The sequence below is a fragment of the Clinocottus analis genome, unplaced genomic scaffold (assembly GCF_023055335.1).
Source record: "Clinocottus analis isolate CAN_PGR_092001 unplaced genomic scaffold, fCliAna1.0.p SCAF_16, whole genome shotgun sequence".
Classification (NCBI taxonomy): domain Eukaryota; kingdom Metazoa; phylum Chordata; class Actinopteri; order Perciformes; family Cottidae; genus Clinocottus; species Clinocottus analis.
In genome coordinates this window covers 16,134,133-16,206,221 of record NW_027175887.1, presented here as the reverse complement: position 1 = coordinate 16,206,221, position 72,089 = coordinate 16,134,133, and the positions used below count along the sequence as shown (strand labels likewise).

The 72,089-nt window shown below is 44.4% G+C and overlaps 1 long non-coding RNA gene across 1 annotated transcript; it reads left to right on the top strand.

The window, feature by feature from the left end:
- Nucleotides 1–36,027: 36,027 nt before the first annotated feature.
- On the top strand, nt 36,028–64,657 carry LOC137787140 (uncharacterized). Its single transcript, XR_011077613.1, has 4 exons — nt 36,028–36,086; nt 38,190–38,361; nt 47,058–47,156; nt 64,528–64,657. It is a non-coding gene; the product is annotated as an uncharacterized lncRNA (long non-coding RNA).
- Nucleotides 64,658–72,089: the final 7,432 nt, after the last annotated feature.

Sequence of the window (72,089 nt, the reverse complement as noted above, 5' to 3'; positions counted from 1 at the left end):
AGCGTCCTCCAGCTGCCTCACATGCTTTTAGCTCCTCTGTAACTCACCTGCAATGCGTGTCGTCTACAGCAGAGAACACGCAGTCGCACAACTTGGCCGGCGACGTCGTCCCCCGACACATGTTTTCAGCGTGTACGTGTGCGTCTGCATCCGTGTCGTTATTTTCAGCCTCATTTCAGCTCCACAAGAGGAGGAAACGAGCGTGACTGCGAGATTATACGCGGTATTTTCTCTTTTTTTTTTGCCCACTCCTACGTTCCTCTAATCCTACAGCGGTGGGCTCGCGCTCATTCACGGGGAAACACGGCTCTTTTTTAAGAGGCAGGAAGAAGGATTACTTACCTGCGTTTCATTTCTTTCTTTTCCTCCTCTCGAGATAATTGAATTGATGCAAAATGCTTGTGAACAAAGGCTGATGAATATTCCATAAGGAGGACATGTATTCTGTATCATTCGAGGTTGTAACTCACAGTGGATTGAGCACAACAACCGGCCCTAAATGGATTGTGCATGTTTTTAAGATTTCAACATCAGAGATGCTCAGTTTCTCCGTTGAAAATAGAAAAAAAACAACTTTTTTTTGTTGATTTTATAATGAAAGCAATGTCCCAAATACTACAATTACCGACAATGATGTAACGACTTTGAATTATTGTCCTGACAGATATCTTGCGACACATTTGCATAATGTTTTCTACCTTTTTTTTGGCAGTCCGAGTTTTTGAATATTCTCAAAGACGGTAATGGGAAATATTGAACTTTCGAGAATAATGTAAGAGAAACACATTTTAGTTGCCCCCTAGCATTATAGCTCCAATTTACTGGATTTGTTCATTCAGGAAGATGAAAAGGGTAGAAAAGAATGAGGTGCAGGGAAAATAGGAGAATAATAGAACAAAGGCAAAATGGGATGATGGAGGAAAAAAGCAAAGGTTACAATTTGGAAATGACAGCAAAGATAAAAGAGATAATTTGAGTGTGGAAGAAGAAGAAAAAAGGCAGGTTTACAAAATGGAGAGGCAGTTATATATCGCAGAAAGGGATAAAATGGAGGGAGAGATTGATACGGAAAGGGTGAGAAACAGACTGAGCAAGGTGTTTCTGAATATTCAATTATCCGGGTGACATCAGTAATGAGCTGTTTAATGATTATCTGCTCAATATGGGGATCAATACTGTCTGGGATCTGACCTCAGAGTGGAGATAAACACACAGAAAAAGACACGCACACCCACATAATATGCATGCACCCCTCCAGTACACATTTGAGCACGGATGCGTAAACATGCCCAAGGACACATGAACATGCACACGCTAACACGCTTACTGTAAAATGTGTAAACAGCGTGCATGAAACACGTCTTTGAAGGAAATCGAGGGGATTCATTTGAACGCCCCACCGATGAAGTTCCTGCACGCGTGTGGTGAAATGCAGCGGTGGTCTCTCACTCGACAGGCTTCGTAAGACTAGTATAGCGTCGGTCTAGAGCCGTGGTTCTCAAACGGTGGAGTGCAACCCTCTAGTGGGGCGCGGAGGTATTACAGGTGGGGCGCGGGGAGATGCAGATTCTTAATTTTTTTTTTAATCCTTTTTTTTTAAAGAATCCTTTATTAATCCCACAGTGGGGGAAGTATTCTGTGCATTTTACCCATCATGCTTAGCAATGAAGGAGCTTTGTGCTGCTGTGAAGCTCTAGGGCTTCAGTGTCTTGCTCAAGGACACTTCAACATGAAACTATGGGGAGAAAACAGCTTCCTTGCTCATCTTTTTTGCCAAATATGAGTTATTTTTTGCACATATAGAACTTGATTTGCATCTCTCTGTACACCTGATGATGTAAGTAAACTCCCTGGAAAAGGTAGAAATGCACGACGTGAGATCACCAGGCGCTTAAGCGTGAGAGAGACTCTGGATTTGCACCGATTGTTGATTGTGATGGGGCAGATTTCACCACACCTGGACTCAATCAACACGAGGAAGAAGAGAGGAGCTCCAAGGGTTGTTTAGCTTGAATTGAGTTAAAACCAGGATTTAACACAGGATGCCGCGTCCAGCTGGAATCTGATTCTTGTCCCCAAGAGCATCAACGCTAACGTCACGCAGACACAAAGGAAACTACTTGTTGTACCGTCATAAAGTATGTCAATCAAAGTGAACACAAGTCCCGAACGAAACTAGAAACCTTGACAATTTCAGCTCCACAGCGATAAAGTCAGCTTGAGTGAGGATGCTAGCCCTCTAGCAGGACAACGAGCATCATGCTAGCTTAGCGAGGGAAGTGAAATGAAGCTATGCTAACGGTCAAGTGAGGAGGGAGAGTTGCTATGTGTTCGTGTTGTGAGATAGGAGAGTGTTTAAAGATGTCATGGTGTGCAGGTTTACTGAAGGCGTCTTCGTACCGTTCAGCTCTCCCGAGAACAACGTAGCTTCCAGCTTTGTTTTTGTTTTTTGTTTGCGTTCACACCGGCAGCAGGAAGCCTGAAGTGATGGCGTCGTCCCACACCTCGCACACAACTCCAGCTGGGGAGATCGGCTAGCGGCTATTTCACTATACGTCCCACATGTACTCTCTGAGCTTCTTCTCTTTCGTAATGGAAGAGTAAATAAGCGACTCTGATACATACCACGATAATAAACACAAGTAAAAGAGCAATCACAAAGAATTCTTCGGCTTAGTGTGTGTTTCTTGTGCTACTGGGTTAGCTTTACCGGTTAGCTAACAGCGGCTCTTACTCTTTCTTCGGTTCGATGGGAGTGTCTTGTGCTACTGGGTTAGCTTCACCAGCTAGCTTTACCAGTTAGCTTTACCACTCACCTTTACTGCTTACCTTTACCAGTTAGCTAGCAGCGGCTCTTACTCTTTCTTCGGCTCAGTGGGAGTGTCTTGTGCTACTGGGTTAGCTTCACCAGGTAGCTTTACCAGGTAGTTTTACCGCTTAGCTTTACCAGTTAGCTCACAACGGCTATTATTCTTTCTTCCGCTCAGTGGGTGTGTCTTGAGCTACTGGGTTAGCTTTACCGGTTAGCTTAACCAGTTAGCTCGCAGCGGCTCTTCCTCTTGTTTTCTTTTATTTGAATTGTGACAAAAGCATCCAAATTGACAGGCTGGACAGAAAGGTGGTGGGAAAAACTTTTTGGATCCTCATCATTACTGCAAGAGGAGCACTCATATTTTTTTGCTGCAGTTTCGGCGAGAGGGAAGTTTCCATCCGTTTCGTGAACATTTTAAATGTGTGTGTAATGAAAGATGAATAGAAATGCCCAGAAAACTTTTTTTTTTGAAGGCCGAAAACTTCTGAAAGCTAGTTTTCCCTTCACTGTGCATCCCTTCAACCCTCACTCCTCTCTCTAATGGAGGTACTTAGCATGTGTAGCGTGTAAGCAGTGCGGAGAAGTGTTGATTCTGTATTCAATTAGCCGTGTCTGCCCGGGAACAAGTGAACCACCCCAGCTCCTATCGGCCTCTCCACAGAGAGAGAGAGAGAGAGAGAGAGAGAGAGAGAGAGAGAGAGAGAGAGAGAGAGAGAGAGAAGCCTCCGAAAAAGGGTCGTGAGGTAGAGAAGAGAGGAGGAGGGTTAATCACCGAAGCGTCACTCCTGTATAGATTTTTATGTCATCATTTTAAAACCGTCTCTCATTATTTCTTCATCAGCCACACCTGTTCTGTCTCCTCATGAAGTGCATTCAGGGTTTGAGTCTCTGGGGTTACGTAGGCTGCGTTAGCGTGTGCGTGTGCGTGTGTGTGTGTGTGTGTGTGTGTGTGTGTGTGTGTGTGTGTGTGTGTGTGTGCGATAACTTCTAAATCACTATTCTCTGTGATTAATTAAACCGCAGCCCTGCTCATTCCTTAAAGCAAACACGATACCACCTCTGTTTACCGACCCCTCTCTCTCTCTCTCTCTCTCTCTCTCTCTCTCTCTCTCTCTCTCTCTCTCTCTCTCTCTCTCTCTCTCTCTTTCTATCCTTTCCCCTCCTCTCCATCTGTGCTCCTCCCTCCTCTGCTTTTTCCTTCGTCGCTCTTCCGTCTGCTTCCTTCGACCTCTTTTTTTTTATCTTAAGTACACTGATGATTCATTATGGATCAACGTGCACTTAGTGTTTCACAGATTTCACACTTCATCACGCTGGATGTCGAACCACATCCCCCCCTCCTCTCTCTCTCTCTCTCTCTCTCTCTCTCTCTCTCTCTCTCTCTCTCTCTCTCTCTCTCTCTCTCTCTCTCTCTCTCTCTCTCTCTCTCGGAGTTAGAGAGCAAAATTTGGAAAACAAATATTTGAACACAATGCGTCGCCGTCCGCCGAGAGGCAACCCAGGCACTCTGACTGTCTGTGTGTGTGTGTGTGTGTGTGTGTGCGTGTGTGTGTGTGTGTGTGTGTGTGTGTGATAGGATTAGAAATCAGCACGGGAGACTCCACCAGTTTTGCACATAAAGGTCAGTTGACTCCTCGTGGCGAGCGCCGCTCATCCTGTAACAACAGTCGCGTTACGGCCTCCGAGGTGCCGGGAAAACGTCGTCAAGTCGGAGGAAATAGCCGCGATGATGTCATCGGTTAGCTCGCCTATTAGAAACCCCAAAAAAGAAGGTTTTTGGAGCTCGACCCGGAGTCAACCTCTGCTCTGCTTCTGCAGTTTTGAGCTTTTTTTTTGGCCGCTAACTTCATCAAAGTGCAAAACTAAATCCCTGAAGTAGCTCGTGCACATTTTTAATTTTGCAGTGCACATTTCTGATGTCCTCGAATTTTTTTTTGCAACAGCGGATGACAAGCGGTCGAGTCACTGACCCAAACTTATTGCTTATAGATTCTGCAAAATGTCTTTGAAAACAATAACTGCGACGGTGAAGCCAGCGAGATGCTGATGTGAGACCGAAAAAAACATTTTAGTTTGAAAAAAAGATCTTTCTCGGGGTGAAAAAGACGTTTCTCTTCTCTTTTTAGCCAACAGAAGTCTCCATTAGAAGTCCAACGTACACAGGATCCTGCGTGCTGTCGGCTTTACATTATTTATGCCTCTTCACCAGGTGTTTCAGGAGATAACTGGACCTGGAGTTGTCGAACGCATTCCCAACCTTCCCCTCTTCCATGCTGTACTCTGTGGTTAATCTCCGCGGCTGCAGGATTCCCTCTCACCCGTTGAATCAACATCAGAACTTCATCGTTTCGCCGCCTTCCCCTTGTGGATGTGCAGGACGGTGTGAGGTCATCGCCTCATTGTCACATTTCATGTTAGTTTCAGGTACGAGAAAACACTTGAATTGCAATACATAACACTGGCATGCACAGATTTATCTATTAAACTTTTAGCATATATTTTACATTAGCGTCACTTCTTTCCACTGTTCATTAAATTGTGATGTCATTGAATTCATGCAACACACATAAAGTAGTTGCTTTATGTGTCAAACACAAACATTTTTTTCCATTTCTTCGAAGGGACAGAGGAAGTATTAAGAACTGTGCCGCCATTTTTTAAATATTGTTTAAATTACTGTGAAATCCCCCCCCCCAAAAAAATGAATAAAATTCAACTCTGTTCTTTGCTATTTGCGTAATAATTCCGCGCCATGCAAACTCCCGCCTTTGCAAAATGAAAGCGAATGCATTGATGAAGGCTATCGCTCACCGGTGCACACCTCCATACCCCCCCCCCCCTCTCTCTCTCTCTCTCTCTCTCTTCTCTCGCTCCTATAAGCAGGTGCTTTGAGAGATAGCCAGCCTTGTATCGTCCGCTTTTATGTCATGGCCAAACTCATTTCTACCTTCAACTTCTCCTCTCCCTCGCTTTAAATGCATCCACTCCTCTCCCCCCTGCACCCTCCTCCATCATTCCCTTTCTTCCCCTCCCTTACCTCCAGGCCTCTCGGCCTCCCACTCTCTCTACATCCCTCGCTTCCTTCACTTTCCATCGGGCTCTTCCTCCTCTTCCCCTCCCTCTCGTCCTCCTCCTCTTCTTCCCTTGCTTGGCTTTTTTCTCCCCCCACGTGTGTTTTCACCAGCGATGCCGGCGTTGCGTTTCATCTGACAATGCCGGGCTCTTGCAGGCGGTGGACCCGCTTACCATATCAAAGGCTGCGATGGCGTGATGGAGTTGCTGAGATTAGGCGATGGGATCTCTGTCACGGAGCAACACACGCGTGTGCGCCGCATGCCGACACACGCCGATGCCGGTTCGAGGAGGGAAAAACGTGAGCGGCTATGTTGGAACGAGTCCCCTTGTTTGAGCGTCGACGCGTGAGCCTCTTTAGAGCATGAAAGAGACTGCAGCTTGAGTCCAGACGCCACAATAAAAGGGTTTTAAACTCTTTGAAAACAGTCTGTGTCCCCGAGGGAAACAGGTGCTGGTGACGACAGCTACAAGTGTGTTTCATATTGTGTAGAAAACACGAGCGAAGATCTCCTGGTGAAGCCCTTTGCTCATGCTAGTGTTTAGTTTCATTATCCGGCTTCACCGATCGATCGCTTTTCAACCTCTCCTGTAAACTGTGAAGCGAACGCGTCTTCTCAACACATCGATCCTCACAACACAATAAAACCCTTTGAGCCAAACCTACTTTTATTTCTCTGCAACTGCTGTCGATCAAAAGCAACTTTCTGGAGCTCGGTCTTGTTTCATTACAGTGTTTCAGGGTCGGTTCCTGCTTTGAGGGAAAGACAGCAAAGCAAGCGCCTCTCATCACCTGAAGGAAAAGCAGCGCTCATGTGAATTATCGCCTCGAAGAGGTGAGACAAACGCTCTCCTCTCCCCTTCCCCGGATCATATTCAGCATCCGACGCTCATTTAGCATCATCTATTACGATTATTGCAACGTGACATCACTCATACATCTTGATATATTAAGATATCTTAACTAAACTAGCAAAGATACACCGTTCTTAAAGTGTTAATGGGGCTTTTATTCAGTCTGTCTGACTTCTTCTTGACTTCTTTATATGTGGCTTTGTGTGTTTCCCTTATTTAACGCCTCTATTAAAATGCAATTTATTGAAAAGTTGTATTTTCTTACTTGCAGGAGGTGCTGACTCGAGGCTGGAGGCCGTCGTGGAGGAAATAAAGATTGAAAAAAAGGATAAAAAAAAACACGATGATTGTGCATTACTTGGTTTAAAACAATGCGATACAACAGAGCGCCTCCATCAAGTGTCTCACACACACAGTGTGTGTACTCATTACATGTGTTTGTGTTATTATCAGAAAGGTTGTGCACGCTGGAGCGATCCGGGAGACACAAATGTGGTTTTCTGTGTCCGTGCATCAGTCATCCTGCTCGTCATTCTCTGTTCCTCTGTTGGCGGGAAGTGCAATAAATACAAAGTTACGCGAGTGCAAATCCCTTTAGCTCAGTGTGTGAGTCAGTTACAGGAAGACTCAGGGAGGGAAAATATAGAGAGATAAAGAATTTAATTTACTTGTCACTGCTCCTCACAGACAGAATCGATCTCGCAAGAGGGCAAACGCTGAAAATTGAAATGATAGCAGATTCCTCTTGTCTCCGTGTGAGTCTGTGAGGCGCAGAGCGACGCGAGGACTCGACACCGAGAGGAACCAAAAGAACCAGAGGAACTACAGAAACTTGAGGAACAAGAGGAACAAGAGGAACGAGAAGAACCAGAGGAACCAGAGGAACCAGAGGAACCAGAAGAACCAGAGGAACGAGAAGAACCAGAGGAACCAGAGGAACGAGAAGAACTAGAGGAACGAGAAGAACGAGAGGAACTAGAGGAACCAGAGGAACGAGAAGAACTAGAGGAACGAGAAGAACGAGAGGAACTAGAGGAACTAGAGGAACGAGAAGAACTAGAGGAACGAGAAGAACGAGAGGAACTAGAGGAACTAGAGGAACGAGAAGAACGAGAGGAACTAGAGGAACTAGAGGAACCAGAGGAATGAGAGGAACTACAGAAACTTGAGGAACGAGAGGAACGAGAGAAACGAGAAGAACGAGAGGAACTAGAGGAACGAGAGGAACTAGAGGAACTTGAGGAACCAGAGGAACCAGAAGAACTTGAGGAACCAGAGGAACCAGAGGAATGAGAGGAACTAGAGAAACTTGAGGAAGTAGAGGAAGTAGAGGAACTTGAGGAAGTAGAGGAACGAGAGGAAGTAGAGGAACTAAAGGAAGTAGAGGAACTAGAGGAACGAGAGGAACTAGAGGAACTTGAGGAAGTAGAGGAACGACAGGAACTAGAGGAAGTAGAGGAACTAAAGGAACGCGTCGGACTCCTCGTTCAATCACACGCATGTAAAACGTGTTTTCACGTGTCGAGTAAGACGGGCCGATAGCTCACTTCTCTGTGTGTGTTTGTGTGTGTTTTCATCGGTTAGTCCTCACTGAAGACGTTCCTCTCGCGTCCAGACGGCCTCGCGCTCTCATCGGTGAGCCCTCGGAGCGACTCGACAGACATCTCCCGAAGCTTTCAAACACTTTTTACACTCCTCTGTCATTACATCTCGCCTTGTTTCTTTTCACTCGCGTGTTGTCGCGCTTGTTCCCTTTTCAAGTGCCGTCTTAGCCCTTTTTTCTATGCAAAGCCTGCTCAGACCTTGGCAAGGACACACACACACACACACACACAGCACACACACACACACTTGCACAATCTGAGTCATCCTCGGCTAACACAATACCGAAGCATATCATCCATATTTTATCCCTTTTAAAACAAATCCAATGTACGGCGCAGACATGCAGTTCCAGCCACTGGAAGGTCAGACCTTTTTAAAACAAAGGGAGATGACCTTTGTCTCAAATGTCTTTGTGGAGTGTGTGTGTGTGTGTGTGTGTGTGCGTTTCTGTGGTGCGTTCAGGAGTCTGATCCCATCTGCATGCGCGCACACACACGGTTCATCCTCTGGGGGAACAGAGAGGAGCGCTCGCTAAATAATCCACAGGCGCTGAGACTCGACTCGTAAGAGCGGCGATAATCCGGGCGATCGCCGGACGGTGGAGCGGAGGCGTGTGAGGTGGAGGTGAGTCACAGCGGTGGAGGTGGAGGTGAGAGGCAGAGACAAAGAGCTCTGACTTCCCAACTCTTAACGCCACGGCCTGATTTAAAGTGCTACAACACTGTCACCCGTGTGTGAAAATACATATACATATGACCGTTAACTAGCTGCAGCGACCGTCACTAAACTCGTGATAAATTTCCCTTAGCTGAGTCAGATTTAACTAACAAACACATCCACGTAACAGTGAGTGTTGTGGGAATCCAACAAAGTAATTCATGTCTTTATAAACCCATTATTAGCACCTTTAAAGTCACAAAACGGCCGCAGCTTCTTTTTTTTGCCGTAGAACAAGTAACTTTTCTATTTTTGAACCGAACGGCACGTTTTCTTTCACTAAAACCCCTTCCCAATATGTCAAAGCTTTGTTTTACAGGGATTTTCGTTGCAGATTCAGATTCCTAAGGTCCTAACCTTTCCAAAGAGGTGTGTTATTGGTATGTGGGATGTCGTTAAGGGCCTTAAACATGGAGTTGGAAAAACTCGGGGACTGCTCCAGAGGGCTCATAATCATGCTGGATGTTATAAATATGATATAAAAAATACACATAAAAAAAGTATTAGAACTCATTTGGGATTCACGCGACTACTTGAACACGGGGAACGAGGCGCAGACCTCAATTGGGGCACGCCAGGCTGGAAAACAGACCTTATCGCCGGCGGAGGCGTTTCTTTTCAAACCACTGAACGCATGAAGCGATGCGTCTCTTCAAAACCAGATCGAGAAACATTTTGGTGTAAAAACGGCACTTTCAGGAAATTACCGAGCCTTTTCTTTATTTTTTAAGAAACTGTATACTGTTGACCCACTTTGCAGATCCGTGTGCGAACACGTGGTGCGCTCTGGGAAAGCAGGACGGCAGCAGCGTGACGCACAGATCATCATTTACATCCGTGCAGATTATGTCTGAAAGAAAGCACTATGAACACGAGTGATCATTTATATTCATCTCCTGGTGCAATATCCATTACGTTTAAGTACTTTAAACACATGTGTAAGTACGTTTAAGTACTTTTATACACATATTTATTCCATCTGTATATTTAATAGTCTTCTTACTGTTAATTTTTAATTTCGTTTTACTGCCGTTTTACTGTTTATTTATATTTGTATCTTTATTTACTTGCTGTAATCCTGTAATTTCCCCACTGAGGGACTAATAAAGGATTATCTTATTTTATTTTATAGCAGCCGGCATTTGATTCAATATATTTTGTGTAGCCTAAAATCACAAATTACAAGTTTGCCTCATTACTTTACGTTCTCATGACAAATTAATTGATTTTATTATGAATTGGGCTTGTTTTGTTGTCTCTCATGGACCTGTTTATTTAAAAAAAAAATACATATTTGGTAAATTTTTCTGCATTTTGCTCCACTGTACTCATCCATTTCAATGAAATTCAATATCTTCAAACATAAAACATGATCTGTTTTTTTAAAAAACAAAAAGGTGGTGCATTTGAAACCTAAACCCTGACGACAAAACTCACATTTCAGCGCTCTCAAGAACTGACATTGAACCGAGTCGCTGACGGCTTCATTCTCCTGCGCGGGGAAGTGTTGTGTTTGTGTCGCTGTTACCTCCCACGCCACCTGATTGACAGGTGATCTGTGGGAAACACAGCGCAGGAACACAACGGAGGAGCTGAAGGTGCTGCCAAAAGTGCCAAAGAAAATGGAATATTGCATACATTAGCATTTAAAACTGAGAGAGGGAACACAGATAAGGCGGCGGGGGAAGGAAAAGAGAGTTACAACAACTTGAAGCAAAATAACATGTGACCCCTCTGATAGAGTAGTGCGAGGAACGTGGGTTTTAGTGTGTGTGTGTGTGAGATAGAGAGACAGGAAGTGTGAAGTTGGCTTGGCTACTGTAAGCCTTCTCTCTAGTGCAGTACACTGTACACTCTAGTACAGTACAAGCTGCATGATCATTACCCTTACTGGTACTTGTAAGTGTGTACTTGTTATATTGGTAGTTTTTTTTATCTCCCGTCGATAAAAGCCGACGTTTCCTCGCCACTTAACTGGTGATGCAGAGTCACACCACCAAGACTGGAGGGGCACGCCACCAAGACTGGAGGGGCATGCCACCAAGACTGGAGGGGCACGCCACCAAGACTGGAGGGGCATGCCACCAAGACTGGAGGGGCACGCCACCAAGACTGGAGGGGCACGCCACCAAGACTGGAGGGGCACGCCACCAAGACTGGAGGGGCATGCCACCAAGACAGGAGGGGCACGCCACCAAGACTGGAGGGGCATGCCACCAATACAGGAGGGGCACGCCACCAAGACTGGAGGAGCACGCCACCAAGACAGGAGGGGCATGCCACCAAGACTGGAGGGGCACGCCACCAAGACTGGAGGGGCATGCAACCAAGACAGGAGGGGCACGCCACCAAGACTGGAGGGGCACGCCACCAAGACTGGAGGGACACGCCACCAAGATTGGAGGGGCATGCAACCAAGGCAGGAGGGGCACGCCACCAAAAGAAAAACATAAGGAAAGAAAAAGAACGAGTGTTTAAAAAGCTTTTGGTTTTATAAGAGAGAGGAGTCGTGTCTTTAAAGGCTGATATATGAGTACTTTTACTGGTATTACTACATTTAGAAGTACATTTACTTTTATTAGTACATTAGTACATTTCCATGCATTAGTACATTACTTCTATTAGTACATTAGAAGTTAATTTATAAGCATTAATGCATTAGAAGTATATTTACATTAATACTTTATATGTAAATGTTAAGAAGTATATTAGTACATTAGAAGTACATTATTACTTTAGAAGTACATTTACTTTTATAAGTACATTTAATAGTACATTAATATTTATTAGTACATTAGTACATTTACGTTTATCAGCACATTAGAAGAACATTTACATGTATTCGTACATTAGAAGTACCTTTCCATCAGTACATCAGTATTAGATGTACATTTTTCTAAGTATATTAGTACATTAGAAGTGCATTGGTACATGTGTATTAAGGTAGAAGAAACACCTCGTGCTCTGAACCCGCTCCACTACATCTGATGTCTGACGTCTGCCACCAAAGGGTTAAGTACTGGCAGCTCAAATGGATTAATCTCACACGCAACTGCAAGCAACTTCACAGGCCGCAGACACCAACGTGGCTCAGATTAGAGGAGAAATTACATCATCTTTCACGGAGCAGCAGGAAACGCTCCATCATGGCTGCAAAACCCGGTTGCCTAATACAATTTTCACCTGAAGTAGCAGCCAACTGACATCATGATAACTCAGGCGCGTAGACGGTGAGCGACGCCGTAATGTCATAAATGTCATAAAGTGTCGCATGAAGACAGAGACAGTTGGTTTGGATGAGACGGAGAGCTGAAAAAACGAGAGAGACGGGCAAAGGAGGGCGCAAAGTGACACCACTGGTCGTATCGAGACTTATTTAAGCCCCGCCTTCAAGCTGCCATGGAGCCCACACTGTCACTAAGCCCCGCCCCCTTCGTCCATCAAGCAGCCATGGAGTTACTATTTCCAACCTGAATGGGTCTTAAGAATCATTTTTTACACGACGTTTGACCCTGACTAGCTCCAAATCCACAAAACGTGGATTGACGTGTATTGAGAATTACCTAAGCCCCGCCCACCTCGTCCTTCAAGCTGCCCCACACTGTCACTAAAGGCAACTCCCTGCATAAATAGGGTGAACGTACTCTGTTAATGTGAGTCAGACGGCTTTTTTTTTGTGGAAACATAAAATTTCCGACCTAAATGGGTCTTAAGAATAATTTTTGACAAAACCTTTGACCTTGACAAGCTCCAAATCCACAAAAAACACCCGCAAATGAAGATAATCTGGAACGGTTGCGTGAGAGCCTATGGAGCCGGACCCCGGTCGATGCTACGTCACGATTGGCCAGTCTGCGATGAGGGGCAGGACTTATAGTATTTAATTGACCTGCAGCCTCCAATTTGATTTTGAGTACATTCAAGTTTAAATAAAGAATGCATACATATTTAATACATAACTATGAATAAATACCAACAGATTCCAGGAAGTCGCTGTGCCAGGATGTGTGTGTTTTATGAAAGACAGTGAGCTAAATGTATTACTGTTCCTTTAAGTAATAAACGTCTTACTGATTTTTTTCTTTTTTGATTAACTTTCTGTATAAAATGTAATCTTGCCAGTCTAAAAAAGCCCAGGATGTAAGTGTGACTACCTCTGCATTACGTAACGTGTCATGTAAAGTTCAGTTGCGAGTCAATGCGGTTGGGATTGCCCAATTTAATCCACCTTTGCACACCAACGATGATATTCTCTGCACGGGAGTTTACGTAAAAGAATCAACAGGATCTAAATATAGAGGGTTACTCAGTGGCACATCAGTGCCAGAGATGCACATCTAAGCAGGATATTGTGACAGTCCTGTGACACATTGCACTGTCTATGCATCTGTGTGCGTGTGTGTGTGTGTGCGTGTGTGTCCATGTAAGTGTGTGTGTGGTGTGCATGCACTGAGATCTGTCACATCACCTCCATACCATATGAGGTTGCACATCATGACTCTGCCGGTTCCCTACAGCTTAATGTGTCGTCGACAATTACATCACACACACACACACACATACACACACACACACACGCGCGTGCACAAACACCCACGTATTAATGTTGGGTGACTCAGTTCTTTGGTGGTTTTCAGAGTGAGCGAATAAGAAACTTTAAATGTAAAGGTCAGTATTCCACACTGGCGCTCTCACTTTGACTTAGCAGCAGAGGGGCGCTAACGCTAACGCATCCATCACGCCGCACTTTGAAGAGGGATGAGTCACTTTCGGCACCTCTTTTTAACGGCGCAGAAAAGAGTCACCGACTGCTTTCCTCTCCACGGTGTGTGTAAACAGGCGAAGGTGTTTCACAGGACTTTTGCTTCGAGCGCATCGCTAACACATGCTGGGGAACAAAGAGGGCCTTACAGCTAGCTCAGGAGGGACGACGATATGTACCAAATCAGAACATATTGTGTCTCTTGTGTCAGCTTTTTGTTAGCATCTCTTGTGTCAGCTTTCTGTTACCATCTGTTATGGTAGCTTTCTGTTAGCATCTCTTGTGTCAGCTTTCTGTTAGCATCTCTTGTGTCAGCTTTCTGTTGCCATCTGTTATCGTAGCTTTCTGTTAGCAACTGTTGTGGTAGCTTTCTGTTAGCATCTCTTGTGTCAGCTTTCGGTTAGCATCTCTTGTGTCAGCTTTCTGTTACCATCTGTTATGGTAGCTTTCTGTTAGCATCTCTTGTGTCAGCTTTCTGTTAGCATCTTTTGTGTCAGCTTTCTGTTACTATCTGTTGTGGTAGCTTTCTGTTAGCATCCCTTGTGTCAGCTTTCTGTTACCATCTGTTATGGTAGCTTTCTGTTACCATCTGTTATGGTAGCTTTCTGTTAGCAACTGTTGTTGTAGCTTTCTGTTAGCATCCCTTGTGTCAGCTTTCTGTTACCATCTGTTGTGGTAGCTTTCTGTTAGCATCTCTTGTGTCAGCTTTCTGTTAGCATCCCTTGTGTCAACTTATGTTAGCATCTCTTGTCTCAGCTTTCTGTTAGCATCTCTTGTGTCAGCTTTCTGTTAGCATCCCTTGTGTCAACTTTCTGTTAGCATCTCTTGTCTCAGCTTTCTGTTAGCATCTCTCCTGTTAGCGGGTCGAAAAGCATTGATGCAATAAACTCATTTTATGTGGTTCTTTTATGCATTAAAAAGCTAAAACGGGTCGGTGCCGACCCTAACACAAGAGGAAGGTGACGTTAATTACATTTTGCACTGTGTAAAGGTGGAACTATTGTGATTCACACTGGCTTATAAATTCCCTTCGCTAAGTCTGGCAGGTCACAGCGGTCTGACCAGCGTCTGACAACCAACCGGCTCTGCTCCACCGACTCTCCGTCTCCCCACTGGGGATTAATAACGCTTTCTAATCTAATCTAATTTGATCTAATCTAATGCAATCGTTTCAAGGGTTTCTTCATTCTCAGCTTGTTTTTTGGGGCGGGATCTCAAGTTAGTCGAGGTTAAACGCTGTGCGATAGTGACATATATTACCCAGGAGTTTAAAAGGAGACTTGTGGAGGCTGACATTAACTGAGTCCCCGTCATTAGCGAGCATTAGCAATGCTACGCGAGCTACTGGAGGACAACTGAATGTCTATAGACGCTGCTTTGTTTTTTTAATGATGATTACAGAGATTAAAGACCCGCACGGCTTTACTGGAAAAGGGATGCTCCTTAATTTCACTGTCTCCTGTCTCGATCACCACGTCATGTGGTGTGTTCACTTTTACCCTGTGATCAGTAGCTTTAGCTTATTATCCTTTTTTTAACCTGTTTTAGCTGCTGTTTGACAACCTGGATGTCCTTCAAACGCATCTTGTCTGTAGATACTATTTCATCAAGAGCCCTCAGTGGTAGTCAGGTGGTTTAACTATAGAGCGATGAGGTCGTCAGGTGGTCTAACTGTAGAGTCAGGTGGTCTATCCTTTATCAAACCCTATTTATAGTATTTGTATCACAGATTTATGTGTCAGCATTGATTTGTTGAACAGTTTTGGGAGGCAAGTAAGTCAAACTGAGCCCTGATCATCATTTAGATTTGATCACTCGTGATTCCATCTGTGAATCTGCTTCATGACTGCAGTGTGTGTGTGTGTCCCTCGTCTACTCCGCACTTTGAACTTGAGTCCAGGAAAAAAAAAAAGGCCTGGACGACTTTTCTGTCTCCTTTACTCTCCCCGCTCTCTCAGCTGTGGCGGCGCTTTGATGGCCAGTCGTTTACCAGATTGCAGAGCGGCGCTGGCAGTTTTACTGCCCTCTAAATCCATCCACGGTGTGCGGTGTGCATGTGTGTGTGTGTGTGTGTGTGTGTGTGTGTGTGTGTGTGTGTGTGTGTGCTGGGACCGACATGGGCAGTACGTGTTGGGATGCAGCCCAGTCCTGCTACATGAGCGAGGATGCGTAGTAGCACTTCATTCTATTTACTTAAGCATTTACTGGAGGTTTTATTTGTCTCTCTCTTTCTATAGATATGTATATATATACATATTTAAATACGTGTCTGTCAGCCAAAGAAGAATAGAAAGCGAGAGACAGAGAAAAGAGGAAGTGAAGAGAGATTGGAGGAATCCTGGACTGCAGCCTGATTGTTTAGTTCGCTTTAATTGAAGGACGGCGCTTTGGGAGCCAGAGACTACAGACTCAATGCTGACACAGTAAGATCATACATATATAGATCTCTATATAAATATATGTATAGCACACACACACACACACACACACACACACACACACACACACACGCATCCTGTGCAAGTTGTTCAGCTAGCTAGTATAGCTATGGCTAAAACACTCAGTCACACTCATTCAAATCGGTTCAATTCGTGTGTAAAGTGGAGGAAAAAGCAGGTAACACATCACAACCTCTCCGTAACAAAAGGATGCTCTGGGCCGCATCAGGGCGGCGGTCTCCTCCATCTCCGTCAGGTGTTAGTTGCATAAAAAGACAATTTAGGAAGGAGACACAGCGGATAATGTCCTTCGTCTACATTCCCGAGCGGCAATTTGGAGCGGCTTCACGACTGTCTCTTGCTGTTTCTCAGGCAATTTGGGAGTCGTTAAAGGTGCGTCCCTGTTTGTGTGCGTGCGGGAGATTGTTTTTATGTAGAGTGGGTCTTTTTCTACATTTAAAAAAAAAAGCTCTGCGTCATGTGTGCTGCAGGAGGGGGAGAGGCAGAGGACGAGAGATGGATGATCCGTGTTAACACAACGGCAGAATGATTGAACGCAACGAGCGGCGCGTCACACAAAAAAACAGAAAGGGGCTTCCAGGTGAGGCAGTTGTGATGACGAAGAGGCGGCCGGCGTTGCTCAACGGCGCCGCTGATGTAATTACATGCAGAACTTGAACGCTGCCGCACACAGTTTGAGGCTATTTCTCACTGTCTGAGGCTATTTCCATTTCTCACTGTGTGACTGAGCGTGGTCGGCGATGGAAAGCTTATTCAGCAGATTGGTGTTTTCATCACATACAATCTCTAGTTGGCACCGACGAGGGGATGAAGATACATGAAGACGAGCAGTGCATGCGCACTTACTATCTCATAATGACTTTTTATCTTGTTATAATGACTTTTTATCTCATAATGACTTTTTATCTCGTAATAATGACTTTTTATGTCATAGTAATGACTTTTTATCTTATCATTTTGACTTTTTTTTTCATAATAACGACTTTATATCTCAAAAAATGATTTTTTATGTCATACTTATGACTTTTATCTCATAGTTTCGACTTTTTATCTCATCATTTTTACTTTTATCTCATAAAAATGACTTTTTTATCTCATAATTTTGACTTTATCTCATAATAATGACATTGAATCTCATAATTTTTACTTTTTATCTTATAATTATGACTTTTTATGTCATAACAATGTCTTTTTATCTCATAATTATGACTTTTTATCTCTTTTTTTTTTTTTTTTTTTGTGGCGGGAATGGGCTTCCATAGAAACAGCCTCCTGCTCTCTACTCAGCCACGTCTTGTTGGAAAGACCAGCAAAAACACTCCAGAGGTGAACTTTAAACCTCCAAAGAGTTTGTGTGTCTTTGTTTCACTCTTTGTCGTCTAAGTCGTACGCAGTACAAGGACGCGCCTCCTCTCCGTCACTAGAGGTCACACCCGTCCACTCCTCCTCGTCCTTTCCTTCCTTTTCAATTTCCCTTCCATTGACTTAATTTGCTTCCCCCCTTTTTTTCACCCCCCTGCTGTATTTAATTAAACCATCAATTCTGCTATTCTGCCCGAGTTTAAGTGCGTGTTTAGTGAAATTAGCTCGTAATGGCCCTTTTAAATTTTGAATCAGAGTATGTTAATCTGCGTTAATGTTATTACTTCTTTCTACTGGTCCCCCTCCCCTTTTCCCCCGCTGCCTCCTCCGTCTAGCCGTCCGTAACTTGTGGCATTTGAGAAAGAAAATGCAGCAGCTTGTTGTTCTGAGATGTTTTGTTGGCATTTCCAAAGGCGAAGGCATGACACACTCGTGCATATGTGCGAAAATGTGTGTATTTGGTAACAGCATATGGCCTTTTATGGATAGAGAGGAGTCGACATTCAAGCTTTGAAGAGCAAAGAAACACCTTTGTCATAACGTCTGTATGTTTTTTTAACCTATTTATTAGTTTTAATCATTACAAACATCTTGCACGCACTGAGATTAATCCTTGACCTTGACCAGCGAGCGTTTACATCCACTTATGTTCATGCAAATTATTCATTTGTGCATTATTAAACATAAGTGGAGACCAAATAAATGTTGTTGGAGGGAAAAGAAAACATGGAATGCAACGGAAATAATAAATAAAAAGGAAATATTATCTAATATTATTATTACATATTCAATCTACAGTTTTCAATCCCATCATCTGGTGTTGCATGTCAAAGGCCTCCTTGGTAGCCATGAACGTTATTTTGGGGAGTTCACAGATCTGTTTCTACTCTACTGTCAATAATGTTCTGTACTGTATTGTCAATAATGTACAGTACTGTATCGTCAATAATGTTCTGTACTGTATTGTCAATAATGTTCAGTACTGTATCGTCAATAATGTACTGTACTGTATCATCAATAATGTACTGTATCATCAATAATGTACTGTACTGTATCGCCAATAATGTACAGTACTGTATCGTCAGTAATGTACAGTACTGTACCGTCAATAATGTACTGTACTGTATCGTCAATAATGTACTGTACTGTACCGTCAATAATGTACTTTATCATCAATAATATACAGTACTGTATCGTCAGTAATGTACTGTACTGTATCGTCAATAATGTACTGTACTGTATCGTCAATAATGTACTGTATCGTCGATAATGTACCGTACTGTATCGTCGATAATGAACTGTTCAAGGGTGTTTATCACAGATTGTAATAAATACACAACACCCCGTGACTCACTCTCAACCAATCAGAATGCTTGATTTCATCTACCCGTATAATAAATACAGGGAAGCAACAGTGAGAGCTTGTAGAAAGAACACATTTGAGAGGAATCACGGTTCTGATAGAGGCGGAGGTTTGTTCTAAATGTCTAAGCTTCTGCATAAGCCGCCGTCTTATTGCCTTTTCCTCAGCAGAGGGGGGAGCTTTCAAGTCCTTGAGCTTCTGGACAAAATCCATATGACGCATAATGGTGTATTTAGTGCATTCGGCTGAAGGTCCCTCAGACATCCGTCTGAACGCTGACGCTGCCAACAGGGAAGTCTTCCACCGTTTGGAAAACCCATGGAACCCGACCGGTTTCAATGTGAACGTTAGAAGCTTCAGATTAAGATTGCGGTAAAACAAACGGCACAAAGCGTGCGAACCGTTAGCGGCTTCACGGATCCTCGTTCCGGCGATGCGTTCCCGCGGTGAAGCGGGATCAAGGCGAGCACGTGGTACCTCTGTAGCTCGTGATGGCTTCTCAGGAACAGAGCGTGCTGCAGCGGTGAAGCACATCCACTGTGTTCCTCTACCTCAAGGCCATGCCTTTCTTCTTCTTCGTCTTCTTCTTCTTCGTCTTTTTGCTAAGATTTCGCTATAGCTTCTTTGCTCTGTGGATTCATCTTTCAAAGGCATTTTAGTGCCTCACTCTCTCACTTTAAGAATTTCAATGATGCGTCAAAAAAAAATCTTTCATCTGCAAATAAATCCTAATTCATTCTGGCACAAGGTAAGACACACACCACACAGTCTTACCACCTCATCGCTGCACTAAATCTGGCTTTTATCACCTGTATCAAGTTCAGTTTTTTCTGACGTTGTGTCACAATGGAGCTCATTCAACTCTCTGGTCACCTTTTAAGCTGCAGACGGCTGTCAGAGAAAACCTTCGGCGTCCATAAAATCCACCACGGGCCGAAAATATACTCATCCAATGGTATAGAAATCCTTCTTGGTGACTTACGCCGAGGATTACCAGCAAGTGTTAATCCCTACGTTGTTGTGCTGTAGCCTACAAACAAAGTGAACAATGTTAGGTGTGTTGCGTCAGCGGCGTGCGATACAATCGTGAAAAAGTCTGCAGAGGGTGTTTATTTACTCTGGTTCCCTCCGACATGTCTGCTCGGTTGCATCGCTCCATCGAATAGACCCCCGGTGCGTATTTTTAGCGGTGCGGAGCGGAGAAGCGCCTCTGGCATACGCGTATATACGTTGTTGTGTCCGGCTGACTGACGAGCATTGTCTAGCGGGCGGGGGGAGGCAGGTGTGATGCAACACAACGCCGAGTGGCTCATTACAGCCGAGCCCCTGAAGCTGAATGGACGTGATTTTCCTTTCAGTGGAAGTGTCATTTTAATGACTTCTCTCTCTCTCTCTCTCTCTCTCTCTCTCAGTTGGATGTCTTTTTTTTTCTTTTTTCCTGGTCAATAAAAGTGATCGAGCAGCGGCGCGCTGAATGCACCATCACGCCGTATTCAGGGTAAAAATTGTAATCAATAGACACTTAACCTCTAACGACCTCTGACACGTGAGCGACGGCGCTTCTTTACCACTCGCCAGGAAACTTGCGATCGTTAATGCGCTGCATTTGAGGCGCAGAGGATGTAATCCACTGCTATTCTCCTCCTCTTCCTCCTCCTCTTCCTCCTCCTTCTCTTCCTCGCCGTTCACTCTCCTCTCCTCCTCCCATGTGGACAAGAAGAAAACACTTCACAAGACTGTCGCTGCATCCGTCAGCGTTCGGCTCTTGCGCATGTAGACACGGGGCTGTGTGCTTGCATGGGCTTGCACATCAGTGTGTGGTTGTGTGTGTGTGTGTGTGTGTGTGTGTGTGTGTGTGTGTGTGTGTGTGTGTGTGTGTGTGTGTGTGTGCGTGACACACAGTGGTCACTGTCTGATGCATCTTTAGCCTGGCTCCAAATCAAAAACACTTGTACTGGATCCCCTCTGGGAGCTAGACAGACAGCAGCAGACTGGCAGCAGCAGAGAGAAAAAGAGAGAGAGAGAGGGGAGGAAGAGAGAGAGAGAGAGAGAGAGAGAGAGAGAGAGAGAGAGAGAGAGAGAGAGAGAGAGAGAGAGAGAGATGGGGAGGAAGAGAGAGAGAGAGCAGAAAATGAACAGATGCAAAGGTGAGAACAGGCAAGGACAGGGCGATGCTTGAGAAGGGAGGGAAGGGACGGAGGCGGAGAAGATGGATACGTGAAGGAGGAGGGAAAAAAAAGAGAAGACGTCGGGCGAAGGAGAAGAGCAGAGATAATGAGAGAGGAGGAAAGATTACTCCATAACAACATAAAGGAGGAGGAGTGGAGGTCTTGAGGGGAAGAGGTGAGGTCATGTTGGTGTCGATGTACGACATCCCCGCTGTGCCGGTTCCTCCCGTCACAAACACCGCGGGTCAAATGGACCGCGTGACGCTCTCAGAGCGCGACGGCCATCTTTTTTTTTTCTCCCCTCCCCCCCTTTTGGCCTTCCGTTCACGCCAAGCTGACTGAGAGTTTTTTTTTATCAGACGTCACAGCTTTTTGTGTATGGAAGCCCATTTACGCACAAACAAAAAAAATTATAACCAAAAAAAGAAAATAAGGACAAAAAATAACAATATTTAGGTCCAAAAAAAAAAAATTAAACTTTTTTTTTCTTTTGTAGACTTTTTTTCATTTTTTTTTCGTCAACTTTTAAAAAAAAAAAAAAAATTTAGACTTTTTTTTTCCGTCAACTTTTTTTTTTCTTTTGTAGACTTTTTTTCCATCAACTTTTTTGGGGGGTTGACTTTTCTTTTCTCGTTTGCTTAGTTGAATCCCATGAGAATTAGCAAACATTTGAAGTATTTCATCTGTTAAAGTAATCTTCAATCCATGTGTATGTCAATAGAGCTGCTTTAGACCGTTTTGTCCTAATTTATTTTTGCCAAAAAGATTTTTTACATTTTTTATTAATCATATTTTTTTTGTCATGATTTTTTTTTTTTTGTCCAATTTTTTTTTATTTGTCCAATTTTATTATTTTGGGAATTATTTTATTATATATATATATTTTTTTATTGTCCTAATTTTCTTTTGGGGGGGTCATAATTTTTTTTTTATGGCGGAAATGGTCTTCCATATTTTTGTCTCCAAAATGGATGCATCTAAAAAAAAGGAGAACTTTTCAGAAGGATTCCAGAGAAGCGCTGCCTTCTTCGTCTACTTCGGTGGCTGGAGAAGGTCAGAAGGTCAGAAGAGTGATGAAGACGACTTCCTGTTTCCTCGAGGGTCTGAAGTCTCACACTTTGCCGATGTCGGAAGTGTCAAAACAAAAGGAAAGCTGGGTTTATGAAATAGATTTTCCAGGTCAAGGTCACTGATGTCACGTCAAATTCTTGTGACGCAATATCTCAGCGACGCTTTGAGGGGAATTTATTTTCAAACACATGGACGGAGGGATGAACGCATGAACTGACGTCATTTTTTTTTACCCCATCGGCGGTCAAATTCATTTCCCCTCCGTGACTAAAAGAAACGACGCGGCAATTATGACAATTTCACACGAAGATCTTAAGGGATTAAACGGTGAAGCGACGGCGTTTTGAGACGTGGATGTGACGGCCGCGAGGCGAGTGACTCTCGCTTTCACGAACGGGAACAACCGACTGCAACGTCTGAAATGTCGTCATGGCCACATTTAAACTATCCATGATCTCCATGACAAACAGCTTTCCACCTCGCAGGCCTTCGGGTGCCCTTGATTCACGTTCTCAACACTTTTTTAGGGGTTCAACCAACCCGTCGGACGCGAGGCTCAGGTTTGTTCCTCGTTGACTGAAATAAGACAGAAGACGTAGCGCTGACGTAGCACATAGCATATGAACCAGACTTCAGTGTTAGCATATTGCTATACATCTTCACGCCCCCAAAAAGAAGAACTCCTTCATGTCGTTGTCTCTTCCCCTTCTCCGTTCCTCCAGTCATCTAATTTTACATCTTTCTAATTAATTCTCTTGATTCATTAGGGATGGAGCGGCGGAGAGAGGGAGGGGGGGGGGGGGGGGATGAGCATGGGAGTGAGGGAGGAGAGAGGATTGGAGCATCTTGCCATCTGCATTTCACCCCTGAGGGGGCAGAAAAAAGATGAGTCTCCATCCAAACTGCAGCGGGGAAAAAAAAAAAAAAAGCACTCTGCAGAGCCCTGAAATAATAAAGAAGAAAGAAGTGAAACAAGAGGAATCAAAGGAGGAAAATAACGAGAGTGAACTTTGCTCAAGGCGGCCTGACCCTCCTCCCGCTGCCGTCTCCTCCTCCGACCGCTTTGTGTTTTGTTTCCTCCTCTCCTCGACTTCCCTTCCCTCCTTTCCGCAACATTTTGCAAGTGTCATGTTGTATTTTGAGAGCCGGCGATGAGACGCGAGAGATCAGGCGGAGGCCAAGACGCTGAGAGACGAGCGCGAGGGGACGGCGACGGAGACGGAGACGGAGGCGGAGACGGAGACGGAGACGGAGGCGGAGACGGAGACGACAGGAAGCACATTAAACATTCAAACTGTGAGATGGAGACGGACACGCAGCATGTTGACGCAGGAGGAGAGCGTCTCCGCTCCAGCATCACCAGAGAGGTTAACCTTTTGGAAACCGTGAGAAAATCCTCCCGCGTCCATTTTAAGTCCCAGCATGCCCCATTCAGATAATCTTTTCATATAAAATATGTCATTTCTTCCATTTTTGAACCGAAGGACACAGTTTTTTGTCTGAAACTTCTTCCTAACAGACCAACACTTTGTTTTATTGTGATTTTTGTTACAGATTCTGATTCTTTAGGTCCTAATCTTTCCAAAAAGGTGTATTATTGACGCTCCAGGAGGCATTTTTAGGGGAATCTGGCTCATATCATGCTGGATGTTCATAGTTATTATCAAAATATTTTTTTAAAGTGATTTTTTTGCACATATACATTTTTTTCTCAAGACTTTGCTGAACAAATACATACAATAAACACAAGTATTGGAATCAATTTGGGGTTCCTACAACGACTCAAACACTGGAGAAAAGGAGGTCTGGAGACAACATTGAAAGTTGCTTCATCGCTTTATGATTTTATCCTAAATGAGGCCGACATTTTGTTCTCTTTGCCATCCTGTTAGATTCATCTTTGTGTGTGAGTTTCATGTCCATAGTTGCATCCAAAGCTCTCTGTTTATTCACCAATTCATTCAATTTAGACGCTATTTATCAGCAAGTTATGAAGATTATCCAGTTATGAGTTTGATTTGAGCATTTAGCCTTGAAGTGAGATAAAAGGATGATTCTCTTCCTCTCCTACTTTCATGTGTTCATTTCTGACTTGTTTTGAAGTTTATTCCCGCTTCATGACAGAGTTTCCACCAGCGCAGCGTTCACATTGAAGTCACACTGGATGCCGTCACATCCGGAGAGGACGTGATGGAGGAACCTGCGCGGTGACAGTTCATTCTCATTCTACGAGGGGAACCGGTCTGTCTGGTGAAGTTTTCATGGTGCGAGGCACCCTGGGGATCCCGGCTGAAGGACCCCTGAAGGGCAGAGCGTCTCCGTCGCAGATAACACTGACAGACACTGCGCTGTGTGCAGCTGCTGCTGGAAACTAAAAAAGCTGCTCCCGCAAGGACGGGGGAGGAGAACGGGACGGCCGACAGATCGGGAACGCACAGATTGGTATTCATTGTCCGATTGCGGTTCAATCGGCGCCGTCTAACGCACACAAAGTGATGTTACCTGAAGCAGAATGCCAAGTAGGTGTGTGTGTGTGTGTGTGTGTGTGTGTGTGTGTGTGTGTGTGTGTGTGTGTGTGTGTGTGTGTGTTGTGTGTGTGTGTGTGTGTGTGTGTGTGTGTGTGTGTGTGTGTGTGTTTGAAGTGAAGCAGCTGTCGTGGAGCTGCAGTCGGAGGAGCCGGACGTCCAAGGAGCCGCTCGGGTCGTTGTCTCGGCGCTGGAGGTCGGAGGACTCGTTATGAACACACTGTGAAGAGGAGGAGAGGAGGAAAGGAGAGGAGGAGAGGAGGAGAGGAGGAAAGGAGAGGAGGAGAGGAGAGGAGAGGAGGAGAGGAGGCAAGGAGAGAAAGAGAGGAGGAGAAGAGGAGAGGAGGAGAGGAGGAGAGAAGGAGAGGAGGAAAGGAGGAGAGGAGGAGAGGATGAGAGGAGGAGAAGAGGAGAGGAGGAGAGAAGGAGAGAAGGAGAGGAGGAGAGGAGGAGAGAAGGAGAGGAGGAAAGGAGGAGAGGAAGAGAGGAGGAGAGGAGGAGAGGAGGAGAGAAGGAGAGGAGGAGAGGAGGAGAGGAGGAGAGAAGGAGAGGAAGAGAGGAGGAGAGGAGGAGAGGAGGAGAGAAGGAGAGAAGGAGAGAAGGAGAGGAGGAGAGGAGGAGAGGAAGAGAGGAGGAGAGGAGGAGAGAAGGAGAGAAGGAGAGAAGGAGAGGAGGAGAGGAGGAGAGGAGGAGAGAAGGAGAGAAGGAGAGGAAGAGAGGAGGAGAGAAGGAGAAGAGGAGAGGAGGAGAGAAGGAGAGGAGGAGAGGAGGAGAGAAAGAGAGGAGGAGAGAAGGAGAGGAGGAGAGGAGGAGAGAAGGAGAGGAGGAGAGAAGGAGAGAAGGAGAGGAGGAGAGAAGGAGAGAAGGAGAGGAGGAGAGGAGGAGAGAAGGAGAGAAGGAGAGGAGGAGAGAAGGAGAGAAGGAGAGGAGGAGAGGAGGAGAGGAGGAGAGAAGGAGAGGAGGAGAGAAGGAGAGGAGGAGAGAAGGAGAGAAGGAGAGGAGGAGAGGCAGGGACACAGAGAAGTGAAGGTGTGAAGCGTCATCGTCCATCAACACAATCACACACACAGCAAAACATGTTGGACTTTAAAGGATTTAAAACTTCATGATGAGACTTGATGTTTAAAGTATTTTATTACTTGATTGTTGTTGAGATGGTTGGGAACACAACAAATGTATAGAATCACAAATTACAACAATAAAAATAAAATAATTTTAGTATATTTTTTCTTTTGAATATCTTTCGCTTTTTAAAATATATTTTTTACTTTTTATCTATTTTTGTAATTTGCAATCATTTGATTGTTTGTGATATGTAATTTTATTGTTTATTTAATTTTAATTATTTTTTGTTGTAATTTGTAATTTCATGAATGTTTTGTTTTCTCATTACATCTCAACAACAATCAAAATATAAAATGCACAAAACATCTATATATATATATATATATATATATATATATATATATATATATATATATATTATATATATATATATATATATATAGTAGCCCCCCTTTGTGATCCCATACATCAACTGTAAAGCCTCTGATTTTAACTTGACTGTATATGTGTGTGTGTGTGTGTGTGTGTGTGTGTGTGTGTGTGTGTGTGTGTGTGTGTGTGTGTGTGTGTGTGTGTGTGTGACAGTGGGTCTCAACACCATCTGCAGGCTCCAGCGTTCCCGCTCTCGCTGTTTAAGATGCAGAGAGCCTTTTGTCTTCAGGAAGGTCGACGCCCGCTCTCTCTCTCTCTCTCTCTCTCTCTCTCTCTCTCTCTCTCTCTCTCTCTCTCTCTCTCTCTCTCTCTCTCTCTCTCTCTCGCTCTCTCTCTCTCTCTCTCTCTCTCTCTCTCTCTCTCTCTCTCTGCAAGCTAACGTGACAAACTGCTCCTGATGCTCCATGACGTGCAACAAAAAAAAAGTGTGTGGGCGCGAGAGATGGATGAGGGTGAAAGGGAAGAGGAAGGTGAGGGCAGAAAAAAGAGAAGAAGTAAGTGGGCTGTTAAGAGAGAATAAGGATTTTTTTAAAGACAGCGTGAAAGAAAGAATACAAAATAAAGTAAGAGAGAGGAAGAATATAGATGGATGTTTCCAGGGATGTCACCACATAATGAAGCGTTTTAGTTTTCCACCTGATTGATCACGTTCACACGTGAACTTTAACTATGAACTTAACTATGAACTATGAACCTAACTATGAACATCCAGCATGATATGAGTCAGATTCCATCAAAAAAGCCTCCTGGAGCGTCAATAAGACACCTTTTTAGAAAGATTAGGACCTAAAGAATCAGAATCTGCAACAAAAATCACAATAAAACAAAGTCTTCTCCTGTTAGGAAGAAGTTTGAGACAAGAAACCGTGTCGTCCGGTGAAAAAATGGACAAATTACGTTTTTTATGCCAAAAAGATTGTCTGAATGGGGCATGCTGGGACTTCAAATTGGAGCGGGAGCACGGTTTCCAAATGGTTAACCTCTCTGAACATGCAAAAAAAAGTGCGAGTGTGAAGGAACTCTCGTCACAGAGAGACGCAGCGCGTCGCCTCGTTTCTCAGTTTCAATCTCTCACTTTGTGTTTCAAGGAACTCAATTTGCCTCCCAAGTGAGACAAAATGGAGACGCGACATTATCTAGCTTTTGGCACACTGTTACGAATGAATAAACACACACACGCACATGTTCACACACACGTTCAACTTCTTTTGACCCAAAGTCTTGACCTTGATGATTAATCCCTCGTTTCATGAATGAGGCTACAAAGCTGTGAAATACGTCCTATTGTTTAAAGTGTTGTTTTCCTGCCTGTGTTCTTGTTATCAAGAATAATAACAACGTTCAGCATCAGTTTTCATCCGCTTCTGAGTTCGTAAGAGGACAAAAGCCCAAATAAAGTTTGTTTTTAAGGAAGTGAAAAGCCTTCAGTGGCGTTGAAAGAGTCCCCCGGACATCATCGGTCACGTTCAATGAGAAAAATCAATTTGTGGATATGTCATCATAATGAAATAGGACTCTCTGAGACAGTTACGCCTTTTTTCTGGATTGGAGAAGAAGAAAAAAACTAATATATTTAATGTGTTGCTGTGGTGACGTGATTGCAGAGGAGAGAGTAAAACTAATTCATAAAAACATCACATTTCTTCTGTCTCAGACCTGTAGAAAGCCTCCATGTGCTGCATCTTCGCCTCATCAGCGAGTGTTGGTACGTGTTTATTTCTGCTCCTGTGTGTGTGTGTGTGTGTGCGTGTGTGTGTGTGTTTACGTGTGTGTGTGTGTGTGTGTGTGTGTGTGTGTTTACGTGTGTGTGCGTGCCGCTCCGCGTGGCGTCAGCGCTCCAGAGCGAAAAAAAGAAGACGCTGATTGGCGATAACCAGTGTGAATGACTAATTAGAGCTGGTGGCAGGCAGCGAGACTGCCTCTGCCACTTCACTGTGAATGGGCCTTTGATGCTGAATCCAAGCCCTCCGAGTTCAAATAACACATGTGCACACACACACACAGACACACACACACACACTGCTCATGCGATTGCAGATGGAGGGGACGCATAGGCCCATATTCATACAGAACTGGCGTCCGTGGGTCCGACTGGTCTCAGTGGTCATCAGGCGTTTTCTCTCGTCTTTCTTGGCGCCTCGAAAGAAATTCCAGCCAAGTGTCCACGGCAGGTGCGCGCCTCATTGCAAACACTCCCACAATGCAGTGCAGCGCTCTTTGAGTGGTCACAAGGTACAAAATTAAGAAAAAAAACTGGGATAAATACAAAAAAAAACAGAAAATAACATGTCAGGTATCAAATTAAACATAAAAATCAGGGCTACAAAAACAACCTGTTAACACAACTCAAACAATAAAAAGGATTAAGGTAAGGGGAGGGCTTAAAGATAGATAGACAGATAGATAGATAGATAGATAGATAGATAGATAGATAGATAGATAGATAGATAGATAGATAGATAGATAGATAGATAGATAGATAGATAGATAGATAGATAGATAGATAGATAACTGTATTTATCCCCAGTGGGGAAACTCATTTGTCACCTTAGACAACAGACAAAAAACACATGACAAGAACAAACACCATAAAATGCCGTGGTGCATGTCTCTGAACCAAATGTCGACTCTTTAAACACACCACGGCCGACGTGCGTCGTCTCGTTCGGCCTCTTTGACGACGTCGATGATTAAATGTATTGATCGAGCGGCGGCTGGAAGGCCGAGCAGGATATGTTACACTTCTGGGACCGAACGGGAGGTGGAAAAGTTAGCGAGCGACGTGCTAGCTGTGTAGCTCGTACGGTGGCACGGCGCCGTCTCTGCCAAGACTCAACGACTCAACATGAACGCATCCACGCACGCTGCTCTGAAGCGCTCACACAAATGTGCTTTATCACGTCATGTCCATCACAATATGTCGACAAACATTTATTAGTGATGATTCCAAAAGCCTGAATTAGCAGCAATTGCACTTTTTCACTTATTTGGAAACTGCTACTTCTTCCTCCATCCTCTTCCCTTTTCTGCACTGACACACACATGAAAACACACACCACACTGCAAAAAAAACAGCTGTTACATTGCTGCTGCTGCTGCTGCTGCTCTACTTCTTTGATTGCAGCGCTGCGTAGCGCGGCTCACACTGCCCCCAGCAGGCCGCGGGGGGAACTGCGCCTCAGCCCGACGCGGCAGCAGCAGCTGCAGCACTCGTGACTCTCCTGCTGCGAGATGACGCACCGAGAGAGAGACAATAGATATGAATTCAATATGCAACAACTCCTCACAACGAGGACGCCGGGAAGAGAGAGGGATGGAGAGAGAGAGAGAGAGAGAGAGAGAGAGAGAGAGAGAGAGAGAGAGAGAGAGAGAGAGAGAGAGAGAGATGAATTCAATATGCAACAACTCCTCACAACGAGGATGAGAGAGAGAGAGAGCTGATTGGGTTATGTGATGGAGAGAGTCAACGCTGGATTTAGATGGAGGGATGGAGAGAGGGGGGGGGAGAGAGAGAGAGAGAGAGAGAGAGAGAGAGAGAAAAGGGGAGAGAAAGAGAGAGAAAAAGGCAGACAAAGAGAGAAACTGAGACAGACAGATGGAGATACAGAGAGAGAGACGGAGAAACAGACAGAGAGAAACAGAAAGAGAGAGAGAGAGAGAGAGAGGAGAGAGAGAGAGAGAGAGAGAGAGAGAGAGAGAGAGAGAGAGAGAGAGACATGTATGAGATATTTTCATACACATTTGCATCATAACTCCACCGGGTCGCTTTACACACTATGAGCTCCGGCGTGATGGATGTCTCTGAATGAATGATTATGAACAAACCTTTCGTTCTAGAAGGTATCGAACATGTGACTTTGTCCCGTCACCCTCATGTGAGCGTTAACACACACGCACAAACACACACAAACACACACACGACACAGAATGAAATCACCCACCACACCATTTTCCAATTATTCTTTATCATCTCAGCCTTCATCATTCATTCATCCATTCATGAGAGGGGCGTGTGTTGTGTGTGTGTGTGTGTGTGTGTGTGTGTGTGTGTGTGTGTGTGTGTGTGTGTGTGTGTGTGTGTGTGTGTGTGTGTGTGTGTGTGTGTGTGTGTGCGTGCGTGCCTGTGTGTGTTAATGTGATATGACTTGGCTGGGCTGGCTCACCACAATGCAATCCAACAGCCATGATCTGTGGCATCCATCAAACCAGACTCACACGCCCCCGCACACACACACACACACACACACACACACACACACACATATACACAAACACACACACGCACCCACATTACACACATTTAGAGTACTTGCCATCTTGATCTGAGCGCAATCCAGGAGAGGTTGCCAGAAGGAAAGGTCGAACTGCAATCACTCATAAGAGACGCACACACACACACACACACACACACACACACACAAACACATGCACACACAATTACCGGCATGCACCTGCTCCTCAGTATGTATTAAAAAGGTACACTTCTGGGCTTCTGGTGTAAAGTAAGTACATTTTACACCAAAAGCCGAGATACAAAATTCCTACACACACACACACACACACACACACACACAGATAATATATTGCCCTCCTACATGAATATAAATCCCGTCCGGCATCCTATCTTCCTAAATGTGTCCATGATTGTTTGTCATCCGGTGAATCCAGAGCGTGGTGAAGTGAAGCGGCTCCACTTCACTGCTCTGAACTCTCCAGAAGCTCCTCTGAGGAGCAACAGTCCACTCCTGCAACCACTTTACTGGAGTTCAGCGACGGCGTGGAGTAGAAACTGAGTTTAACAGAGAGTCTGTGAGATGAACCGCGAGTTCATCGAATCCCACCGCAGCGCTTTGAAAGGTTGTTTTTTCAAAACCTCGGATCTTTTTGACTCTCGATTGTTGCACTTTAAATTCTTGACGGTCGTGAAATGGATTAGTTTGACATATTTGGAGAAACACTTTCCTTTCATGAGATGGAGAAAAACAACATTTAACACCCTCATACTTTGACTCTGTGTGTCTATGTATGTATATGTGGATGTATTCTCTTTTTTATTCCATTTTATCACATTTTGCTATATATATTTTCTCTTTTAAAGAGCCTCCAGTGGACAGGTGTTGGTAATTAGCATTCGCTGTACACGCAACACATCTGGTTTTCTTTTGTGCGTAGATATGTGCTAATAAAGCAAGGAAACAGTGAGAGAGAGGTCTCGACCGGTACCCTTCATCTCCGATGACGAGTGCCTGTAAAACAGATAAACGACAAAACAATCGAGCGACGCAATGTCACCGGTGACACGGAGTACACAATGAAGTGCGTTTGATGAGGTTTAATTGTTTCCAGGTTCCCTTAACGTCGCTTTTGAAGGCCTTCAAAGGAGCCACGAGTTGGGTAAACACTCCTTCACACTGATAAAACGGCGTTAACGTTTATCGGCGGTTATTCTGTGAGCTAGCTTGACGCTACCGCGGCTATCGAGCCGCGCGGCGGCGGCCCGACCTCACGAAACCGACCTAATGAGACGCGGTCCGAAAATGTCAACGGTTCAATAATCGTGCAGATGAAAGACATCCAACCGCAACACAGACACACACCGACCGCTTGACAGAGAACTCACGACGTGCCGAGCTTTGACCTTTGACCTTTAGTAAACCAATTTCAAGCACCAAAGCAGTTCATCCACGTGAGAAAAGCTAATGTTTTCACAAAAATCGAGCTTAGATTGTCCAGCTTTAGGGCCATATTATCTCTTCACACTACTCCTTATGACAATGGTGCCTCATTGCATACAGAGATGAGATTGTTCTACAATTTTTGACGTACAACACACGGGTATGTATCTCATATGCAAGAGCTTATAGTCCTTTAATCGAGGAAGTAACCATATATGGTCACGAGTGCCCTATGAAGGGTTTTAAAAGGTGACTTTAAGTCACACTATTCCTTGATGTTGTGTTTAAATATGCGTACAACAGTAGGTTTGGGACGTTCTTCAACCCCAAAACAATGAAGTGAAAGCTTTATCAGGATGAAACTGTCAATCAATAAACCAGAATCATTGAACCAAAACTTTAAGAAATGGATGAAATGAACCCATTTGATTCGGTTTTGTTTCTCACGTCTTAAATCTGTGTGAAATAGTGTTTCTCTGTATCGTGATGTGCTAAACGGATGTATGGACGGACTCGTATTGTTCCGTTCTCGTCTTCCCACCACTCAGAGCGCCTTCACACCACAAGTCATTCACACCTTCACACCCAGTCAGGCAAGCAAGGAAAGGTGCCACCATCCATCAGGGATACTTAACCATTCACACACACACACACACACACACACACTGATGCCTTCAGGAGAGCAATTTGGGGTTAAGTGTCTTTCCCAAGGACACATGGAGATGGCCTGGAGCAGCCAAGTCCTCCTTGTTCAAGTGAGGATTATTCAGATTTACTCAAAGTGTGCATGAAGGGCTCAAAATGTCTGAGCGGGAAGCGCCCTCGTACACTTGACAGTTTGACAGCGAGACCTCACACACACTCGGCGGGAACACACACCTGAGAGTCTGTGCGTGCGTGGAGGACTTTGGGCATTAAACCTTTGACCTTCTGGTAAAAGAGCGTCCAGAAGGAGTTGAGTCCACCTCCTGCCTGTGGGTTTGGATTAAGGATATTCCGATGTGGAGTTCAGATGAACGAGAGCGAAGAGTGCAAAGGGACGGCCGAAGAGTCACGCCAACAGATGGCACACAGTCGGGGACACATCAACGTATTAAACCCATGACAGACGCAGTGTGAGGTGTGTGTGTCTGTGGGTTATTGTGTCGATATGTGTTCATGTAATTGTGTATGCAAACTGTTCGCTGAGTCCTCTTTTTTTTTTTGGGAGAATGATTAGTCAAAGCCCAGAGTTTGACACAATGAGATCAACCCGGCTGAGGAGAAGGCATACATTACTGTTCTGGGCCAACACACACACACACATACACACACACACACACAAACACACACCTACGCGTTAACGGCACTGAGGGGAAAAAAGGCACGGGGGCATTCAGGTGTTTCGTCAATCACAAACACACAAAATAGTGCAGGGAAACACACACATGCATACACACACACACACACACACACACAAACACACACTTGTTGTTTTGCAGTTGTTTGTCTATCTCTTCCTCTCCGACATCTTTATTCTCCGTTTGTCTCAGCGCTATCACTGCTGGTTCCCCCTCAACCGTTCTCTCTTCTTCTCTCGTTTTCCTCTCTCTCTCTCTCTCTCTCTCTCTCTCTCTCTCTCTCTCTCTCTCTCTCTCTCTCTCTCTCTCTCTCTCTCTGCATTTATCTTCTCATTTCCCCCTCTTCCCCTCTCTCCGCCAGCGATCCGCTGCACTCGCTCTGTTACCTCCTTGTCGTTTACCTGCATAAGCTGCCTCCTCCAATCTCGTGTCATCCTTTTGTTTTCATCTGGGAGCAACATTTATCCTCTTCACCCATCCTTTTTCCATCAACACTTTCTCCTCCTTCCCTTTTCCAAAACCCCCAATCACACACTCCCTCCTCCTCCTCCTCCTCTTCCTCTCACTCGCCCAGTGATATCTAAGTCAGTTTACCTAACTGCCTTCCCGCATTACTCTGAAGAATGAAATTTCCGGCCGATTCAGTCTCCCTGCTTCTATTTATATTCTCCATGTTTTGTTTGTCTGCCTCCTCTCGCTGCTCGTGTCCACGTCTCTATTTTCTCTTGTGTAAAGGTCACCGCGGTGTGTTAAGTTCAAATTATGTTCAAACCCTGCGGGAGCAAATGTACGCATGAGGCGAGAGAGATCGTGTGCAACGACACACGTTTTCTGTCTTTTAGGTAGAAGTGAAAGTTTGAACGCTTTTGAGAGATTCAATGAAATAGTTTTCTGCAAAAATTGGGATTTGAAATGCTCTTAATGTGTTTAATTATCAGCAGGTGTTTGAGTCATCGTAAAAACCCCAAATTGATTCCAATACTTGTGTTTATTGTATGTATTTGTTCAGCAAAGTCTTGAGAAAAAAATGTATATCTGCAAAAAAAAACACTTTAAAAAGATATTTTGATCATAACTATGAACATTCAGCATGATATGAGCCAGATTCCCCGAAAATGCCTCCTTGAGTGTCAATAAGACACCTTTTTGGAAAGATCAGGACCTAAAGAGTCAGAATCTGCAACAAGTTCACAATAAAACAAAGTCTTGGTCTGTTAGGAAGGAGTTTCAGTCAAGAAACTGTCGTTCGGTTCAAAAATGAGAAAAATGACGTATTTTATGCCAAAAGATTGTCTGAATGGGGCATGCTGGGACTTAAAATGGGAGCGGGAGGATTTTCGCACAGTTTCCAAAAGGTTAACTCTCACAGATATTCTTTTACTTATTGATCTGTGTAATATAGTATTTCCAGACCGCCTCTATTGGTGGCTGATGGGTGAAAAGTGTCATGCATGTTGAACAAAACCGCCGCACAATATTTTCTCGCGCCGGCCAAACGAGGTCGAGCTTGTTCTCAGAAAGTCAAACTCGATCAGCCATCAGCGGACGGGATTTATCGACCGAGCTAAAAGACGTGGGCGGAGAATCCGAAACTGGCACGCGACCTTAATAGGTGTGTGATGAATGTGAGAAAAAAAAAGAAAAGTTGTGCATTTGTGTCTACAGAAGGATGTATGGATTTTCACTGCCTCGCTGCCTAAGTGGGACACTTAAAATAGCTCCTCGGGCCTCGTATGGAGGACACGGCTGTAAACCACCACATTGTGTGTACGCCGCACACACACACACCTTTGCATGAGCATCATGTGTGCATTAATGCCGTTGCAGCTGATAGTTTTTGTGCGTCAGGTGTTCCTCGCTCGTCTCATATCGCGGCGCTCCGGCTGAAGTAATGCCGCGTGCTCGACAAGCGGACGCTGCGTCACAAGGGATAAACCGAGTCAACAGATTGCCTCAACAGTTGCTCCTGGTGTAAAAAAAACAGTGCAGCGAGCTGCGAGCAGCACGCAGTCAGCATGCTGGAGGAGGATGAGAGCAGAGTTCATGATGTGTAGCTGTGAAACGCTTCCAGGTTGCAGTTTCGTCCTGCAGGTGCATCCACAGCCGCTTCAGCACTCCACACTAGTTGTAATCAGCTTGAGAACTCCACTGTTCGTTGTTCTCCAGTGATATTGATTGTTTACACGGTAGTTTTTACAACGCGTCAAGTACCACCGAAGGCCATGCTGTGGTTTGAAAAGTATCTGATTTGAAGCTGCGATAAAAAACCTTGTTGTGCAATCTGAAACACATCTTACATTTTCTTTTTTTTAACTAAATAATTTGTTTTGCATGCTCATCCTTCGGAGAGAGTGACGGAGTAAGCTTTGATATATATATACATATATGTATATATGCACACATATACATGTATGTATATGTATTTAGTGGTGTCTGTGGCATAAGTGTGACAAGTTGAAAGATGTTTTGAGATCGTTTTGAAAGCTGGACTCGATTACTTTAGTCTTGAACTTTAATACAGGCTGTGATATAAATGAATATAACTGTTAAAAGATGTGTTGATGTCATTGTCTGTCTGGTTTGGAGCATGGTTTGTGTTGGAGGGATCGTTTTGAGATCGTTTTGAATCGTTTTGTATTGTTTGAGATCGTTTTGAGATCGTTTTCGTCTACAGTCTGGGCCCGATTGCTTTGGTCTGCGCCTGTAGATCACTCGAAATTTCGCGGTCTTTTCATTCCAGTAAACGTTTCGCTAACAGAAACTGCTTGAACACTCTCCTGATTATTTCTCCTCCTGTTTTCAGGTATGTTGTTTAATTAATGAAGTTAGCGTGTCAGTATGAATGTGGGCTGTTTCATGAGAATGTTGTGTATCTATTTTGTTTACTTTAGAGTTGTGTGTGTGTGGGGCGCTGTGCTGTGTGAGTGAGTTCCTACTAGCTGTAGCTAGCTGTGGCTAGCTGCGGCTACCTGCAGCTACCTGTGGCTAGCTGTGGCTAGTGTAGCCTAGCTGCCATTTTGTAAAGGGATTGGGTTTTGTGTTTGGGAATATGCACATGTGTATATATGTTTATATGTTGATTATTGTTTTAAGTGTATACATCAGTCTAGGAAACCTTTTGCTGATAGAAACTGCGTTATCGCTGATTATTTATCCCCCAGTTTTCAGGGGTGTAACATAAGCAATGCATTTTAATTCTGCTTTGCTCATCCATAGACGAATAACGCACCAAACAGACCTGCGTAACAACTCTAATAACCTAGTTTGCAAGTTCTTGGCAGCATGTTGTGTGGATACTTTCTAAATAATCCAAATTCAGCTCTTAACCTTTTGAAAACGCATCTATTTTTAAGCCTCTGCTTGAAAATTGCATACCCAAACTAATAAAAAAGGTGTATGTTTGCAACCACTAGGGTTATTTGAATCATTTTGGTGTTATAATAAAATAGTTTATTGTTAGTTGTGTGTTCAGATGTGTAAATATCAGTCTATATGTTACTGGTTATGAGTACATGAAGTAAATTATACAGTTTTATCGCAATATCTGCCGTAGGGGCTCCACAGTTTCCAAGGGGTTGAAATGAAATAATACCATTGCAACTTTCGCCTGTGCATTAAACACACACACACAAGCGTGAAATGTGCAGAAGCAAGTTTCATCAGCAACGAGAGAGCAAATAAAGCCGACCTTCTGACCTCACACCCGCCGCCTGCCGCCTCTTCTCTCCAGGAGAATCAGTGGTTTTGTTGCGACCTCGTGGTTCGGTTGTGCGGCGTCATCGCTTGCCAACGCTTCCTCCGGGACCCTGTTGCTTCACCTGTTGAACGGTTTTAAGGTAAAGCAGAGGCAGAGGGATGTTTAATTCGCTTTAACAATGACTTTACACAGTTCTGAGGCAAAGATTTTAACTTTGAAGTCCATCCTTCTCTCCAATCCTTAGACTGTCCCACATTATAAATGTTGTCATCCATCACGCGGGCGAAGGCAGAAATGTTTGTGCCGCCTCTGTTTGAACGTTCGACTCGTCTTCTATTCGATTGCTTAAATGAAAAGAAACGGCTTCCTTTGTCAGAGACTCTCTGTATTCAATTAGGATTTGCCCACCGTCGCTTCCAGAGCAGCACAACAAAAAACTTGGCTCTCGTAGTCCTACCTCCAACAAATCTCACTGATTTATGTCCTCTACTGTGAGCAGTCTAGTCCGTGTGTGTGTGTGTGTGTGTGTGTGTGTGTGTGTGTGGAAAAGTTTTAGGTCAGCCCACAGAGAAAGCTCATAAAAAGGGCAACAAAAAAAAACAAGAAATGAGAAAACAAATTCAAGGTCTGAGGGCTTGGGTGCATTATGTGAAAGTAATGTGTGTGTGTGTGTGTGTGTGTGTGTGTGTGTGTGTGTGTGTGTGTGTGTGTGTGTGTGTGTGTGTGAGACTTTTAAATTTACTGTTGTAGAATATACACAACGTACATCTCACTAGGCATGACTGAGCAGCTCAACCTCTCTCTCTACTTCTGTTTCTCTCAAACTTCACTTCTTTGTGTCACAAATGTGTCTTTGTGTGTGCGCGTGTGTGTGCACACGCAAACATCGCACTGCCATACAGCGAGGAAAGGACACCGTATTCATGAATGCGTATTGCAGTCAAGGGTTTTTTTGTTGCAGTCGTTGTGAAACCTAACGAGAGTGTTTTGGGGGGAAATCTCTGCTCTCTACAAACACCAGCCAGGTGGCGGTTCACTAGGCGTAGTGTGTGTTTGGAGGGCGATGCTCTTCTAATGTTTTGGGAAAAGTGGCGTCGACCATGACTCGCAGACGGGCGATGTAAAAGAGCTGGCATGGGGCGACGGGCGTCAGGAGGAGCGGCCTCACTGAACCTCGAACATTCAACATTGCATTTTGTTTTCACGCAGAGACGGACGCAACAAAGCGTTCCTACGTCGGACTTCGACTGTGCAGCTGTGTTGACGTCGGCTCTGTGAACCGTGCGATATCCGGACTCGCCCATAAGGCCCCAGTGCATTATGGGACACATGCAGAGGCGGTGACCTGAGCCAGAACGAGGCTCTGCTGCACTTCACTCAGGTATAAAACAGAATTACCACACAGTGTGACAGATACAGTAAAGCCTCATTAAATGAACATTGCACTCACGTATCAGCTGTTTTTGTTTTAAATTGGATTACATTTTTTTTTCCAATAAAAAAACAGACTGATTTTAACCTTTTTTGGGGGGATTTAACTCACTAAATATGTCTTCTTTTAGGTTTAATTATTGGCTAGATTTGTATTTTTTACTTTGCTTTCACAAAGCTGGGTCTTATTCTGTTTAGCTACTAAAATCAATTTAAGTTTGAACACTTTTCATGACGTAAATGCAATGTTTTCTTAATATACTGTAAGATGTAACGCAGCTTTACAGATAATTTTAAGTAACTAAACTAAATAAATGGGTCAAATCCAAATTAAACATCAGTTTTCTTCTCTTCATTATCATCACTTTTTACATCTTTTATCTTTGCATTAAGTGAAGAAAACCTTGTTTTTTTTAATAATAAAGACTTGAGTTATCGTTGTACTGATGGACCTATTTCTGTGTCCACTAATCTGAAAGTGTCGCCTATATAAGTGTTTTCAGTAAATAATAGAAATATTCTGTAAAATCTATCCTGTGACTTCTTCCTCGACGGTCGTGCATCACTGCTGCTCAGTCGGCCATGTTTCATTCATCGGCAGAGAAAGCAAACGGGTGCAACAGCAGCAGCAGAATGCCAACACCGCTGACGTCGATAACATGGAAACACAAACAAAAACAACACACAAACACACTCAAATCCCCACACGCAAACACGGAAACACCCAGAGACGGCACTGTAAACATACACATGAAACAGGAAATGGAATGCGTGAGCAAGATGTAAGGAAGTGCTCTGAGGCATGAATAGAGAGTTATATAACGTGTGTGTGTGTGTGTCACGGGAAGACATAGGGTTCAGTGACTAAAGTATGTTGTGTTGTGTGAGCGGTCATGTGCCAGTTCCTCACACACTGACTGGAGACAAAGGGCAAAATCTGATGGATTGACGGTTGCATAAGAAAAACAATTGAACGGATGTGGTGACGGGGCTTGTGGCTAACAATCGCTAGCGAGGGAACCCCAACGTTGGCTAACGCGGCGTAACGCGGGCAGGCGCTCAAGAAGATCCGTGCCTGTTCTCTTAAAGGGAAACCAGTATTGACTTTTAAGTGCAACCGCAGTGTAATCCCATTTCAAAATGGAGCTGAAAGAGGAGCGTTCTGTTTGAAGTGCGAGATGATCCCTCCCTCGCTTCGGAGAACGTGTTTCTCTCCGTCCACTAATACCAGTTCAGATGCTCTGTTTTTGCCTGTAGACATTCAAACTTTTAATAATAATAATGCGCAGCGGTGGATTTACTGTCTGTCACTGCGAGCGCTACATGTTTTTAATCTGAGCGCCGGCAAAGTGCGCGAGGGCTTAGCATGAGAGCTAGCCCTCCGTGTGCTGGGGGTGTGTGCGGGCGCGCTCCTTTTAATCAAGTGTGTTGACCTCAGTTCAGTTCAGTCGCTCTGACAGAACCTGTTAGCCAACACATGAGCACGGACACACACACACACACAAACAGACACACGCGCATGGACACGCATAGCGGATCCACACCAACTAGCATACACACTTCAAGACATGCAAACAAGGATGCACTGTACAGAGAGACACGGGCCTAGAGTACACGTACACACACAACCACACACACACGCACAGTGATTAAGGACATAACACAGGAGTCAGCAGAATCACTCTTTGGACACAAGAGGGGTGAGTCAGAAAGCCCAATTCCCCCCCACCCCCACCTCTCCACACACACACACACACACACACAAACACACGCATAACTGGGAATAGTTGAGTCATAACAACTCAGAAGGCCCTGAGGTAAAACTGAAGAAAATATATTTGAACAAACTGAGTGTCATTGTATTGGGAGATACCATGAAGATGATGTCATGGTAGTGTGTGTGGGGGGGGGGGATGCATGCATGATGCATGCGTGTGTGGGTGTATGAATGTGTGTTTGTGCGTCATCCTAGCCCATAACTCACTACTTTGATTTTAAGAAGAATGATTGAAGGAATTTTCCCACATGACAAATGTTGACATGATGATGGATCAATTGAGGCACTGTGTGTGTGTGTGTGTGTGTGTGTGTGTCTTAATTGCTTAATTAAATAGTGCGCTCCTACAACATCAGATCGCCGCTCCATGCTGGCATTTCGCTGGTATTTGGAGAGGTCATGCATCATCAACTCAGCTACTGACCAAATGTGTGTGTAGGTATATCTGTGTGTGTGTGTGTATGTGTGTGCATGTCTGCGTTTTTTTTTTTACAGGCTTGCATGCTAATGTGTGTCGATATGTGTGTACATCTGTGTGTGTGACTGGGTTATTTAAATTAAAAGCAGAGAAATAGTGAAGCCGGTTAGTATCTCGTGCACATTTAATTAATGTGCGTGCACACAGGTTTTAAAGATATTTATATGTATTATACATATTTATTATAATGTATTCCTGTTGATGTTACGCTCAATACATCTCAATGTATTCCTCGCATGTGTCCCAAAGGAAAAATGTAAACATTGTCTGAAAACATTGTTGCTCCACTGATAAGCAGTTGCAGTAAAAACAAAAGCAATTCAGAGTCTTTGCTTTTGAATTGACAAGATGATGGATTTGCTGCAGAGAGAAACAACATCCACACCTGTGCCGGCTGTAAAAGGAGGTCTAATTGGCTAAAATCCCAGTGTGGGTATGGCTGCAGGGCCTCTAAACCGACAACAGTGACTACAAAATGGTCTCAAGTTAAGATACTTGCAGCTCAGCCGCAGTGGAGCTTGATAGAAGAACATGTTCAGATCTCCACACCGACTCGGCTGCGTTCAACAGGATTGAACGCAGCCACGACGATACATGTTGAGTTTTACCCGAGAACAGACAGATAGTCCTGTGGGCGTTCTCCGATCAGATTATTTAGGGCGATGGGTTTAATTGGACCGGAGCCAATAGGAGCACAGCGCTGCATCCTGAAGATACAAGCATCTCCATCAGGAGACGGATACACATGGGGGGTGCCTGGTAAACCTGTTAAAAGTGTGTTTTGTATCCTGAAACCAACTCTCTCTCTCACTCTCCATGGCAATGTTGACAGGACAACTCACAAAACCTCTCTTTTAGTGATGCCATGCGGCGTGCATACAATATTAAAACACGGCCGGTGCCGTGCCTCTATGCTCTTTGAAGCATCGGTTTCTCATTTCTTTTACTGTTATGATCTTATTTTTCGCCAAAAGCTCCCGTCAGCTTTTGGGGTTGTCAAACGGCTTTCTCAGAAATCACCGGGGAGCAGAAATGGAAGAGGCGAGTTGAAGGACGATTGGCGTAATAATGACGATTTCAAACCCCTTCGACGTGAAATACATCTCGAGGTAATCGGAGAGCGGGTTCGTCCTCTAACTCGCACGTTCTCTCTTCAACCTCTTGACTGTTTGAAATGTGTGAATACTGACACAGCTGTGTTTGTCTCTCAGCCGATTTGCCGCCTTGACTAATGACATATGGTGATCCCAGACGCCTCTCGACTAATGACGTACCATTTGTGATCCCAGACGCCTCTCGACTAATCAACGGCAGGAAATTAGTATGTTTTGTAGCACAACAGCACCGGGCTATAAAAAAAAGCTTGAACCAAGCGATATCTCACCGCCCTGTGACTCATTTCATTTAGCTGACGCTTTTATCCAAAGCGCCTTACAATAAGTGCATTCAACCATGAGTAGAAACTCAAGATAGCAATACTCAAGAAAGTACAATTTCTTCAGGAGAGCCAAACTACAAAGTGCTATCAGTAAGTGGTATTTAAGTGCCGGGGGACCCAGGACGCAGCCTTGAGGGACCCCAGTAGAGACAGGACAAGGTTCAGACACAGACCCTCACCATGTGTGGTCATTGAGGTCTTTGAGGTAGGATGAGAAAAGCCAGAGAGCAGAGCCTGAGATGCGCAGGTCCTCCCATCGCAATCATCAAATGGCGGGAAAAAACTACGAGAACATCGCACAAGGGAAGCACCCGCATATATTTGCTGCAAGATATTTATAACGTCTTCAATTTTAGGTAATTTTGAAAATAATAAAAATATGGCTTCCGTTTAAATGTGTTCACATACTAAATTACTAAATAAAAACATCCAAATTAGCTTGAACGTTAACGTTACTGGTTAGCGAACGTTAGCTTCTCGCCGGTTGCTTTAGCTAGCTTAACCTACAACAATACACACGATGAGAGTGAGAGCTTTTCTGTTCGTTTTTTTGATATAAAAGAAGCTTGAGTGTTTAAAACGCAGTCAGCTGTGTGTTTTCTGTTGCGGTTTGTGCTGAATGTGTGAAAGTGTGTGTGTGTGTGTTGTGGTGAAACCATTCTGTGTGTCGTATCGCTCTGTGCGTGTGTGTGTTGTGTGCGTGTGTGTGTGTGTTTTGCAGATGGCTTAAGGAACCGGCAGCCAGTGGCAGTGTCAGAAAGCATCTCGTCAGGGACGTAGTGGAGAGGAAGGGAGGGAGGGAGAAAAAAGGAAACCGAGGGAAGGAGACTTAGGAGGCCGAGTGGAGTGCGGAGCATCCTTCGTCATCTACTTCCTTCATCCTTCCCTTTCCTCCCATGCCCTTCGCTCGGCTTCTCCTTCGAGTCGCCTGCTCTTATGACAGGAAAAGAGGGAAGGGGAGGAAAGAAGGAAAGGAGACGTAGGACAATATTACCCAGATGTTCAGCCGTTGTGCCCGTTCAGTATTTTCGGGTCTGGACTTTTTTTTATTGGGAGGAATTGTAAATGTGTTCTGTTGTCCATCGGACTATAATAACATCAGGCTCAGCTTCTTGCCCCCGGCTACAATTTTTATTTTTGGGCAACCGAAGCACAACACAGCTCTGTGTGTGTGTGTCTGTGTGTCTGTGTGTCTGTGTGTCTGTATGTGTCTCTGTGTGTGCGATGGCCCGACCAATCAGCTTAACTTTTCAACTTTTAACACAAACTTTGTCTAAGCAGCTGTTGTTGGCCATAGGGAGGGATGGCGGGGAACGAGTTGGGAGAACAACAGAGATGAACGGATGAGACAGAAAACTGTGGAGAGAGAGGGAGAGGGAGAGAGAGAGAGGGAGAGAGAGGGAGGGAGAAATGGAGAGAAATAGAGAGGGAGAGAGGGGAAGCAGCGCTTGGAGGGGGAGAAAGGGAACGGAGGGAGAGCAAACAAGATAAAGTAGGAGGACGTGAGTTTAGGGGATAGGAAGGATGTGAGGATAAGTGAGGCTGAAGGAGGAGAGGAGAGCTGAAGGTGGTGAGGGCAAAGGAAAGGAGAGAAAAGAAAAGGAGAGAAAAGAGAGACCACCCTCAGTTCATTATTCATTCTTTGTTTGTGTCTTTGTCTTTCATCTCATGTTCGTCCACCTTTTCCCATCTTCAAACATTCCTTTCTTATTCCACTTCCTGTTGGATGATGGTGGAATAACAATAACGATGTTTTTTGCTACCTTGTTAGCAATTTGAAAGAATTCAATCATCTGACAGCTCATAACGTCCATATCATTACACTATTAATATCATATTAAAGGTGTTGTTAGAGATAAGCTGCAGGACTCTTTTTCAGATGCCTCTTACATTTTTATTGAACTATGGTAAAATAAGGAAATGTCCCAATGTCATTCTCTACAACATTACTTTCGAATACAACTTATAGTTGTGTCACTTAATACAAATAAAAACCTCCATGCAGGTCGTTCTATATGGCACAGATAGTGTAAATGTTTGGTCCCGCTCATTTTATGACCATAAATTGGGATTGTCATTAAAACAATGTATATTGGGCGTATACGATATATTGGGCGTATCTAAATTTTGAATCAACACCTTTTCTGACTCATTACCACAATATTATTTATATATAATGTGTTGTAAGAAGTGTAGGTGTGCAAAGTGGCGTTCAAACATTAGTCACGTCTGTATGAAATGCAAATAAAATAGTGTTTGAACTATCGTCTGAATAAATAAACGGCGTGTTTGAATCGCCCGCAGTGACAGCGCAGCCTTCAAATTAATTTCTAAATGAGTCCATCAGTTTCAGACGGATAGTTCAGATTTTGCCAGAAACATTTCTTGCATTTTTTTTTGGCCCCTGAACATCAGACAGAAAACATTTCGGGTCCCTGTCAGGACTCGAGCCCGACATCTTTGATGATGCCGGCGGCCTTCGTCAGAGTCTTAAAGCAGCAAAACAGGCTTTTTTCTTCTTCTTCTGACTTTGCAGGTGGAAGCGAGAGGCGGCTCAGTCTTACCGGAGTAAACTATCACCGCCAATTTTAAATGGGTGGAATCTTTATGCATTTTTTTTGGATGACTTATTAAGATTTTGAACTTTTGCCCCCGAATGATTTCTCAAAATCTCTGCTTTGAATCAGCAAATAATACAAATGTTGGATTATTTGCTGATTAGTATTTTAATTATTTTTATTGTCATCAATTAAACACAATGTTTTAAATTCTCTTCAGGTTGATTGAAGGTGTTTTTGTGTGTGCAGGTGTGTGTCCGCCTGGTGTGTCTGCAACAGCTACTTCCGTTGTGTGAGACTGAATGAATGAATACCAGCAAGACTCTTTGTTTTGTGTTATATTTTTGCATTTTGCGTGTGTGAGGTTGGGCGTGGACGGACACAGAGATGCACAAACTCACGAGACCGATGAACACTTCATGAAGGGCTTCATGTGTGTTTCTACATTCTGTGTCATGTGACTTTGTTCTCTTTGTTTCATCTGTCATGTGTTCTGCTTTTAACCCATCAAACTCTCTCTCTCTCTCTCTCTCTCTCTCTCTCTCTCTCTTTCTCTTTCTGTGTTTTCTCTCTCTCTTTTTGTGTCATCCTGGTTTTCATCTTTTCGTCAGTCTCGCTGTCAATGTGCTGCACTTTCTGACATTTGTGTGTGTGTGTGTGTGTCTGAGTGTGGAGTATGAGCATGTGTGTGTGTGAGCTTGTGTGTGTGAGTGTGAGTGCGTTTTTAAAATTAAAAGTTGTATATATTCTATAATCAGCTGTTCAACTGAGCAGCTGCATAGTGATCATCAGAATATTACATTTTAAATAATAACTTCCTGCATTGAAGCCTGAGGGGAAGTTTGTCCTTCCACCAAAGAAGATCGGGCGAAAGTTAACGGACCAAGTGCACACGCACAATCGGCAACACCCGTCTGCACCTTCGTCCAAACACACACTCGCTTTCCGTCGTGAACGTGCACAAACTACCAAGAGAAGAAGAAAAATAACGCTAAGCAGTCAACTTGCACTCGTGTCACCGTGCAGAAAGACAAGATGAAGGTGATAAAATGGCCGGCGTCACCGCCTGTCAGTCTCTGTCTCCAAGCCCCTCTCTCTCTGGACTTATTACACAAACACACACATACTGAATGTGACACATACGCTCACAGAGACGGGCCACAGTTTGCAGTGACCTCCCTCTGCCGATGACACCTCCAAAAACATGGCAGACTCTGACTGGCGGCGAGATCCGCCGGGCTTTGAGGAGGAAAAACAGAGAGGAAGGGATCCGTCGTCGGTCAGAAGGCGAGTGTCGTGTTATTGTGAAGCGTTATGTGTGATGTATTAATCATCGTAGCAGAGAGAAAGGTACACCCGGAGGCCTGTGAGCCAATGGGAAGGGAGTATAGGATCCCCAAAAAGCTGCGACCTCGTCAGTACGTTTGACCTCTGAGACGCTGACGGCTTCTTCTTCTGAGGAAAATAATCTGCAATAAGTGAAATGAAACAGCGTCCAACTCCCTGCTGCCATTAAAATGTTGCTCTGCTCAAGATTAGCTCGTTGAAGAGACAAAGTTTCTGCACCATTAACTTTAATTCATCGTCAGCGGGAAGGAGTTTGAATTTCTACATTTTGTGTCTTCATTTTGAAGCCACACACTGACATCAGCGACACAGCAGAGGGTTATATCTTCAGTTATATACTTTATAAAGTTTAATACAGTGACAATTACTACCTGTTTAAATATGAACCTCTTCAACAGGTTCATCACCAACCAGGTAGTATCTCATTATTACGAGATACTAAGTCATAATTATGAGATACTAAGTCATAATTATGAGGTACTGAGTCATGATTATGAGATACTAAGTCATAATTATGAGATACTAAGTAGAAATTATGAGATACTAAGTCATAATTATGAGATACTAAGTAGAAATTATGAGATACTGAGTCATAATTATGAGATACTAAGTAGAAATTATGAGATACTAAGTCATAATTATGAGATACTAAGTAGAAATTATGAGATACTAAGTCATAATTATGAGATACTAAGTAGAAATTATGAGATACTAAGTCATAATTATGAGATACTGAGTCATAATTATGAGAAAGTATCTTATAATTATGAGATGTGATATGTCAACCAGCGTCATTAATACGGTTTATCGTCATGTTTTTAAAATGTTTTATTGTTCTGCCGTTGGTTACTTCTCTGTGTTTTGCACAGTAAAATGTCCCAAACGTAACATTAAAAACAAAGCATTATTGGAAAAACACAGGTTGATAACGGCATTGTTATATTCTTGGCCATGCAGGGTTTTACAGCATCTTTATAGCAGTTGAAAACATGTCTTTTTCAACCAATCTAGGAGTAACATCTGTCTGAACTATTGGTTATTGATACAGCGCCCTGGACCAGAGAGCAGAGAGGAGGAGGAGGAGAGATGGAAACCAGACAGAGGAATCCTGCAGTTGAGTCTTAACTCCTGATGAGTGCTGGCAAAGGTTAGTTCTCCGTTTGAGGACAAACAGGTTCACTGGAGCTTGTGTTTGAAGTGTAACGACAGCTCTCTGTGTTTCTACCGTTTCCAAACCTGCGTCCTTTGTATCCTCCAGACCCGTTTGTAAACTTGGCTATGCAAGATTAATTTAGGCCAAACCACATGCATGTTTTATTCAGCTCTTCTTCTTCTGTTTCTCACGGTGCAAAAATAGTTCAAGTGTGATGAATGGAAGTTCCATGTTGTGAGGAAATAAAACAACCAATAAAAAATAAAGTAGTGTAAAGAATATTGATATCCCCGCTACGTTCAGTGGGGGTATCAAAAGTTCTGCATGTTGCGGTTAAGGCGTGTTCGAGGTCTCTTTAGAGTCCCAAGACGTGTCCTGGTGTGTGGGAGAGTTTGTCGTTATGGGACAGATGTTCCCTGTGTTCATTTAGCCTCTCTAGGGGCTTAATTACCAGCTTCTTGTTTCAGATGGTGAAGCCATAAAGGAGAAGCAGCCATGTTATTGTATGTTGATGTAATATGTTGAGCTTTTTTTTGTTTCGATGGCCTTTGAAAAAGCTCCTCGGTGCGACGTCATACGATGCTGATCCTGCTTTTTCACCACACGTATGTTGAAAAGCTAAGTATGTGTTAACATTTTAACCAAACACGTGACATATAAATCATTTTTAAATACATTGAAATGATTTTCCTGGCTTTTCGAGGCCCTTTTTTGTGGTGATCTTTGGTAAATTCAAGGCCGCTTGTGCAATGCATTAAATTATGTTTTCAGCCTTTTACCTAAAAGCAATTATTCAGTCATACAAAGTGCTTCGTTTAGTTTATTTTGCGCTGCAGCAAGAGAGTCCTGACGGCCTTTTAATTGCATTTATTCAAGTATTGAAAGACTGAGAAAACAACCAGACGCTATTGTCATGAGTTTGCTCTCAAATAACTTCTCGGGTACGCTGTTCTGACCTCAGACTTCTTTATTCCAGAGATGTTTTTGCACTCGTGGAGAAGTTTGACCCTCGTGCTCACGAGAGTATAATATAAAGACTTTATGTACGGACGGCAGCCGAACATAACTCCCGAGTAACTTATATACATATGCTCTGTCTGTTCCCATCTCACGCCTCACTGTCACCATCGCTGTACGTTTCCACTCTGAAATATAGATTAGCCGGCTCCAAAGCTCATTGAAGTGAACCGTACAAGCTGTTGGCGAGTGCATGCGGAGGAGGAACAACGGACAAATATGTACACGAGCAGACTGGGAGAAACACACATGAGGTATATAGGGACACACTGCCATCGCCAGTATACCCAGTGGGTGAACTGTTGGGAGTGAGAGTTGTCCAGTCATGCTAAATAGTGTCCGGGAGCAGTCGCTTGAGATGTAATGATGTCGTATGCGTCACGTGCAGCAGCATCAACGCACACCAACGCATCGTCCACATACTTAGAGTATCGTGAACTTTCAAGTAGAAGTGTTGCAAAAACTTTTGAAATGTCAATCGGTTGTGTTGGAGCCAATAACTTTCCCCAACGCGAAAGTAGATGATAAATAAGCATAACGGGGCAATGAAATAACAATAGAAAAAGTAGTAAAGACAGAGAAAAACATTAGGCGGAGATGGATTTTTAAGGTGACCTCCGTCAATGTGCTCCACAAACCGACTGATTGTCATCTGTCGTTATAAATGAGCCACCTCTGCAGAGCAAACACAGTCCTGCAGGAGCTCCTGCAGCTCTTTGTGCTGGCTGGGTTTCATATGTAGGCATTTTGCAGGATTTGTCACACATTAAATGGTACAAAAACGAAACTGTCAATTTCTATAAATGTGTTATTTTGCTATCAGGAAATGTGACATTTTTATTCCAGACTGGCTTTTAAAAAATATTTTCAACGCAACTCGCGAAGTACCTGTAACTTTGTGTGAGATGATACACGTCAAAAGAAGATTTAGAGTTTTAGAAGCAGTACAATTAAAATATCAACATCCTGCAAGGATGCTTTTGGGATTTGACAAAAGAAAACAATCCACTCAGGTTCTGTTCACGCAGCTGTTATCAATCAGCTGTCGTCTTATCCCTCAATTAAAATCCAGCAGTCGGCTGGAGTCAGTGTTGTTTTTTAGTGGCGCCTGACGGCGGTGAGCATCGTGACGCTTTGTAGAGACTTCACTGCAAAATAAAGTAAATGTTCTCAATGAGACCAAACAGAAACAAAAAGTTGAATCCGAAAAGATATGGTAGCAAACAAGTCCTGGTGAACGTGATCCCTCCGATGTGTTACTCTTTGGATGTGTATGTCAGTGTGACTTCTCTTCACCGTGACAGTCCAGTACCCTTTACCCCCACGTGGCAGTACCAGAGTACCTTGACCTTTCATGACGGCTTCACCCTCAGCTGCAAACAAAACTGAAGGTCGCAGCCCGACGACAGTGGCAGAACCGCATGACGGGCAGAAAAAGCAGGTCACCGAACTGTCCTCGGCTCGGCGAGACCTTGAGATTCTGACAGCGAAAAGCACGACTACAAGCGGTAGCAGGGCAGCGGATACACTCGCAAGAAACATGCATAACTTACCGCTGAGGATGCAAACACCCATACCCTATCCTATCCTAGCCCGTATCATATTGTGTTCTACCCTCTATTACCGTTTCGCAGGGTTAGGGTATTGTATCGTACCCTATTGTACAGTATCATATCCTATCCTATTGTATGGTATCATATTGCACTGTCTCGTATCGTACCGTATCGTTCTGCACGGTATCGCACGGTATCTCACGGTATCGTACTGTATCGTACCGTATCGTACCGCATCGTACCATATTGCACCGCACCGTATCGTACTGTATCGTATCGTACCGTATCGTACTGTATCGTACCGTACAGTACCGCATCGCATCGTACCGTATCTTACCGTACCGTATTGTACCGCACCGTATCGTATTGTACCGCATCGTACCATATCGCACCGCATCGTACCATATCGCACCGCATCGTACCGTATCTTATCGTACCGTACCGTATTGTACCGCATCGTACCATATCGCACCGTACCGTATTGTACCGCATCGTACCGTAGGGCACCGTATCATAATGTATCATATCGTAGTACAGCATCTCAATTAATGAAAAATAAACCACCCAGATGTTTAATTCTCAGAAGAGTTAGGTTATAAAATAAGAAATTAAAATTGAAAAAACAGCAGAATTGAAGGGTGACATTGGCATGGTCCTCCAACACCTGTGGCTACTCATGGGTCCCATTGCATCATTAATTCATTCATTAATTCATTGATCCATCATCAGTGATAAGTCATATCTCTGGCATCACCAAACACCAGAAAGAATAATCAATAATGTCATATCTTATAACATCAATATAATCAGACCGAAAGAACATGAAAATGATGAAACAATGGAAAAACTCCCCTGCAGCAGTTTCACAGAACAAAGCCTGCTGGTGCAGTGCGATGGTTGATAATGATAACATGGAGGTACAGTCTGAGTGTGTGTGTGTGTGTGTGTGTGTGTGTGTGTGTGTGTGTTGCAATGCATGTGATTGTGTTATCTGTGTGTTTCATGCATGTTTACAAGGACAGCTGTTTATGATCATGTGACACGCACATTATGCGAAAATATACTCAAACACAGAACCAGCAGCATCACGTTACCGTGCAAGTCTTTTATTCATCCTTATTTTATTATCACTTGTGACCTACTTGGAGAGAAACTCCGGCTCCTGCTGTGACGCGCCGTTAAAAATAACTCGGGAGGAAAAAAACACAAACACACACTCCTACTGTACGCTTATAAACACGCACACACACACACACACACACGGAGGGAAGAAGAAAAAAAAGCGCATGCACGCTGGGATCCAAACATAAACTCACAAATAGAGATTACACACTGGGTTCATGCCACAGTGCTGACCGCAGTGATTCCCTAAACAACCTCACATGCAGACGCAGTCATGTTGCATAAACGCACACAAACAAGGACGTAGCGAGGGCCGACATTCAACATACAGACACGCAGAAAAACACACGCGTGTGTCAAGGACACACAGATGCATACGAACATGTAAAAGGCCACACACACACACACACACCACACATATGTGCACGTACACACAACGTCGTCAAGCGTTCTCACGCAAGGAAACACAATGTCACTCTGTCGCTGTTGTGTCAACCTTTGTTTGTCTCTTGCTCTCCTCCTCCGTCGTTCTTTTTCTTCTTCTCCTCTCTTGTCTTCCAACTGTGCATCCCTTCATCCCTGACCCTGTTATCTTCTGAAGCATCTCAAAGAGACGGGGAAGAGGAGGAGGATGAGGAGAAGGAGAAGGAGGAGGGGGAGGGAGAGAGAAAATCTCTTCCTCCCTCGCCCCCTTTTTGCTCCTCACTTCCTCCTCTTTCCATTCTCTCTGTCCTCCTTCCACTCTTTTTTTTTCTGGCTTTTGGCGAAACAAAACACTCTCGGAGGATCCGCTTCACACCTATTTCGCATTTAATTCTGCATGGCTACAGTGCGCGCACACACACACACACACACACACACACACACACACACAGGGTGCCGGTGTGACAGGCATGTGAAATGCGAAGGCTTTGAATTGGATGATCTTCCCTCGTTAGCGAGCCGCTTGAAGAGGCAAATCAGGGAATCTGTGTATACGCCAAGAGATAACGACAAAGGCAGGGAGCTCTCGAAGGTGGAGAGGGAAGTCAGGTCTCTGCATCTCTGGCATTCCTCCTCCGCACTCTTTCTTCCTCCCCTCCGCTTCACTCTCGCTGTCTTTGCTCGCTTTTCTACTGCAAGGTCATTAACTTACACTTGCGGGAGGAGGGGGGGCGGGTGAAGATGAGGACAGGGAAGAGGGAGAAAGAAGAAGAAAAAATATAGTTTGACTTGGTCTGGCAAGGACATGAAGGAAGGAGCAAAGAGAGGCAGAGGAGGGAGATGAAGAGAGAGGGAGATGAAGGAGGGCGAGGCAGCGGAGACGTGTTCTTACATGTAACTCCCCAGTAACCAGACAAAGGGACAAATTATTACTGTGGCATGAGACGTAATTATTCTTGTTGGGGAAATAACTTTATGTTTAGAAGAAAGAAGAAGAAAAAAAAACAACCTCTGGAGGGAATATATTTTGTTATCGCATCAAAAGGGGGAACGTCTGTAATTTTCCCGCCTTTTGTTCCAACGTCTTTGCGTCTGAGTGACTAATGGGCACAAGAATCTTTGACATTGGCCCAATATTTAATTATTATTATGTTGTATTAAGCTCGGGGGGGGGGGGGGGGGGGGGCGACTCCTTGCCGTCAATGTGCGTTCACACCAAAACACTTGCGGACGCTTTTTCGCCTGATTTTACTCAGTCGACTTTATGTGTTTATTCCTTTTTTTTGCTACCATTCGCAGCGGAAAGGGGCCGCGGCTGCGTTACCCGAAGTCACCAGCACATAGCATCCCTAGCTAACCTAAACTGACCCGGTCTCGCGGCAGAAAGGGAGCGCGGCTACGTTACCCCAATTTTCCAGCATATAGCCTCACTAGCTAACCTAAACTGACCCGTTCTCGCGGCAGAAAGGGAGCGCGGCTACGTTACCCCAAGTTTCCAGCACATAGCATCCCTAGCTAACCTAAACTGACCCGGTCTTGCGGCAGAAAGGGAGCGCGGCTACGTTACCCCAAGTTTCCAGCACATAGCATCACTAGCTAACCTAAACTGACCCGTTCTCGCGGCAGAAAGGGAGCGTGGCTACGTTACCCCAAGTTTTCAGCACATAGCCTCACTGGCTAACCTAAACTGACCCGGTCACGTTCCAGTAAAACAGTTTTCATTTCTGCTATCGACCACGGGACATTAACAACTATTTCCTGCGTTATACTTGTTGTGAAAATACCACAAGTGTCGGACCATCAAGCGCCCTCGTGTCTGGGTTCATAATATTATCCGTAGCTGCACACAGCGCCGACTCCTCCAGGAAAAGAGTCTGAATGAAGACGCTTCCAGCGCTACTTGAGGCGGACCGGCAGCCATGTTGAATTCTGCTACGGCAGGACGGCTTTCCCCCCCAAAAAATGCATCATGACATCAGGATCAGAACCCAGTGGGCTTAGACCCCATGGTCTCTGTTGTCTGCAGTCAAAATCTGACGTGTGCGTCGAACACCTGGAAACATCTGTGTGCTTCTATACAAGAACATCCAATAATTTCCCCCCAACAGGCGACTACAATGAGACTTCAGGCCGCAGCACATTTCACCTCGACCGAAACCTCTTCACAGATCGCAGCCCGAGAGGCGGAGACGAGCCAAACGGCTGTTAATCGCACAGCCGGAGCGTGTGGATCCGCAGTTATACAGGGTTTTTTTTTTTTCATAGTGAGCGATTTCTCTGGCATTATTGAGCAAATCTAAAGGAACGCAGATAAACCCGACAGATTCACCGTGTCGTGTTGGAGAGGATCCTTACGAGAAACATCATCAGCAGAATAATCACAACGGCTGAGCACGAACTGCAAAGGCAATTTAGAGTCTTCATTCCTATTTAGCTCCTTATCAAACAGCACCCACACACACCCACACACACACACACACACACTCATGCACACACACAGTCAAACGCATTAAGATCCTATTCAGAATGATTGGCCATTATGCTGTAATGGCAGATTACACAGTAACGGTAAAGGAATAAATGTGTCAGCATTATTCATTTGCACATGCCTATTACGTTTATACACACACAGACACACGCACACACACACACAAATGCACACACACAAACCCAGAAGCTAAACCGTATTATTGTAGATAGACCTTGCATTCTTGCACACACTGGATACACATGCGAGCATAAACAGATTATTTTGTGTGTCTATGAGAAATGCACCGTGTACACACACACACACACACACACAAACACACATATATATATACACATACATATACATGAGGAACAACAGCAGATGGCTGAGTGACCCTGAGGTTTTGTCCCCGCGACAGTTTGCTTGACATTCTGGACACAGTTGTCACTTAGACTTAGAAGCTGTTCTGCTCCCCAAACACACACACACACACACACACACACACACACACACACACACACACACAACGCCATACTGTAAAATCACATGAAAAACACACTGTCACAATCCATACACATTTAATGAGTGTGGACAGGAAACAGTGAGCCCAGCGAGCCTTCAGAGGATCTCAAGTCTGCTTTCTGGTTTGTCCGTTCAGTCCAGTTGAGCTGCAGCAAATCTGGCAAAAAAAAACTAAATATGTACATTTAAAGCAGAGAAGTTGTTCCCCCCTTAGTGCACATTTCAGTGTATCACATTAGGAATGAAATGTATGTAAGTATATCTCTTTGTATCCATCTGTGTATCTCTATGCATCCATCCATCTGTCCATCTATCTCACCTTCTTTCCGTCTGTCTATTTGGGTCATTCGCTCTCCAGTTCTCTCCATCACTTTTTAATGACGGGGGAATGACAGGGGGTGAGGTGTGCGTCAGCTGAGAGAGAGAGAGAGAGGGAGAGGGAGAGGGAGGGAGGGAGGATAATGAAAGCCACCATTAAGGACGTCTTCCTATACGGTGGTTCACACGGTGGTGTGTGTGTGTTCACAGAGGCTTCACGCGTGATGAATTGCAGGTAATTTTATAAGCGATTATATAAGACTCCATAAATTAATCTATTGTGGGCCGTGAACGAACACAGACACACACCAACACACACACACACACACACACACACACAAAGGTGGTGATTTGTCAAGTAATAAGGAGGAAATGTCAATTCCACGCTTCACTCGACATGAAGACCTTCCTGGGTCTTCCTCCTCTCTGTCACTCATCAGAGGTCGTGTTGGCGCAGTGAAAAGGATGGCATGACACACACACACAGACACACACACACACAGATGGACGATAAGTAGCCAGAGATGGATGTACACACACACATGTCACCCTAAAAGAGCAATAACTCTGCGGCTCACTCGTGGCCTCGGCCTCATCCAACAGACCGGGTCCTCTGTCGCTGCCCAGCGGGGACTTTCTACGCCGCTTTGTAAAATTAATAAGGAATCAAATCACATTCGCTCCGGCGCCACAACAGCTGGACGCGTTCGACTCGTGTTTTTAATAGCGGCATCCGCCACAAGCCGGTGTCGCTTTCCATGGAGCTCCTCCACAGCGTCGCTGTCGCTCGGTGGCCGTCCTCTCCTCCCACGCTGCTGTTGGATTTCTTTCTACCATTGTTCTCCGTCCTCTCCCCCAACTTCTTATTCCTCTCTTTGTTTTAGCACTTGACACGCACACATATACGCACATGTTTGCACGCACAAACAAGCACAACATCCAGCTTCAAGTTGCCTGTGCAACCATCAAACCTGAATTTCTTCAGCCCGGGGATGTGCAACAGAATCACTGGAGACATTATGAGTCGTTCAAACCTTTAAATCATGAGAGCTGCAGCGTTATTGTTCTTTATTTTAGAGGAAAGTGACGTTAAAGAAGATCATTGTTTCGTTTCTGTGGTTATTCTGAAGAGCTTGGAAATTAATTTGTGGATTTTTTCATGTATTTATTGGTTTATTCAACGTCAACAAAATGTTTTTTCTCACTTTTGTGCAAACTACTATAACGCAACCTTTTTTCATTGTGTGTGTGTGTCGTGTTTGTGTATCGTGTGTATGTGTGTGTGCGTGTTTGTGTATTTGTGTGTGCATGTGTTGTACTTAGATAGATAATTACTTTATTGATCCCCGAAGGGAAATACAGGTATGTGTGTGTGTGCGTGTTGGTTTGTGGATATGTGTGCATGCATGCATGTGCGTGCGTGTGTGTGTGTTGTGTTTGTGTATCATGTTAGTGTGTGTGTGTGTGCGTGCGTGCGTGCGTGTGCATGTATGTATGTATGTACACTACCGTTCAAAAGTTTGGGGTCACTTAGAAATGTCCTTATTTTTTCAAATAAAAAGCACTGATTTGATCAATGAAGATCAATAAGTGAATCAGAAATACTCGCTACATTGTTAACGTGGTAAAAGACTCTTCTAGGTGGAAACGTCTGGTTTTCAATGAAATATCAACATCGGTGTATAGAGGCTCATTTCCAGCAGCTATGACTCCAGTGTCCTGATGTTTGCTAATCAATTAATAGATGAGTAGAACATCCTTGAAAATCCTTGAAACCCCTGGAAAACCATTGAAACCCCATACAAAAACATGAAACACATTTAAAACCCTTTACCAAAAAACCTTGAAACTCCTTGAACAAAAAATCAATTCCTTGAAAAACACTGAAAAGCCTTAAAACTGCATTAAAAACCTCGAAAACCATTTAATCAATCACTTGGAAACCCGTAAAAAGACCCGTACCATTCCTGGAAAACCCTTGAAAACCTTTGAAAACCCTTGTGCAGTAATGTCACACAGCTGAAAACAGTTCTGCTGGTTAGAGAAGCTATAAAATTGTTCTTCCTTTCAGCTGGTTGAGTATCTGGAGCATCACATTTGTGGGTTCCTTAAAAAAAAAATTGCCCGGGTGACCCCAAACTTTTGAACGCTTGTGTGTGTGTGTGTGTGTGTGTGTGTGTGTGTGTGTGTGTGTCTGTGCATTTGTGGTATTTGTAAATGTAAAGCAAGTTCTATGTCTGGTGTGCAGTATATGTCTTCTTTGGCAAGTGTGTGTGTGTGTCTCTGTGTGCGTGCGTGTGTGTGTGTGTGTGTGTGTGTGTGTGTGTGTGTGTGTGTATTTCACGCACACATGCATCTGGCATGGGCTGCAGTGTGGGCAATTAAAAAAGGGACCGTGGAAGGGTCACAGAGAATAACATCACGCTCACTCGTTAACATTTATACGGGACAGAGCGTTATCTGTGTGGACGGACGACAGCCCGAAGCTGTCTGCTCGCATAACGTCAAAGAGCAAACGCAGGATTTCATAATGAATTATTAACTGGCGGTAAAGTAAGTTTAACAGCGGGCATGATGGGTTTCTTTGTACTCTTAAACACAATGTAACCGTCCTACTGCCTCCACTAATATAAATGATTTACTTCTATGTGGAAAGTTGTATCTACTCATATTTGCTTATTCCAGTTATCCGTTTAAAGTAATGGTGCATATTTGAAAGTATATGTGGGGGTAAGGGGGGGTTCTCAAAGGAAATGGAGACGATAAAGAAAATGAATTGCCTCGCAAACTACAGAAGGTTAATGTCTCAGTCCCAACAGCAAAGCCAGTTGACTCCGTAATTGAATGACTCACTGAGAGATTAAATCTCTGGCCATGTGGTCCAAACTAATAGCGCTCTGTATTTCACCTCGACTGCATGAGTTTAAAAAACAAGCATAGCAGGTAGCAGTTAGCATGTGAGCTGACTGACTGTCAGTTGCCAGGAACAGTTAGCATGTGAGCTAAATAACTGTCAGTTGCGACAAGCAGTTAGCATGTGAGCTAAATAACTGTCAGTTGCGACAAGCAGTTAGCATGTGAGCTAAATAACGGTCAGTTGCAGCAAGCAGTTAGCTTGTGAGCTAAATAACTGTCAGTTGCGACAAGCAGTTAGCTTGTGAGCTAATAGACTGTCAGTTGCAGCAAGCAGTTAGCATGTGAGCTAACTGCTACCTGACTGCTGGACTGAGGGCAGACTGGACTCTACAGTGACTTACTATCTCCTCTCGAGGCGTTACAGGACAGGACGCGCCGTTTAGCGTGCTCATTTCAGTAAATATCTCTGCGACACAGTCTCTAGATGTCCTCTGCATAACGCGGGAGCTGAAACCTCTTCACATTGTGTTGACGGCGGTAAAAATTCTGGCCGCATTTCACACATCGCACCTGTAATGGTCGCTCGGTAATCATCTCTGCCCTTCAGAGGCCGCCGTCTGAATGCAGAAGAGGACTTTGGCCCGGCTATGAAATAATAAGTGTGTCTGTGCGAGGGAGAGAGATCGAGGGAGACAACGAGAGGGAGGAGGGAGAGAGCGTTAATTAACTAGTGCTGACATCTGCAAGCTTTCTCCTATTAGGATCTGATTAGGGGAGAAAGCGGGAATTACAGGTGCTATGAGAGATGAGAGCGAGTTCGAGGAAAGGAGGGGGGGAGATTGTAAAGAGAGGGAACGAGAAGTTGGGAGAGAGAGGGAAAGAGAAAGAGAGCGGGAGATGAAAGGAACAATCTCCGCTCTGTTTCCAGGTTTAGAACAGGAATATTTCCCATGGGGCCGAGCGATGCCGGCCCTTCTGCCCTTCAGCACACAGTGAAGGTAACTGTCAAAGTTGACCTTATTTACCCCCCCTACACACACACACACACACACACACACACACACACTTTGCAATGCCAACAGGCTGATGTTTAGCATGTATCTTCACCTTGTTAGCATGTTTCCGTTTGATAGTTAGCACAAAACAAAAAGCTCAGCCGATGGGAAAGTCGTTCGTTTTGCATGTTTTTTGGTCATAAATCAAAATACTGAAAGAATAAACACTATGACCTGATGACGGCGCTAAATGAAACACGTCATGACATCATTTATTCAACGTCCAAGTGAATGTCTGTCAAATAGCGAGAGGATAATAATCAAATGGCCGTGGAGACAATCCACTAAAAACTGAAAAAGCCATAAACGACTGTCAGGTGCGACAAATCTTGAAATATCGGCACAGCTGAAATACGACAGTGACATTCATTTCTTAGGAGAAAATTTACATTCTCATTTCTTTCGCCGTCACAAAAAATACCATCGAGGTTCAAAGAGTGGGACGTGCTCCCCTACCTCCACCCCCACCCCCGCCCCGCCGCCGGTTGCATGTTGCGAGACGCTAAATATTGAACACAACAACGATCGAGAGGGTCGAAGTGAGGTGAACCGCACTCGGCGGAGCCCGAGAGAAGCGTTGGTGCGGAAAAGACCAACAAGCACAAGACTCGCAGGGCTCACCTATACGCAGGTCAAAGATGTAGCATGAACACACACATGAACACACGTACACACACACACAAACAAAACCGGCTCATTTGTGCACAGATGTTCTCACACGAGAGAACATCGTGACGTCGCATAGGGCCCTCCTGCTTCAAAAACACGCCTCCTGAAGTGATGTGCGGTTGTTTTATGAAGCCGTGGGACCAGATTGCTCTGATGTGGGGCTCATTCGTCAACGTCAACACACACACACACACACACACACACACACACACACATAAACAGAGCCACGCATGCTCTCAAACACGCGGCGGACAGTTTAGTTGCTGGAAACGTAGCTAGAAACTACATACTACATTTCCCAGAATGCCATAGGCTTGCTGGCAGAATGCATCGAATTTTTTAACTTAAAAATAATACACTCATTGCCGTTACTAATTTATACACAATTTAAATAATCTAAATAAGATTCATAAACAAGTCAAACCAGATAAAATAACTAATAAAGTAAAGCCCCCTGGGAACGTTAATGTTAAAACATCCTGTAGTTATTTATTTATTTTTCTTACCAAGAGAGAGAAATCATAGCTGTCAGAAATTTCAAATGTCTAAGGTAAACAGATTTTCCAACAGCTGCTGTTAATTGTGGTCCAAATGATGTGACAAAGCTGAAAGGAATATGTCAAGCTGTTGTGAAAAATGAGCAGATGAGCAAAAGAAGACAAGAGAGGGAGGGAGCGCTTCCTTAAAATCAACATCTTTTATGGACTCGCTGCATCCTGGTTTAACAAAGATGCTGCTGGTTGAGGAGTTGTACTCATTATCCTCATACAATGGACAATTTGTTATATTGTTGTGGTTTTATTTGTGTGATCCTAAGCCATTGTAGCTACACTGAAACAGCTGATGCGGTACTTTATAAATAGCTGTTTAGAGGCGTGAGAGCGATTAAGATAATCCTCATGTCCCGCACCATGATTATTATTGGGCAGTAAGACTGAGATCAACTGCTCATTAAGGTGGATGCTGATGGTGCATGAAGGACTGCATGGAAGACGTACACTATTTGTTTGCAGTATTTTAACTGTGGATTATGGAAGCCAATTTCCGCTACAAAAAAGAAATCAAGATTATGACCCAAAAAAAGTATGACAAAAAAAATATGAAAGCCCATTTCCGACACAAAAAAATTATGACCAAAATGACAAAAAAAAGTAAAAAAACAAAAAAAGGATGTCAAAAAAAAGTATGACAAAAAAATGTCCAAAAAAAGTATGACAAAAAAAGTGTGACAAAAAAATGTAAAAAGAAAAGTATGAAAAAAAAAAAATTTGTCATGACTTTTTTTTGTCATACGTTTTTTTTGGTCATAATTATGATTTTTTTTTTTGTCATGACTTTTTTTTGTCATACGTTTTTTTTAGTCATGACTTTTTTCTGTCATATTTTTTTTTATTGTCATAATTCTGATTTTGTTGTTGCTGTGGTGAAAATGGTCTTCCATAGTGTTCTGTTACGGAGACAGCTGCTATCTGCATTTTTATAAAAAGGAAGGCAGTGTTGCACAACCTGGAATTCATTTAGAAATGACATTTGGCTTTGAAAAGGTAGAAACCCGCGTGATGCTTCCTGGTTAGCGTGAGTTAGCACCGCGGGCGGAGAGAAGAGCCGCCTATCAACGCTAACTAGCTAACCACCTGTTCCAGCATATGGTAGCGCCGTAGCCTACGTTAGCTCGCAACTCTCGGGCTCACACGTGCACATTTCTGTCCATCACGCGGGGGAATAAAGACGGCGATGGAGACGGAGAGGTCTGGCTTCCTCGCGCGTTCACTTCAGTCACATCAGGAAACACAATTTGACTTTTGGTGGCGCTTCACTCCGGCTGAGCTAAGAATAGTTGCGAACGCTCGTTAGCGAGTAAACAGCCATTTCAGAATGCACATTCGGAGCTGATTGGATTCTAAGTGAATCGACCCCGCAGTGTGTGTGTGTGTGTGTGTGTGTGTGTGTGTGTGTGTGTGTGTGTGTGTGTGTTTCATAGATAATAGAGGCCCAGACACTCTCTGACTGACTCTGCCCCCGACTCTGATCCTCCCATCACATTATCTCTATTGACCGCAGAACATCACCGCACACACACTTGTGTTGTGCATACGAGCGTGTGCACCGCATGCATGTGTGTGTGAGCCTGTCCGTGTGTGTATACATGCATGTTTGTCTTGTTTACTTTCTCCCAGTGTCTTTAGGCAGAGCCAACCACAACACTTCCTCTCTCATTCGCTTACAAAGCGTGCACACACACACACACACAGAGAGACACACACACACGATCATCGGCACTGATTTGGTGTGACAGGGCTGTAATTTTAGCTGTGCTGACTCTCTGGGCTTCTCCCTCTTCCTCCTCCTCCTCTTCCTCCCCTCCCTCTTGGCGCACGATCACAGAGTGGTGTTCATCAACCGCTGCCTCCAGTAATGTCTGTTTGTTTGTGTGCGTCCGTGTGTGTGTGTGTTAGCCATTTTACCATGTCGTTTCTCCCAGGGTTAGGTCATAGAGTCAAACTAAGGATAAGACTCCTTCACTAATACATTTCAAAATCTCCTCTCCGCACACACAGGACTGGATTTTGCACCAGAGCGCCGAGAGTGCAGCACATTTAAAATCTGTCTTTAACACAGCTGCACTCACTAGATATGTCCTCTCGGACATTTTTTTTATACTTAGTTTAATTTCAATGAGGCTTTACACTCGTGGCTTTTAGCTTTCTTAGCGCCGCGAAGAGAAACAGCGCGACTCCGAATGAAAATAGTTGTTCTTCTGTGTCGCGGAGCGATGTTTTGATTTATCATCGCTGTGCTTTTGTATTGAAGAACTGCATTAAAACACACCGACAAAGAAATAATATGTACCTACCAACCGCACATTGACGTCAATGTATCTCCGTCATTTAAACTCACTCATCAACGTGCGCCAAAATCCTCCCGCGCCCATTTTAAGTCCCAGCATGCCCCATTCAGACAATCGTTTGGCATAAAATACATAATTTTTCTCATTTTTGAACCGAACGACACTGTTTTTTGACTGAAACTCCTTAACAGGACAAGACTTTGTTTTATTGTGATTTTTGTTGCAGATTCTGATTCTTTAGGTCCTAATCTTTCAAAAAAAGTGTCTTATTGACGCTCCAGGAGGCATTTTTGGGGAATCTGGCTCATATCATGCTGGATGTTCATAGTTATTATCAAAATATATTTTAAAAGTGATTTTTTTGCAGATATACATTTTTTTCCCAAGACTTTGCTGAACAAATACATACAATAAACACGAGTATTGGAATTAATTTGGGGTTCCTCCGACGACTCAAACACAGAAAGGGAGGTCTAGAGACAAAAAAAGAGTTATGTAACTTAGTTATAAGTTGAAGGCTCCGCGTATTTTGATTTCACTAACGAGGAAACAACGCACTCCGCTGGTCGTATGGCCTCGTGTTACCGTCCTTTTCCAGCTCTTTCCACACACAAAAAGCAATCAATTCGTCCTGTTCCCGACTGAATGAAGTTCATGGTCATTTGTTATAGCTTTGCTCGTAAGAAACAGGGGAGAGCGGGGAAGCAGCCGGGCAGCGGTGGCTCATGGGTAAAGTCGTTGTTATGCTTATAAACCACCAAACGGCCTGTTTCATTAGAGGGAGCATGCGGGGCCCTGAACACACCTCCACACATTGAACATCAGAGGAATCACCGTGCGACACATGTCAAGGGCGTCGGGAAGGTGTTCGCGATTAGGTTTTTTTTTGTTTTTTTTTATCAAAAAGGTTGTAAAGGTGTCGTCTTTCATCGCCGTCACGGGGCGGTGTGATGCCGTTCAGACGGAGCGTTCGCCCCCGACGAAAGACATCTTAGGGAGGTTTATAATTGCTTTTAATGTTCTCTTTATAACACGCCGCGGCCCCTGGAGGGCTCGGCGAGGAGGACGTGCCCGCTGCGAGCCGCCACAAATAACGCTGCGAATAATTAAATCCAGTCGGCGCCAACGGGTGAATCTCAACCGTGAGATCGGGAGGTTCCTTGTGATATTTTGGGTCAAAGGCCAGTTGTCCTTTGTAGTATAGCTGGAGGTATATCTGTGTGTGTGTGTGTGTGTGTGTGTGTGTGTGTGTGTGTGTGTGTTTTACGCTGTGTTGAATGTGTTTGGATTATGTGTGTGAGACACATAAAAGTGGTCATGACACTGTGTGAACATGTAAATGACTAATCGGAGGAAAACGTCTGATTTTAATTGACGCGTTTGCGATTGATTAGCCATCTGTGTGTGTGTGTGTGTGTGTGTGTCTGTGTGTGTGTGTCCCTGTTAAGTCCACGCCTTCATCTGTGTGCCACTAAATAATGACTCTGTCTGAGCCGCGTACCCTCTGGGCTCTCTGGCCTGCATGCCCACAAATACACACACACACACACACACACACACACACACACACACACACACTGTGCTGGCCACGGCCGGCTAACTCTTAAATGTCAGATGACTTCACTTCTGGAACAACATTCGTTGAGTCCGGTTTCTCGCTGTGAGAGCTTGTAAATGAACGACGTTGTCTGCGGCTGTTTATCGCGCTTCGCTATCTTCATCACACTTCACACACACACACACACACACACACACACACACACACACACCTGGTCGCCGTCACCTATGGGCTCGGGGAGCTCGGGCACCTTCCTCACTCACCTTCATCCCCCTCGGTCTCCCGGCCGACCGCGAGATAACATTACGGCCGCTAGATTGCTTTCTGTGCGCAGCCGCTCAGCGGCCGCTGTGTCTCTCCTGCTTTGCAGAGTCAGATCATAACCGTTGATAAATTTCATATTAAAGCTGCGCTGGGACACTTCACGTCTTGGAGCGCTCGTCACACTCGCTGGTGATTTATACAGAAGGACAAAGGGAAGGGACGGGAGAGGCGAAAAAGATCCCACGGCCCCTCCCGCCCCCCCAAAAAAATCATAAAAGATCTATCACTGTGCCGCCGAGAGAGAGTTATGTGTCTCTAAAGTCACGGTTTCTGCATGTTTTAATGATCTGTGAGGGGCTGATGGGCCTCGGTGCGTTGCAGCAGGCCTTAGAAAAGATGAAAAAATCAATAACTGAAGAGGATTCATCAACAAAATGCCAACATTTAATAGACTATAATTATTACGCAACTCTAATTTCAGAGTTTGAGTTACCTTCAATTTCAAGAAGGGTTTCGTGTTGTTTTTTGTGTGTCTCTTTTAATGAACGTTTATCTTTCACCAACACATACACACAGAGACACACACACACAGTGACATACACAGACACACACTCAGAGACACACACAGTCATTAAGAATAATGGTCATTCTTGTTTTGCTTGCGGGTAATCTTATATTCATCTAAAACAGGATGGATGACGGGAGAGGAGGAGAGATGGATGGAGATGGAGGGAAAGGCATGAAGGAGGGAGAAGAAGCAGTGGAGAGAGGAGAGAACAAAAAAACTTCATTAAAAGGAAACTGAATGAGACAAAGAGAAGCAATAAAAAGACTCTTCGACTCAAAAGGACAAAATAAGTAGAAATGAATTAAACTCGGCAGATTATCCATATCTGTCTAACTCTGTGTGTGTGTGTGTGTGTGTGTGTGTGTGTGTGTGTGTGTGTGTGGTCTAGTGGTGAGTGTTGAATGTCATTCTTCTGTCTGGGCCACTTTGGGTCATTACAACATCACACCGGAGGACAAGAACGGAGTAAAACTGACAAATTAGCCTGCCTATCTGAGCGCGCGCACACACACACACACACAGATGGTGGGACACTATTGTGTGTCAGCAACCTGATGGAAATCTGGCCCGGGCTAACCAGCTGGAAATGTGACCCTCTGGTTAATGGAGTGGCCAAAGGAAAGAAAGGATGAGTGGGAGAGAGGGAGAAGATGAGTGAGCGAGAGTTGCAGAAGCACAGAGAGAGAGAGAGAGAGAGAGAGAGAGCGAGAGAGAGAAAGAAAGAGAGAGAGAAAGATAAATATATCAAATTTTACAGCAAGAGGAGGATCATTATTTGAACTTTCAACTGAAAGTGAGCACACCTGAAATATTGCTAATAATCCCTCCTTTCCCATAATACTTGTCCACATGCACACGGCTATGGTAAGCATTACAGAACAAAATTCAACCTGGAAGTTGACCCACGAGTTCTCCAAACCCTTGTTGAAGTGTAAAACCTGCCTCGTCGGACATCTTTCCGGCGCCGTCGTCCCGTCGTAGCCGTCAGCGATACGGAGCGGTGCAAACCCGGAGCGAGAGGGAGAGATCGCGTTCTTAATGAACGTTAATTTGCCTTAAAAGCTACCGATACTCAGCCCGCACGCCGCTTCTCCTGCTGTTTATGCGCGGGGACGCCGCGCGACAACCAATTAATCGCCATCTCCGCTCCACGTGAAGGCAAGACGGCTTCCTCAAGGAGAGGAAGCCGTCTTGCCTTCGCGGTCTCGCCGCCTCGATTACGAGGACGTCTTCCGACAACCGAGCGTGAAATCGCAACGCCTGGTGTCATCGGGACGTAAAAAGGAAAGGAAACAAAAGAAGAGAGAGAAGGAACTAAGGAAGGGACGATGGAGAGACTACAGATGGTTGTCAGGAACTTTCTCTTTCTTTGTAATTAGGAAAACTGCCGGTTGACACAACTGAAGAGTCTATACACAAGGCTTACTGTATTAAACATATACTATATTAAAGTAACACAATGTGAGTGTGTGTTTGTGTGTGTGTGTGTGTGTGTGAGGGATAAAGGAAGGGCACCGACAGGAGCGAGGGAGAAACTGTGGGCAAAGTGAAGACGGGAAAGAGAGAAACGTTTGTCTTGTCAGCACTCCGCCTGCCATTAACCGTCAGCTCAGTGCAACCTCGGACACGGAAAACACACACACACACACACACACACACATCACCGGGTCGCTGTGGCTCAGGTAAAGCAACAGCCTCACACTCCGGTCGCGTAGTAAATCTGTCACTACAGGTACAAACAGGAAGGTGACCAGCAAAGTAGTTTATAAATTCAGCGATGGAAGAGTTATTGTTATGTCTTTCCTCTAAATCCTGTCATAAAAAAAAACTATATTCCCAGGTGTTTACCTCTTCAGGCCCCAAGGTCAGAGCTTCTCCGTGAGTGTTTTGGGATGCGATCAGCAGCAGGAGGACAAAGAAAAGTCTCAATGCGGGCGGTGACATCGTGTCAGACGAGCTCGGGGGTTAAACCTTCGTCTCCTGTGGAGCCGCGAGGGCGAAAAGTTCTGTCAAAGTCACTTTCAGACAAATTAATATTAACATCCGAGCATTCTCGTCACTCTCAGTAAAACCCTCTGCGGTATCAGAGACTTGACAGACATTTTAAATCAGAGAGGCTCGTCTGAACATGGTCTCCATCAGTCACCTAGCAGTATTCTGCATGACGATGCACTTTCATTTCCTGGTTTTTCCAGAAAAAAACTCGAATTAGCTTTCGAGAGGAGAGTCACATGACACCAAAGTCACAACTATGTGTTAAATATAAGGCCTATAAGGTTAATTGTCAAATTTTGGTGCCTGTAAATACCCTCAGCGCTCCATTGTGCTTAGCTCCACCCTCTGGTTCCAAAAAAACAAAATGGCGACGGCCAAAATGACAAACTCGAGGCTTCAACAAACCAAGCAACAGGGACTACGTACGTCAAAAAGCCTTCTGACAGGCCCGAAGCTACAAAAGAGGAAAAACAATCCGTGTTTTTCATTCTGAGAGCCAAATGCCCGAGAATTTGTGGTCTATTTTCTCCCCAAACCGCTAACACTGTGCGGGCGATCCGCAGGGAACTCTTTCCGGATTGTCCCGAGAGAGCCGTTTCATGCAGATTTCCTTCTGAAACGCTGCACTTGGGGATTGTGCGCCGCTGTTCCAGGATCAACATCCATTTGTCTAAATCCAGCTCTTTGCCACATTGTTACGCAGAGTGCACATCCTTGTAAAGGAAAAAACAGCTTCGGTTACAGCCGAGGGAGGAGTTAAAGACGTCTGCAAACATGGAAAAAAAACAAAAAAAAACACAGTTTCAGGACAACAAGGTTTTGCCGCTCATGCACGCAGCCACTTTCTACTACACGAGTACATCCACATGCATGAGCGACAGCCACTCGCTAATGTTTAAACATTATTTTCTCCGTGGCCCAACAGAAGATCCCCCCCATCCCCCTCGCCCCACTGATTGGTGTGTTTAATGCACGAGACGCGAAGGGAAAAACAGCCCGAGAGAAAGAGACTTCTGATTCTGCTGCAGAGACCATGTGAGAGGAGAGAGAGAGTATGAAATACGATGGAGACGAAGAGAGAAAGGTTGAGAGACGGAGACGGACGTGGTGAATAATAGAAGCTGAAGCAAACAAAAAGACAACCAACACTCACACGGAGAAGAGCTCCGTCGGGGTCACGCGTAATTTAATGTTCAGCGCCTTCTCAGACTTTTTTCTGCTATCGCCTCCAATTTCCAGCTCTCACCAAATGAGTGATGGAGGGAAAGGCGGGAAAAGAAATGTACACGGCACAGAGAAAAGAAGAGGAGGAGAAGAGGAAGGACTTTGTGTCGTGTCTTTTTTGGGGGGTCAGGACAGTGAGTATAAATAGGTGGTCACCGTGAAGGCAGCTTGTACGATGCACCCACCTAGATACTATTATTACACACACACACACACACACACTGCAGCAGACGGAGGTTATGGGTGAAGCACTACATGATGTGACCTAGATGGTGGAAACTAGGCTATAAAGGATGGAAAGAACACAAACACACACACACTGGAATGCAGGTTGGTGTGTGTTCCCGACCAGGAGAGTAAGTATGATGCAGAATAACGAGTCACGTGTCATATTTTAAGCCCAAAATGTGATTTATTAATTTTTTATTGAACATGAGTTCTAGTTTCAAAGTCTCCTTCAATAAAACATGGTGTTCATTTTGTAGCTCAGGGTCCCAGTGAGGTTTGAGGATAAATCAGGGCGCGCTTCAGGGCGTGGCTAACTTTGTGATTGACAGATCGCTGCCACAGATTTGTCTCCCAGTTGCCCGAAAAAAAAAAAAAGATGGCGACGACCAAAAATGCCAAACTGAAGCCTTCAAAAAAATCCATATTTCCATATCCGACAACATTTATAGGGAGCATTAGCAACGTTAGCATTCATAGGGAGTATTAGTGTTTATAGGGAGAATTAGCAACGTTAGCATTCATACAGAGTCATGTTTTGACTGTCCTTCGAGCTTTTTTTTGGTCACCACCAACTCTTTTGGCAGAGCTCTAGCTAAAGGAGCATCAATCTTACACAGATAGCAGACATTTGACCCACTGGTTGCAGACTAGATTAAATAGAAGATATTGATTAGTGCAGCTTTAAGTTTGGCAGATTGGAGGTGTTTCCATGTGTCCTGCAGTCTCTCTTTGTCTCCGTGTACCTGTCTGTCAGGTTGACTCAGCCTCCTTTACCCATTGGATGGCCTGCTGTTCACACACACACACACTCACACACATACTTGTTTTTTATCTCGTGTATCAATCAGTCTGGTTGGACAGCCGACCTTGACGAGGTCCTTTTGATTTTGACCACGGCAGTATTTCTGCTCCGCTGGCGACTCAGAATCAGAGGGCTTTGTCTGCCTCCGCCTGTAATGGACTGTAGTCGCTCTCTTCCTCCCTCACTGCAGTGCTTCTCTCCTCCTCTTCCAAAGAAACAGCGACGCAAACTGCCATCTACTGCTGGAAACGCAGTACTGCACCCCCCCCCCCCCCTCCCTCTCTCTCTGCTCTGTATCAAACCAGTAAACAGTTCACGTTCTGCAGGTTGCGGCCCATTTAAAATGCCTTGATGCCGGCTGCGTTTGCACTCCGCTTCATGCGGGCTGCATCCTCGTTGATAACAAAAGCCGGGGACGGGAACCCGCTGGAGCATTTAGTGCGACACGTCTCTGTAGAAAAAAGTCACACACGCCTCAGTATCTACTTACTAGTGTGCGAGAGATGTCACCAAGTGCTCGGTAGTGATTTTTTTTTCCTTTTGTTTTTGAAAAATTCACCGAAGGAAGCGATTTACTGCACCCGAAAGCGAACCTGCTCGCAATCAAACCGTATGTTTACGCCGCGAGACTCGCCGAATGTTTTCGGCGGGCGTTTAGGCAGAGAGGGAATTGGCAACACACACACACACACACGTGGTCGCGTTAATGCGGATTGCAGATGGAGGGCCTGCAGAGCACCGCTGCATTTGACGGCCGGCAGGAAGTGCACGACCCCCCGTTAACGAACACTCATCCTCCATCGTTTTTTTTGTTTTTGGCGACGGGGCGAAGGAGCCTCGTGAATGGAGACGAGCGTGACGTCGCGGTATTGATCCCTTCCCGCGGGAGCGGCTCAGCTGCGAGGCGGGGCATCCGTCCGTGAAGCTGGTCGGAGGTGGAGGTGGATGTGGGGTGGGGGTGTGTGTGCAGCGTCTTGCTCAAGGACTCTTCAGCAGGAGCAGATGTTCGCTCTCACGGGGCCCCGACTTGAACCGAAAAGCCATTGGGTGAAAAACTTCCACCCTGCTGCCTGATGAGGAGGAGCGGATCGCCGCCTCCAGCGACAGAGCGGCGATACAGCTGTTTCAGTCGACCTCAAAGGTTCAAGAGTGCAATATTCTGCCAAACTCACTCTTCTTTCAGACACGTCGGTTCCCTTTTTTTGTTGTCTTTAATTCATGAGCCCGCTGGTGGATTAGAGCGATTGAAAGTGCAGCCATTAGCCCTGTCGGAATAGGATAACTCATACTGGAGATGAGGGGGGGGGGTCAGGTCATTGAAGTTTCATTGATTTTTTTCATGTTTTTTTGTCATATTATTTCCGGGTGCACATGCAAGTAGAAGTGTCACCACTCTGTAAAGGGTAGCAGTCACGTTAAGTCCTCTTTCATACAAGTACGATGTGGAATGGTGCACATAGCACCGTTTAGCGTCGTAATTATCTGTTACTAATAAGTATTGGGAGCGGTGGATGCGACGGTGTAGCTTTATGTTTGGCTCAGAGTGGAGGTGGTGGTGGTGGTGGTGGGCGGCGGCGGCTCAGGGACAGCAGAAATGACTGTCGAGCCTTCTGGAGGTTGTTGTGAGCCTAATTAAATGAAACATCTGTGATGGAAGGATAACCCCGGTGTCAGGCTGCGAGAGTTACAAACTCAACCGTGTAACGGCGAGATTAGGGAAAGAGGGGTAGATTAAATACGGTCGTGCCCGTCAGCGACGCTCACGCTGGATTTATGCACCGAGAGCTGCGACGTTAAATCATGTTTAGTGGGGGAATAGATTTATGCAAATTATTAACTGTATTCAAAAGGGTTTTTTTATTTTTATTTCACGATTTTATCTAGAAATACTCAGCCCATCCCAATCAGGGATCCTTGACATGATAAACTGGGTAACGAATAGTGAATGGATTGGGAAAGACTTCAGCAAAAAATAAAATTGCTGTTCGATCCTCCTTCTGGAGTGCATGTGTAAAAGTACATACATGTGGGATGGCATACGTGTAAGCATTTGCAGATGTGCGTGCATATAAAGGTTAGCATTTATCCTCGCTATAAGCTAAACTATTGATGGTAATATTCCTGTTTTGATTATTTACTATTTATTTTATTGCATTATGTTGATTTAAATATCGAGGGTTGTTGAAAATGCAAAATAAAAAGTATAAAAGAGAGCACATCAAACACGATATCTGGGTTTTCAAAGCTGTTAGCATCCGTTATATATAATCAGAGCTAGTAGCTAAACTGCCAACGCATTCTCAAAGCTTTCTATATATATATAAGTTGTGTTCATTCACCGTACAACTCCACGAGTTGTGCACGGCCGAGAGCCCGCAGGACGAATCCAACAGTCGCGCTCCGATACTCGGATGACCACAGTCACTACAGCCTCGCATCACGATCCGCTGCCTTCATTGCATGACAAAGGACTTATAATAGATCCGCGGAAAGATGTTGTGACATCCAAACGGGACATTTGTGCAGCCACCGAAAAAACATGACACAAATGTTCACGCCTCGTCCTCCCTTTATCTGGGAGAGAGCATAGTGGATGCGAACGCACTTCCCTCGGTGATGTAACGGCGCACTTTAATGCGGCGCAGGAAATCACCCGCCGTTAGTCAGATTTGGGAAGTGAAATGGAAGAGTTCCCTCTTTTTTTGGCCTCTTATTCTACATTTATGGGTCAGGTGTTTTTGCAGAAGCTTGAATCCAGCGAGGTTTACTTTTGTGAGCGAAGTAAAGGTTTGAAATGCGAAGTAAAGCAGCCATTGTTCTAACTATACTTCAGGAAAAAAAGAAGAAAAATACTTCAGAAAAAAGAGTCTTTCAGGACGTATTTCCTCTTTTAATTATGCAAATCAGTTTTTTCTACTAAAATGACATTATGTTAACAGTATTTCTGAAAACTTTGACTTTGATTAAATGAAGTTAAATATTTGTTGTATTTAGTTTAATTTAAGGCAGATTTCGTGAACCGTAGGTTTAGGTTTGCAGAAAGCAAAGATGCCCAACTTTTTTCCTGGACCTTGAACGCCGCTGGTTCCACAACAGAGGGGCTCTGATGCACCAATACAGACCAAACAAGTATCGTTCCATCCATAAGTAAGTCATATTTCAGTTTTTTGGCTGATATTTCGCTGAGGCTTTGTCTCACCGGAGTTTTGGTGGAACCTGTGGGTCGTAAGCTTTCCAGAAAGGTGCGGCAAACGTGTAGCATCAAGCTAGCGATTAGAAAATGTATATTTTCATAACTTGGGGAGCTCTCTTGAGTCACATTCGAGTCATATTTATGGTTTATGTTAATATTTATGGTTGAATTGTGTTATAAAATGGGCTTATATGCTCTTGTAAGACCAGGCTGTGCAGTATTTGGGGGGAATAAACACACAA